We start from the raw sequence: 72,002 nt of genomic DNA on the forward strand, positions 1-72,002 counted from the left end.
AATAAACCAATCTTGAAATAACTCAGAATAATCCTTATAGACTTATCAAACAATTTTATTATTAAAATATTAAAGCTTTAGAAATACATATGATTCTATTGATATTTAAGAAGTATTGTTTTCCTAGAAGCCAGTTTGAACAGAATTTTTTCTTTTTAAGATTTTATTTATTTGAGAGAAAGAGAGAGAGAGAGAGAGTGGAGGGCAGGGGGGAAGGACAGAGAGAGTAGAAGAATCCCAAGCAGACTCCCTGCTGAGCAAGGAGTCCAATCTAGGACTTGAACCGAGGACCCTGGGATCATGACCTGAGCTGAAGGCAGATGCTTAATTGACTGAACTACCCATGCCTCCAAGTTAGAACAGAATTGTAAATTGCCTTTTTTATGAAGTGAGGATTGTTTAATTCTACTTTTTTGGTTAACATTAACTGATAAATGCAGGTGGCTATATTCCTTTTTTGGGGAAAAGTGATACCCCAAAGCACTTGATGAAAGGAATTATCTTGAACTAAGCTGGCTACAGTGGAGAAGAAAATAGATTAAAAGTATAGGACAAGTTGTATGCTCTAGGATTATGAACTCTCTTCATCTATGATTCAGTGGTTTCTAACAAGTGACTTACTGATTTTTAATGAGGGTGCTTTTCCTGTTGTTAGGTGTTTATAGAGGATTTGCTCATTTCATTACAGTGAATGAAGAGACCTTACTTCTCCAGAGTGATTATCGAACCCAATAACCAGCTGCTTTGAATGCCTAGGACCACTTCCCTAAAAGGCATAATTTTTGAAAACCCTATTTTCTTTTAGGTTTTCTTGTTCACAGGTCTAGATAACTCAGATAATTTTGGATTTTCCAGGATATCCCTGATTTCAGTTTTATTTGTTTTAGTAAATATCAATTGTTTAAAGCATCACTGAATGTTATTTGAATTCTTATACCTTTTCTTTCTTGAAGTATCATCTAAATGGACTAAGCAAATATGGCCCCTGATCACATCACTTTCCCTAGTTTTATTTCTCAAATGTGTTCATTGTGTCCATAGAAAATGAATAGTCATTTTCTGACAAATAGGGTATTCAGTCCACTGATAAACAGAGAAAGGTTTGCAGTCAGCTGTTTCTCCTTTGTAAAATAGAACTCATGAAGTTTTATAGTAGAATGAAAATAGCAATAAACATGGGATACACTTGGGAGAACGTCGATAAACACAGAACAGTAATATTAGGAATTTACTGAGTAAATTTATCTGCTAAATACTTTGCCTGAATTATCTCATTTTACCCCCCTTCAGCAACCCTCTGAGCTAGCTAATATTAGTACCACCAACTGCCAGAGAGGTGATAGAGGAACAGAGATTCAGCCACATGCTCAGGTTTGGTGAGCCTTTGGAATGAAGGTTCATACTGAGACTCAATCTGCAGAGCTTGGGCTCTTAACCCTTGGATACTGACCACAGTTTCCTGAGAAATTTTGTAAACATGATTTTATTTTTCCCACCCAACAATCATGTTACATGTAATAGTGAAAATGTAATATAGGCTAAGTACCTTTTAAATTTAAATTTAAATAGTGAGGCTGCTAGCCTCACTAACAATCTTTCAAAAACTGTCTGTTAACTTTGTATACCTGGAAAGCTAAAAAGTAATGGTTATTCATCACTCTTGAGAAAAAAATATACATTCTAAACAAAGTCAGAAGAAAGTCTAAATTATTGGACTGTAAATTCAAAGTGGTGGTTCTCAACTAGGGGTGATTTGGAGACATATTTGATTGTCCAACCAAGATGGGGTGGGGGTTGCTATAAACATCGAATGGGTAGAGCCCAGGAATGCTAGTAAACATCATGCAATGACAATGCATGCAACAGCCCCCTACCGCAAAGAATCATCTGGCTCCAAGTGTGCTGAGGTTAAGAAATCCAGAATTAAGGCAACAAAATAGTTTCATTTACACTATTAAAATTATATACTAGTAAACACTATTAGAATTATCCAAGTAATTACAAATGCTGAAATGTGATGCATTCAATAAATTCATGAAGCTAATGGTCTGGCATATTGAGTCTAATAGTATATTTTGGTGAGTTCTAAAATATATGGTGTTTTGCTGGTGTTTAGACTCAGGTTCTTGATTAACTGGCAGAGTACTAGATATTTAAATATTTTAGGAGCCAGCATACATCTTGAGAGTGTCTGCATCTCGTAAAGAAACACATTGATAGGGACTTGTAGGTAGCTCAGTCAGCTGAGCTTCTTTTTTTTGGATTCCAGTCAGGTCATGATCGGGTTGTGGGATTGAGCCCCACATCAGGCTCTGCACTCAGTGGGGAGTCTGCTTGGATTCTTTCTCTTTCTCTCCTTCCTCTGGTCCCCTCATGTGCTCTCTCTCTCTCAGATAGATAAATAAAAAACAACAACAACAACAAAGAAACTGGTTGATGGCTCAGGACTCAGTCTTACTCTGTTGAGAAGGAGGTTCCTTAGTTACTAGGGGTTTTGTTTCTTGATTGCTTTGTCCTTAAAACACTGATATCTGCTCACTGGCACTGCAGTGAACATCCCAGTGAGACTGGGATACTTTTCTCCCAACAACTTGAATAATCTTGAGTGAAAACCTTTATATCTGAATTCTAAATAAAAGGATCTGGTCTATAAAATTAACACCATTAGCATAAAATCTAAAAGTAATTTTGTTTCAAAAATTCTGAGTGTGTACATTAGATGACAAATGTTAAAATTCAGTTCGTTCTTTCATTCTGCTTCTCTTTTTGAATAATTCCATACTAAAGCCATTAGGAAGGGCAGAACAAAAGAAGTGTCTAGTGATGGCTCAGAGGGATGTGTTGAAAGCCAGGAAAAGCAAGTAGGGCATACACACTGGGGATGGCAAGGAAGGAGGGAAGGTAGCCTAGTGAGAGATGTGTGGGCCTAACTGGTTAAAGTTGGCTTCTGCACAGTGAGGCAGGCTAGTGGAAAAAGTAGGTTGAGGAACATATCTCAGCATGTGTAGTCAGAGCTCAAGCAGCGTTAAGAGGGGATCTGTGTAGAAGGGCTTTCCAGCACAGGGTATTGATACTCAAATAGACTGAGAAATGCAAAAAGAAAATGAAATAATGCTTTAGAAATCTTGATGAAAAATTATTAACAACCAGGAATTCTGTACCCAGCCAATCTATCAATCAAACATCAGAAGAGAATTAAGTTATTTTTAGATAGGTAAGGTCTCAACAGGCTTCCTCCATTTACTCTTTTTCAGAAAGCTATAAGAGGATGAGTTCCAGCAAATGAGATAGTGCAGCATAGGGAATAGGAAACTAAAGACCCAACACAGAAATAGGGAGAAGGGAACCCCTGCCATACATGAAGGGAGAACTCAGGATAGGAGCTGAGTAGAGGGAAAACAGTCCAGATGGGAGCAGGTCAGATGTCTCCAAATTTCTTCATGAAGGAGATACTGATAGACTAATTGATGTAAATGGATGTCTTGGGAGGAGATTTAGAAACTGACAAAGAGTTCATGGTCAAGGAAATGATAAATATAGAGAACATTAAAGACATGAAACAACAAAACTTACTAATTCCAGAAAAGCAGGAATCCAAGCAAGAAAGGAAAAATAATCACATTTTACTACATGGCACAGTTGTGAAAAGTGTTCATAATCATTATAACGCAAACACTGAATATTGATCTAACTGGAATGATCACCTAACAGGATTGGAAGAATGGGGCAATGGGAAGGATGCAAGCATGTGTAGTTGTGGTGGAGATGGTGGGGTGGGAGAGTTGAAAGCAAATTCTTCATGATTTACATATTACATCAGGAAATAATATTTTTAAAAATTGGAAATATTAAGAATTGGCTAAACTGGAATGTTATTTAGAGATGTAGTTAAAGTAACATTGTCTGTACTAAAATGGGAGTTGCTTTCAACTACTTTCCCTTGGCAATTTCGTCATTTCAGTTTGAGCTGATCTGACTCCCAGCTTGTAGCACCTGCATCTCCTGCCTACAGGTTTTCTCAGACCTCCAGAACCCACTTTGCCTAAATACCCTAAGTGCTAGAGAAATAACGGTCCAGGAACTGCCTTCCACCAGTGAACTACAAAGTAGGTTATAAATACCCCAGCTTTTTAATTCCTTGGGTTGGATACCTCTGGGGTGAAGGGGATTCTAAATCATTTCTCAGAATTCTCCAGCAGGATTAAGTTGCTCACAGAGGTAATTTCCTGGGTAAGATTTCATTTTTTAGTTTTCTTCTCTGTCCTGTCTTACTTCACCAATGCCCCACCAGTGTTTCTGGGATTACCTGCCACGTAAATGACTTGCTCAAGTCACTGTTGCAAAATTTGCTTCAGGGAGATCTTATACTGAGACAGCTAAAAAAGATAAAAGGGAATATCTCTGAGGAAAAAGAAATGGTAGGGAGAATGGACTACTTAAGCCATGACCCATGAATCTATTTGAATTTTTTTTCCCCTAAAACACTCCTAGTAGGAAATTGACGTTTCTGCTTGAATTGCTAAAGAGAACTTATCAAAGTTGAACAGAACTTCCTTTGCCAGCCTACTTAGACTTTCAGGCTTTTTCAGAGATGTAAGGCTTGTCCTCAGCTTCCAGTTCAGAAAAGAAAATTGTCTGGAAGGTCGGTGCTGTACTCTGTCCATAGTCCATGGTTATTGAATTTAAAAAAGTAGACATCCATAGGCACAAACTGTATTCAAACCCCAGGTGTCTTTTTATTGTTTCTGGTTCTTGAAAGAGCATTAGTTGGAATCCTTTCAAAATGTTTAATTCCTTGAAGATGAAAATAAAGCATTCTTGAGGCCAACTTTTCTCTGAAATAATTTAAGAAGATGTAAAATGGTCAAGTAGTTCAATCCATCTTGGGTTTCTAGCATTCTCCTTCTCTCTCTTTTTCTCAATCTCCTGGGTGCATTGAAATGGTGCTACCTTCTACTCAAGTCAGATCTCCATCAGCAGTAAATTAATGGTGAGGAGATGGTAAGAAGAGAAGGGAAAATAGTCACCTGTATTCCTCAAAGCCCAGTCATGTTACCCTAACATCCTGACAGCTTTTAACAGACGTCCTGTATTATATTTCAATGTCTACTAGTATCTTTGATCCATTGACTTGCACATGTATTCAGCAGTTGTTTCCTTATAGCTTTTTGAAACCTTCACCAACTCAGAATCCCAGATTGCCAGTTCTCCCTAGGACATGACTTCATGTGGACACATCCTGAACTCTATTCCTCTAACACCAAATGAAATGCCAAAGCCAACTCAGGGTCAATGTCTGCCTGTCCCTCAGGTCCAGGCAGAGCACCACAGAGTGCTGCTGGCCACAGATGAAGTCCTCTAAGAAAAAAATAAATAAGCTGAGGTTAGCAATCCATCATTCAACCATGACACTTGTGGACTGAGAAATTGTGAACCAGAAATGTCTTCTAAACCAGAGACTTAGCAATATCATTGAGTCTTTATCACTGGGAAATATGTTTCCAGTTGCTTTTATTGGTGGTTATGATGAATTTGTTCTACCCAGACACACTTCTTACTGTCATCCAAGTAACCAAATGAATAAGCACAGCAAAATAACTGGCTAGAGAATCCCACAGGTGACTTTGGTCCCTGAGGGGCTCAGCTCTCCAAACCAGTGGCTCCTTTGGCAGCTATTTTTGGACTATTTACTATAAGGGACATTCCAGTTATCTCCATCCCTTCATGAAGACTACTCTTTCTTGGCCCTCTTTTTATTTTCCTTATCTTCTAGGCCTTTCTTTCTCTGCCTCCCCTGCCTCTAGCCAGTCTGGACTTCCTGGTACACCTGCAACTCAAGCACTGCTCAAGTCTTCATAAGCTCTAAGAGTGACCCATAGTTACTAGTAGAAAAATCAGAAGAGATACTACGTAGTCATCCTGGAGTACTAGAAACTACTTTCTGCAAATTAGATAGTTGGTAAATGCAGGGTTTTCCTGAAATTTCCTGTAGGCATCCACAAGGCCAAACCTAAGGAGCACTTCCAGTGTTCTTGCAGAACAGACACACTCCAAGGCCAAGAGATAGTGCAACCCCTGAGTAACAGGCTTTGTTTAATAATATTTCCTAGGAAGAGTTTGTTCCTTTCTCAGAATAGTGGAGCAGAAAACCTATCTAGGTTCTGGCTGGTGTCTCTAGAATATCACATTTGAACCTGCATATATTAATATTGTTGGAAGTCTATAAAATACATTATGAATTTCAGATTGCTCATATTCAGATTACATTGGTTGTAGATAACGTTTTGGAATTTGAGTCTGCTCCCTCCCCATCCTTTTCTAATCCCGGTCCTTCTAATCCCCTCTTCTAAGACTCTGAGCCTGAGTATATGAGAGTTTAAACATATTTTTAATTTTAACTTTCATTGTCACTGTCCTTTCAGAGTCATGCAGCAGGCTGCATTGGAAGGATTCCTGCCAGGGATTCAAAACACCAATGTTTTAGTACAAACTACTGTCACCAGATGTGGGACTTTAGGTAAATCAGTAAAGACCTCCATTTTTTTTTTTTTTTTTTAAAGATTTTATTTGCTTATTTGTCAGAGAGAGAGCGAGCACAGACAGACAGAGTGGAAGGCAGAGTCAGAGGAAGAAGCAGGCTCCCCGTGGAGCAAGGAGCCCGATGCGGGACTCGATCCCAGGATGCCGGGATCATGACCCGAGCCGAAGGTAGCCGCCCAACCAACTGAGCCACCCAGGCATCCCAAGACCTCCATTTTCTTAAGAAAATGTAAAATGGGTGCTTATACTGGACCATTTTAAGGGTTTTCTCATTTTAACATCTTGACAATAATTCCAGTATTTGTCATTAAAACTGCTATGAGTAGATTTGGAGCACTTCTATAATCTTTACAAAGTGCAGCTGGACCATAAAAAGCCCTTTAGTGTTACCCCAAGCACAAACTGAACTGCGTGGAATACCATATAAGCTTTATTTGTAATTTTAGTGCTTATAATTTTAGTCCCCAGTTCTCTCATTTAAATATGAATTTAAAACTTTCAAAATGATTAAGAACTATGATCTTATAAACTGTATTTTTACTATCATATTTTATTATTACAAAGTGATTTCCAAGAAGGGTCATTCTGCTGCAGAGAACTTCTGGGCCCACATTTATTTCCTTTATACCACGACTTAACCCCATGTGAAGCAGAGGGAGTCCCTGATTTACTTTGGTTGGGTCAGCAGTGTCTTGGGGGAAGATGGACAGTCCACATGGAGTAGGGGTGAGATCGTCCCCCCACATCAACTTTATTCCTAATCACTAAAAAAAATCAGGTGAGGTTGCCATTATTCTAATCTCTAAGTTTTTGCATATAATCAGACTTTAGTTTCTTATTTTTCTCCTAACTTACTTATAATAATTTCCTCATTCTTCTTGTAGTATCACAAAAATCTGTAATTATAAGCTAGTTGAAGAAAGACTATATCATGTTCAGTGTTTAGAAATGTCAGATGCCTGGTTAGTGATCAGAACTTAGTAATAATAGTAATTGATGGAAGTATTAACATAAATGGCTAAGAAACAGCTCAACAGTATCAGAACAAAAATGTTTGTTCTTTCAGTTATAAATATTGTTATATTTAGTAATATAGTCATATGTAATTATATATGATAATAATAATATAATTATTATATTTAATAATAAATAAGGGGAAAGCTTTGGATAATAATCAATAATGCCAAGGACAATTGGGATATATTTTAATATAGTTGAATTGCAAAGCCATTATTTAACAGCATTGCTTTGGTTTTTGCCTCACAATTGGGAGCAAACAAAAATATGAATGTGTGTATTTAGTAAAGGCTGTGTTGAGTAACAGTTATAAATGGGCTCAGGGTCAATGCCAGAGTGAGAAGCCAATGCAAATGAATGGCCTGGTGGTCCAGAGAGAGCTCAGAGCCTCTATGTTGCATATCAACACAAATCTTGAGTAAGGTCTTTAGCCAGTTGACCCTTGCAGGGCACTCAAACCCATTCTTGGTGATCTCTGGCTAGACCAAATTAGGAATGTTGGGGTAGCATGACTTAATTTAAAAGGAAAGAAATACAATTCCATCTTCTGGCATGGTCTACAAACCAGTGCTGGATCTTAAGCATCCCTTAGACCACCAGTGTGATACCCAATCACTTCTTTCTCATATCCTCCAGAAAATCCATGCTAATGATTCAATGAAGGGAAATCACCTTCTTCTCCCTCCAGAACCTCAAAAGACTTTACTAATTTTGTTATTCTTTCAGGCTCTGGGATCTTCCTTCCTCCTGTAATAGACTAATTCTGGGAAAAACCCCACTGCAGAGTCTTTCACACACACCCTTCCCCCACCTCAGGATAGAGTGCAAATTCCTTAAACCCAGAGTTAGTCAGGAGATAAACTTTGCCTCCGGGCTCATTTCTTAACTCCCTTACCCAAGGAACCCTTTGCCCCAGGCAAATCAAACCAGCAGCAAATCCCTGGACTTGACAGCCTGTATTGCTTTTAATCACTTTAATCAAGCTGCTTTTGCACAGCCTGCCTCCTTATCTCCTTGGAGTACTTCAGTGCATCCTTTAAGACCTCAATGAGTATGATGGTATCAAAACCATCTGTTGATATGTCGTCAGCTGATGGAGGGTAATTGTTATTATATTCATGCCTGTTTTGCCCTTCAGGTTTTGTCTCTTATTGTTCCTATTGGCCTTTCTATTGTTTTGCTATGCCAAGTCTGAGGCTGTGGCTCTTCCTGTTGTGGAGAGGTCCCTTCCCTGTCCCCAAACCTGTTCTTCACAGGACTGGCTAATTCATCCTTCAGCTCTCAGCTTAAATGTTACCTCTTCAGAAAGGCAGTCCCTATCGTCCCAGATCTATGCCCCCCCCCATCCTCCCAATCATTCTCTTGTTGGGTCCCCCCAAAATTGGGTACCTTAATAATGGGTCCGTGATTAAAGGAGCGAGACTGATATAAAGCGAAAGTCAAGCAAAGCTTTATTTCACACCAAGCATCAAGAATCAGACCGGCCGTCAAACAGACCGGTTGGGGCTGCCCCTACAGAGAGGAGGACCCCTCCCTGCTTTCCAGACTAACTTTTATAGAGCAAAGGCCATGTGGTTGGGCCTGGCCATGCACAGGTGGCCAATGAGATTGTAACACACACAGGAAACTCCACAGTGATGGTAGGCGACCAATTGAATTACAATTTACCCTAGTAGACATTTGAACCAGCCTATCACTTCCTTCAGAATTGGCGCCCAAAAGGGGCCCAAAGGGCGGGGCCCATACTCCTTGGTAGTTAGGAGACAGTATGCGCCCCCTTGATTGAATACCTCCACCTGGTCTGACCCACCCTTGTATTTGGACTTTGTTACCTGGGACCGGTTTCCGGACTTGCTTTTAAGTAAGTTCCCCTGGGGCGCGGGGGGGTGCCAATCTAAGTTTTACAGCAAAATGGCAGTTCAACCAGGGTGGGGCCGCTCTAGCTGAATAGGCCCTTACACTCATCCTATTTCATTTCTATTGAAGCGTTCATAACCATCAAAAATGGTCTTGTTTATCTCCATGTTCATTTGTTCCCATCTTCAGTTCTCCCACCCCATTACTAGAACATATGCCTGGGATGCAGTAACCTTGTCTTCTCATTCACTCATTTAGCCTAGTGTCTATAATGGTGCTTGACACAGGGTAGGTATCAGGAAATATCTTTGGAATTATTGTGTTATATGTAGGGTTTGCAACTGGAAGAAGGGGTGTAAATACAGTTATGAGCAAAGGTTTTCTGGTGAGTGAAAATAAGAAGGTAGGCATCCTAAACAACCTCGCCCCATTCCCACCTCTTCAGCAGCTCTGTCCTGAGTCATTTCAATGTTTTACCTTTTGTTTTTCACAGCTGTCTTTGTATGTCCAGAATGTGATAAACACCTAACCTTTTCAAGGCCTTTTAGATAATATTCATTGGAGCCAAACCATTTAGGTTCATGTTTCAGTTCTGTCCCTATATGACCTTGGGCAAGTAATTTAAGCTCTGTGTGCCTTAGTTTTCACATCCATGAAATGATGCCTGCCTCATGGGACTGTTAGGATGATTACAATAATATATGCAAGACACTCATAAAGTGGCCTTAATAAGTACAAATACATGTTAGTCATTAATATTAGTTATTTTCTATCATGTGGAGGGAGGACTCAAATGAGAGCAGTAGGACATTTGCTTCCAGAAATTCAAAACAATATAATTTATTAATTATACAGTTAGATATTTATAATACACACATACATAGGAAATATGAAAGTTATTTAGAGTACCTCCATGATTTTGTGTTGATGCTATAAATTTTTTTAAAATAGTTTAACAAAACCCATCTTGCATTTTTATATTTTAAAATAGAATAATCATATCAAAATCTCAAGCATCTAAAAAGTTGTAAAAACCATGATTCAAGTCAACAATTATGTGTTTTGAGATTTGATGGGTAAACATGATTTCATTTTTCTGTGGAGAATTTACTCTGTTCCTTTCTGGCTTTTTCAAGGTTTTCGAAAGTGATCGTGCCTCTTGGCAGCTGCAACTTACTCTTTTCTGTTTCCAGTATGTTCTCAGCTTCACCTTAAATAAAGTACAGAAATATGTAAGGTGACAAAAAGATCTTTAGTATTTCATGAAAAAGCCAAAATGCTATATTCCAGTGGCAAGTGGGAACACTATGTGGAGGCATGCCTCTAAATCTCACACTTAAATATTTCACCTGTTGGCCTCAGAGGAAGCCACCTCCCAGAGGAAGGTCATTTTTCCTTTGGGAGGAAAAAGGAATTCTGAAGACAGAGCGAGAGATCAGTCAGAGGCACCTGGATGGCTCAGTCGGTTAAGCCTCTGCCTTTTGCTCAGGTCATCCTGGGATCAAGCCCCAAAAAGGGCTCCCTGTTAAGCAGGGGGTCTGCTTCTCCCTCTCCCTCTGCCCCTCCTCCCTGCTTATGTTCTTTTTCCTCTCTTTTAAGTAAATAAATAAATAAATAAATCTTTGAGAGATCAGATGCCATAGGTTTTACTTGACACAAGACAGCATTTTAAAATATAGAAAAGAATACCAAGTAATATCTTTTTCCTTGAAGGAACGTCAGGATGATAAGCATTAGTTGTGTTTGGAGGGGTGTAGGATGGAGAAGAAAAATACAGTGTTTGCTATACTGCCCCTTAATATGTAAGTGACATGAGAGAAAATAAAGCTTAATAAAGCTTTTTATTATTTTTCAGGAATACTAATCTTTTACCTGAAACCAATTGTAAATACCCAAAATAATATTAAATGTTCTTTAGTCCTTATACCTATATACACACAGCGTAAGAATTTTTATAAACAATTCCTCTTTAAAGTGACAGCTAGTAATTTCTTAGGCCCAGTTGAATACTAATTAGCAAAATTTTAAAAAACATTGTATACATTGTTGACATTCTATAAACTTTCTTTGGGAATGAAGGCAAATGTTTCTTTTTAAGTACTTCTCTTTAAGCACACCATTAATTTATACTCCAGACTGAATACGCTGGCTGCAATTTTCAAATTATAACATTTCAACCATCTGCAATCATCTTTTTTTTTTTTTTTTGCCTCAGTTTTGAATAGAAAGCAAAAATAATTATAAATTATATGTAATTAGACACAGGGCACCTGGGTGTCTCAGTTGGTTAAGCATCCGCCTTTGGCTCAGGTCATGATCCCAGGCGGTCCTGGGATCCAGCCCCACATGGGGCTTGCTCCTTAGTGGAGCCTGCTTCTTCTTCTCCCTCTGCCCGTTCATGCGGTCTCTTGCTCACTCTCTTTCTCAAATAAATAAGTAAGATCCTTTAAAAAATGTAATTAGACAGGAATTTAATGACAGACTAAATAAATGTTCCCATGTGATGGTGCCTCACATATGACAAATTTTCATGTGTTTGCAGAAAGGCTGACAATAAAGTCCATCAAACAAGGACTGTATATCTTGGGTTGGTTTGTCACTAGTTAACAGGGCTAAATGTTATAACCTAAACTTTAAATACTCCAAGTTTCCTGGTAGACTATAAAGTTGTATTTTTTTAAAATAGGAAATTCCTACCTGTCTTTAAAGTTTAAAATTGTATGTTCTGTGGACTCTGGTGCACCTGTAATAAAATTACTTCCCAAATATACAGTCATGATATTACTAGAAAATAAACTTGTTCTCTATTAGTAGTATGTTTAAGTGAATGCTGTGTAATAGACTTGATATTTAATACTGCATATTAATTTTTATGAGGACACTAGAATTCTAATGTCCATATAAGCAATGAGCAGAGTTGAAATCAGACTAATGAATTCTTAAGCAGATGAGTAATATGAAACTGAACAGGTTATTGAAATGGGTTTTAACATTGGTAAATCAGTTGTATAGTAAGTTTCCAGCTTAAAATGGGACTGTACTCCAAAATTTAATCTGTAGATAAGTGTTTTAGAACTCAGAATACATTTTACCATAGTGATAATGCAATAAATCACTTGCTAGGCCACCAGCAAAAATGTTTAGTCCACAGTATAGGTGAACGGTGATAATAGTAGTGCTTGACCCCAACAGACCTTTTAGCAGAGTTTCTGTGTGGAAAATGTATTTCCAACTTCAGTGGGAATTTTTAAGAACATATAATCCTTGTATCTCCCTAGGCCTGGGAAAAAGATGTTCTACTCCCTACTCCAATACCTGCAGAGAAGTCTGCACTTCCTCCTTTCCTGTACCACATCAGTCCCCACAGAGCTTTAGCGACAGTGGTGTACACAGATAGTCCAGGAGAGGAAAGGATGCCAAAAATGAAGGCTTGGGAAAGCACAGTTTCCAATATGCTTTGGGTTGAAGGCTCAAGAAGAAGAGACACAGGGGCCCTCACGAGAGCGTCTTTCTGGTACAGGGCTGGCTTCTGGGGCAGAGGTGCTATTTTCTAGGGCAATAAAAGGGGGAGTTCTGGGAGAGCAGCATGGTGCAGTGATCATTTAACAACCAGCTCTCCAGGGAAAAATATGTAATTGCTTCTCGGCCTTTGGCTAAGATCAAATGCAGGAAAAAAATGTATATAAGTTTATTGTGAACATAAGTTTATTATAAATTTTATTTTATAAAACAAATGTAGCACATAATTTATAAAAAAATAATAAAATGTTCAATATATTTTATTATAAATTTCACATAGCAAATGGATGGATTCTCATAGAATGTTTTTATTGACTTTTGTTGAACTCTTATATTCATAACTAATCTATAGCTGCAAATGATGAGAGAGTATAATTCCAACACGAATGATGGTTGTTATTTTCATTTACCCTAACAAATAGGAGAGAAATGGAAACAGTGACAAATGTTGGAACTTTTTTCTGTGGGAATGATGTAAACACCTTGGATGAATCAGATAATAGTTTTTAAATGTCAGGAGAATATTTCCTCAGTTGTTTATACTATTCACAATGTAATGGCTACTGACACAACAAACATTTAAGCATAATCTGCATTATTAACATTTGCTTCATCACTTCCTTAAATCTAGACTATTGGTTGGCAAGCTTTCTTAAAATGGGCCAGATAGTAAATATTTTAGGTCTGTGGGGCCTTATATCTCTGTTGCAGTCACTCAGCTCTGTCATGGTAATGGAAACACATCCATAGAGAATTCACAAATGAATGGGCATGTCTGTGTTTTAATAAAACTTTACTTTCAAAAACATGTGACCACCCTGCAGGCCACAGTTTGCCGAACCCTGACCGAGACAGTTAACAAAATAATGTCAGGCCTTGATTTGGTGTTTGCAGATTCCATGGTGTAAATACTCCCACCATGACCAACTTCAGGCTACCAATGGGATGCCACTGAAGTTGGAGTTATATGTGTTCTCTTATTGTGTGTGTATATTGTATCTTTATTTCTACCATACAGATACAATAGATATACTAAGACAGGTATACATAACCAGAGTGCAGATAATAATAGTAAAATAATGAAAAACTGATTAAGTTCTGAGTATTTATTGCCATTGTTAAAAACATAATTTAATATTTTTGTAATTTATTTAATTATAACTTTATCTAATATAATGTTTAACAATGACTATATTTAATAACCAGCTTACAAATTCCTGAAAATTTGATAAGTCATTTCTTGTGAGCTGGTATGAGCTGACTCCAGCATATTGCATGAGAGGGAACAGAAATGTTGGTCACTGGTAGCTCTGGGAGTGGGGTCTTGTCAGGATCATAAATCAAGGGGTCATAAGAAGACGATCCTTGAACCAGAAAAAAATCAGGAATATACTCTAGTTTATCAAAGACTGACCTTTCATTCTTTGTAGAAGGGTTCCATATCCTAAGTCATACTGGTAGGTGAACACAAAGCTTAATGGAATAATAGGGAAGAGGAAGGCTGGCTTCTTCCTTCTTATTGCTCTGGTTCAAAAACAAAAAGAAAAAATATCAGTGACCTATAAATACATATCTGTAAACACAATGAAAAAAAATTACCTTCTTTTTGGAATAATGTCCACCATTTTAGGAGTTACTTAGTTCATTTGAATCATGTATGGAAATAGGATTTTCTTACTCATAAGGCCTCACCAGATACTGCAGTTCTCAAGGGCAGAATCTATGACTTTTCCCACTTTTATTTGATGTTGATACTCAGATTACTCATTTAAAAAATGGTTAAGTATTGATATCTGTCCTTTAGGGATTATGGAGATCAATTTGCAGAGGACTTCTTCTGTCTTGGTGTCAACTTATATAATGGAGACAAAGATGGGAGAAATCTGAGAAACTAGAGGTAGAATGAACTATTTCTACCCTGGTTCTACCGTCACTTCCAAGTACTAACCCATAAGGGGTTATTGTGTTTACATATACACCATTGGGACCAAAGTCCTATCTTGGCCAACTTGATAGTAATAAGCTAATGTCAAAAACAAAAAAGAAGCAAATTAAGAAAAATTTAAAGTAAATAGCAAACATACCCAGCTGTTAAAGAGATGGCTGCAATGCCAAAAAAAGTCCCAAAATATTTAAGGAATTCCCGAGACCAAGCAATCTGCAAGGCCATTTGTCTTTCTCTCATTTCATTCTGCATCATTAGCTGCCTTTCCAGCTGAGGATGAAACAAATGACAGTCTGGTTACTCATTTTTTCATTCTGAGCACAGAGTTAATAATCTGCTTTTCCAGGGGATTTTCCTTCTTCAATTGCTTTGCTTTGTCTTTTCTTTTCTTTTTTTTTTTTTTTTTAAATCTCAGTAGACTTTAACTAAAGTTCCTCTGGATAGCTATCTCCATCATCTTGGCAGTGAAATCTTGGAATGTATGTAGAATGGATGTGATATTCTTCTTCTGTGTCCCAAGGTCTCGAATGCATGTGGCCTGGAGCTTTTATTCAACTCTAAAATATATGTTCAGCCTGTTGTGTCACATGTGAGAAAAGATCTATGTGCCTTTAAATGAAGGTACATCTTTCTGATCTTAATTACAACTTGTACTGAAATCATTTTATCCAACTGCAAATTGACATTCATTTGGAGTAGCAGGTCCTTATCATATTATGATATGAGGGGAGAGGGTATTATTCTGAGACATCACTGGAGATTTTTCTTTGCCACTATTCTCTTGATGCCTCAAGTCTTTTGTTACTTTAGTGAGTGTCTTTCCCTGCATTTGAGCAGAAAGCAGGTATAGCCCAGAACACAGGAGACTGGATTTCTGGATAGATTTTTAGAAAACACACAAGAGAAACAATAGTCTATTATTTTGAGAAAGACTCGAGAAAGAAAATTGTTTTTTAAAGTCTAAAATCTTGGCACTGTGTATCATTAGCAGAACCTAGAGGAGAGCAAGCATAGAATTCGTGATATAAACCATAGGGTGGGGAGGAATGAGTAGTAACATGACTCAGTTTTCTCTTTTTCCCATCTTTCTACTGTGAGAAGAAACTGGAAGAGGAAGAAGGAGACTTTAGAAAGATGGGGCTTGGTTCCTTGGCTTCTCTTAGGAGTTGAAATTTTGGAGAGTTGTGATGAATTTGGGATTTGGGGATCCCTGGAGAGAAAGCACTTGTGGACCTATCTTCTATCAAGAATTTGGGGAAGGGGCAACTAAAGTAGAGCTGAAATGGTTTCAGTGCAGATCTAAGCTTAGATCAGACCTGAGAGAGGCCACTCCAGCTCCCTCAGCCGCCAAGGGGTGTGGAGAATATCTGCAAGGTTCCCATATCAGCCTGAAGAGGGGAACAGAAGGTGGCTGAGAATTGAAAGCAGGTGGCTTAGCAGGTAGTCACCGAAACCTAGAGCCTGGGGACCCCATAAAAGACACTTCAGTAGAGGCCATAAACCAAGCGCTGGGCAGGAAAAGTGGCTGGATGTCAGAGGATTAGCAGCACCCTGGAGGGCAGAGAGATGGCCAAACCAATCTGAAACATGGTGGAACGCCCACAACAGACCACCTGGCACTACACAGGTTGATCAAACAGAAAATAACTACAGAAGCCTCCTCCAACCAGATGTGCCTTCCCTATGACCATGCCACTTGAGATCACTTGGACTCAAAACTAGATTGGTCCAGGAAAAAATGGACAGAGAAGGGAAGGGAGCCAAGCTGAATTCACAAAGAAGTGTGTTAAGATGAAGTAATTGAGTCACTTTAATTTGTCAAAATTAAATTTGCCCTCAGTAGTAGAAATTGAAGTTTATTTTGGGTTCAGTTAGTGAGTAAATAGTGTTTTTGCATACATGATTATTTAGAATGTGAGATTTATCCTTGCTATATTACTTATTTAAAAAACTTAGATGATAGTTCATAGTATCCCTCCAAAGTGATGTAGAATGCATGAATCAATCATTTGTGCTGTTATCAAACGATAGCTGAATCTAGTCATGACACAGATGAATGCAGGATCAGTGGTTCTGAATCTTACTTGCACATTTGTGAGCATCTAGGGAGCTTTTAAAAATCTCAGTGCCCAGGCCCACATATCAGACCAATGAAACCAGAAGGGACCAATGAAACTGGGATCTGGAATTAGGACCAGTCATTAGTATTTTTTAAAAATTGCCAGGTAATTCCAGTGTACAGCTAAGATTGAGAACCACTGCCTGAAAACTCAAAACCTAGGTTTTTCCCACCAAAAATCACACTGAAATATCAGTTTGAAAACTGAACCTCTTGGAACTCTCAAAAGATTGGGGACAGAAGGCTTTTTAAGGCAGTGGAACTCATCTGTATAGTACTGTCATGGTGAATACCTTGCATTTCTCAGAGCCCTTTAAACTTTACAGCACAGAGTGAACCTCAGTGTTAACCTTAATGGAGCATCCAGGATGGGATTTTGGGACAGAAAAAGGACATCAAGGAAAAAACTCATGAAATTTGAATATGAAGTTTATTTAAAAGTGGTATATCAATGTTAATTTCTTAGTTGTGACAACTGTGCCATAGTAATGTAAGATATTATCTGTAGAGTATACAAAAGGTAGAGTATTCAAGAACTTTGTCCTCTTTTTCTATAAATCTAAAACTGTTCTAAAATTTAGTTTAAAAAATGGTTATGAACAAATGTTATATTCTGGGTCTCTTTTACTGATAAGAATTGAGCCATGTATCTCCATGTATCATAGAGAAATTGTGAAAATCAGCAAGATTATGTATCTGTAACAGACTCTGAGCCTAGAGTTTAAAAAAAAATCTACACAATTTTTCCATTGGCAAAAATTTCCTGACAAAAGGTACCGCTGAGGTATAATTTTAATTATCAATTAGAGCTTTATTAACTACCACATACTTCATAAAGTTATGCTTAAAAATCATAGGTCTAGATCTAAATACATTTAAAATTCAAATTAATTAACAGGGTGTGCCTGGGTGGCTCAGTCAGTTAAGTGTCTGCCTTCAGCTCAGGTTATGATTCCAGAGTCCTGGGATGGAGTCCCAAGTTGCATCCTGCTCTCTGCTCAGCAGGGAGTCTGCTTCCCCCTCTCCCTCTGCCTATCCTCCTGCTTGTGGTCTCTCTCTCTAATAAATAAATAAAATATTATAAAAACCAAATTAGTTAATTTATTACCAAACTTTTTTAGTAGCCTTAAAGGGATAATTATATTGATACAGTTATTAGTTTATCAATAATAGGCATAACATTATTAAGTGTACATTCATTTTTACCCTTCTCCCAATATTGACACTAATGAGAAATAAGAGCAAAAGAGAACATGTACAGTAAGTTTTTTTTAGCAGTCTTTAACCAAAGTATAAATATAAAATTCTTTATCTATTTTATTTTAATTAATTAATTATTTTTAAAGTAATTTTAAAGACTTGTTTATAAGAATGTTTAATTATAATTCTGTAGTCATATGCCCAGTAATAATAACTAAGTCTATATTAATTTTTTTTCCTCCTTTGTTCATTTATTTATTTTTTTATTGAAAATCAATTAACAGGGCGCCTGGGTGGCTCAGTGGGTTAAGCCGCTGCCTTCGGCTCAGGTCATGATCTCAGGGTCCTGGGATCGAGTCCCGCATCGGGCTCTCTGCTCGGCAGGGAGCCTGTTTCCTCCTCCTCTCTCTCTGCCTGCCTCTCTACCTACTTGTGATCTCTCTCAGTCAAATAAATAAATAAAATCTTTAAAAAAAAAAAAAGAAAAAAGAAAATCAATTAACATATAGTGTATTATTAGTTTCAGGGGTAGAATTTAGTGATTTGTCTCAGTTGCATACAACACCCAGTTCCCATTACATCAAGTGCCCTTCTTAATGCCCATCACCCAGTTACCCCATCCCTCTACCCACCTCCCCTCCAGCAACCCTCAGTTTGTCTCTTAGGTAAGAGTCTCTTATGGTCTGCCTCCTCTGAGTTCATCTTGTTTTATTTTTCCTTCCTTTCCCTTACGTTCATCTGTTTTGTTTCCTAAATTCCACGTATGAGTGAAATCATATGGCATATGTCTTTCTCTGAGTGACTTATTTCACTTAGCATAACACCCTCTAGTTCTATCCATGTGGTTGTAAATGGCAAAATTTCATTCTTTTTGATGGCTAAGTAATATCCCATAGTATGTATATATGACATCTTCATTATCCATTCATTTGTTGATAGACATTTGAGCTCCTTTCATATTTGTGTTATTGTGGACATTGCTAATATAAACATGAGGGTGCATGTGCCCCTTCTTTTCACTGTGTCTGTATCCTTTGGATAAATACCCAGTAGTACAATTTTTGGTTTTTTTAACCCATTTGAGGAATCTCCATACTTTTTTCAAGAGTAGCTACACCAGTTTGCCTTACCACCAACAGAGTAAGAGGGGAGCCCTTTCTCTTTTAACTTATGCATTTCCAAGTAACAGAGAAGTTGTGTTTTTATTTGCTTAATTGGGCAATGTCAAAAAGTATTCTATGTGTCCTGCCACAAAAGAGATTTATTTTTATCAGAAATGAAAATATTTCTTATTTGCCTTTGTTAAATTAGCAGAAACATTATTGACACCCTCTAAACTAAATGCAAAATCATAATCTCAGGTAAGCATAAAATAAACTAAGATTGTTAAAATAAAGCAACTATAATGAAAGCTGTGACAAGTAGATTTATCCTTAATTTGCTCTACAGATATTTTAAATGCTCAATATCCAGTGAGTAGTTTGGAGAGGATCCAGAAGGGGAAATGAGTAGTAAGTTTGAGCTTTAAAAAAAAAGAGCAATAATTTTTTATGAATGACTTATGAAAATAACAACATAAACAAAATTATAGTAGCATTTAGAAGCTTAAAAGCTTTACTTAAAGCATCTTGTTACACATCTTCCTATAAAGAGTAAACATAATTAAATCCATTTTTACTCCCAGATGTGTGTAAACAGTAAGGTCACCCTAAGTAAAAAATAAAAATGCCAGTTTGGCAAAAACCCTCTGTGTTAAGTCATGGATTCCAAATGTATTGACTTTTTTTTTTTTTAAGATTTTATTTATTTATTTGACAGACAGAGATCACAAATAGGCAGAGAGGCAGGCAGAGAGAGAGAAAGGGAAGCAGGCTCCTTGCTGAGCAGAGAGCGGCTCGATCCCAGAAATAATGACCTAAGCCAAGGGCAGAGGCTTTAACCCACTGAGCCACCCAGGTGTCCCTGTATTGACTTTCAGTATCGGAAGATGCTAACAAGATGAGCAGAGGCTGGGAAAGAACAAAAGACTATTGACCTTCTCAACCATTATCTAAAATTCTTTAAAGACCATTCCTAACTGCATCTGCTATAAGCACTAATAACTGAAATTGAAGACAATTCCACAACTTAAATAACAACAGTGAGGGTATTTTCTTTTATCCTGGTTTTCCTCATTTTAAAAAGTACATATTTCATAGTTTGATAATTAATGTTCCACTATGTCAGTCCTAACTGTGCACAAAACTAAAACCTCTATTTTATAATACTTAGAACTAAGAATCTTAGAACCAAAACATGTGGGGTCAAGTCCCGCATGGGGCTTCCCACTCAGCAGGGAGTCTCCTTCTCCATCTGACCGCCCCCCCCTTCTTGTACTCTCTCTTTCTCTTTCTCACTCTCTCTCTCAAACAAATAAATAAAATCTTTTAAAAGAAAAAGAAATTGTAGTATGCTTATTTCTACTTCACTGTGGCAGCTGATACACTACTAATAACAATGTGGCCCACTAGCAAGGTGTTTGGTGCTGTAGTAGTTAGTTACATCAACTTTCCCATCAAACCCTGTGAGGTCTGTCTATGAGTTGAAGAAAACAGAATCCATTCCAACTAGTAGTTTAAACAAAATGACAATTATTTCAGGGTATGTAGCAGCTTAAGAATTTCTGGGGGAGCCATGAGAGTCAATTTGCCTCCTGTACTATTAGGAACAACAGGAGAAATGCTCTGCCGGAACGTGGGGCTCACCTGGGGTAAACCCACAGCTGCCATCTCCTATCGTAGATACTATGGACCAAATGCTGAAACTCCACCTCCACATTCCCAGAATACTAGTCACTTCTGCTACAGGGGTAACAAGAAGATCCAGTGTCTTCTCAGAAATTTACACCACCCACATCCACCTCCGCAGTGTCCTTTGGGCATGCCTACTTGGCAGCTTCAGGTCAGATGTGAAGCTCAACTGCAAAGGAGTCTGAGAAATTCAAATTCAAATTCAAATCTTTGGCTTTTTAGCCTCTGTTGCATTGGCAGGCACTCTCCAAAGGAGTCAGAATGGAACAGAAGTTAAATGATCTGGTCAGCATTAACTGCCAAGGAAGGTATTATCTCAGTTTACAGTTGAGGAAACTGATAATCAAAGTCTGAGTGATTTTCCCTGTGGCCTCACTTATTAAACAGCAGATCTGGGATTCTGACCCATACCTGCCTGTCCCAAAGTCCAAATTTGCAGTCTACTCTAAGTATACTTGGAATAATCAAGTCAGTATAGAAAATGGCGGTGAATGGACTGGGTATGTGATTACCATCTGAAAAGCTGTTAGTTTTCCATATTAATTAATGCCAGAATTTTAGAAAGACTGCACAAAGAGCTCTACATTGACCTGGGGTACAAACTGGTCTGAATTATTCTGTTTAAATCTCTTTGAAAGAACCTTAACAACACACTGCCTCCAGGTTCTCACATTGGATTTCATGTCTCCCTTCCCTTAGTGATTTCAGTGACCACCACTTTCTGAATGTGAGCCTCCCAAGGTTCTTATAAGACCTCCTTCTCAATGCCATATCTAATTACCCAGAGAACTGGGAGGCACCACCACTTCCCAAGTAATGACCCTGGTCTGCAGACTTGACTGTCTAAACACTTCTTGAGATGTGGCTTCCCCTATCCTGTGGCACAGACATGGGTTTGGGGCTCCAGGCCAAGTGCCCTTGGAGAGAATAAGTCAAGCCCTTGACTTTTTTTTTTTTTGGTAAGATTTTATTTATTAGAGAAGATGCACGCACACACTTGAGCACAAGTGGTGGTGAGGGCAGAGGGAACGGGAGAAGTAGACCTCCCACTGAGCAGGGACCAGACAGGACTACACAAGGTTCCATCTCAGGACCATGAGATCATGACCTGAGCCAAAGGCAGCTGCTTAACCAGCTGAGCCACCCAGGCACCCCCAAGCCCATGGCTTTATAAGGAAAATAGTGTCTGCTCTAGACAAAGGCAGAATAAGAAGCTGAGAAAGTTCTGAAAGGCTGAGACCTGCTCCCCTTCTGTAAATAGGATACAAAGGAAAAAGGCAACTCCTAGGAACAAATGAGCATTGGAGACGCTTCCAGAGAAGGTCCTTCAAATCCTCTGTTTACTTTCCCCCAGAGTTTCCTGCTTAGCCTTCTCCTCTTGGTCTTCCAGTTCCTGGTGATATCATCACCTTGTAGTCTCCAACTACCACCCCTTGCTGATGACTTTTGAATTCTAAATCTCCATCCTAGAACTCTTTTAGTGGTAGATACTATTTCCAACTGCCTTCTGGGCGTCTCCCCTGGGACACTGATAGGGAGGTCTTACCAAAATGTCCAGGCTCTTTCTTCTCTGCTGTCTTTGCTCCAGCCGAGACCATCATTATTCATCAACAAAAATATAGTATTATCACAATCTGTATTCTCTGTTCCTGGTTTCTTCCTTAATCCATCCATTTTTTAATATTTCTCTCTTTATCTTTGTTTATATTTATATTCCTATCTTTAAATGATTCTTATATCACTTTCCTGAAAACCTTTCACTGGTTCTTTAATTCCTAGACATGACATAGTTTTAAAAAATCCTATTCTGGTTTGCCTCTTGGGCTTCATGTCTTGCCATCTTTTCCTAGACTCCAGCCACCAGCCCTCACCTGCCCCAACCATGTCTCCCTTTCCACACATTTTTGCTTATGGAAGAAGATGGACTTTAGGGTTGCATGGACTAGGTTCAAATTCTAGTTATGTCACTTACTTGCTGTGTGATTGTGTTAAGACCCCTAAATATCTTGACTCCAATTTCTCTGTCTTTAGGAGCAATATAGCTACTTACAGATTGTTTTCCTAAATAATGTGGCATATTGCAAGGGACTGGAGCACCACAGCCATTCCTGTGTGTTAGCCCCTTTGTCTTCCTTTTACCCTTTATCTCCTGTCCCTGTTGGAGTATTCTTTCACTTTTTTCACTCTCTCTTTCTGAGAGTTTCTCTGTTTTCCTGAGTTTGAAGTTCCTCTTTGCTGAAGACCCCCACCTCTCTTTCTGGAGCCCCATCTACTCACTGAGCAATGCTGCCAGCTGCAGCCATCCAACCTAGCATTCCTGGCACTATGCTGAATTCAACCTTCCCTGCACTTGAGGTATACTTTTCCTCCTGACCAGCCTCTCTGCCAGGTCCTTGGATTCCTCAGAGGCTCTGGGATTCTTCCAGGGGAATGAAAATGTTGGTCTCATTTTCAGCTAACCCCTCTTCTTAATCCCACAAGTATCTAATTCAGAAAGTCCACCAACTTTTCTCTTGAAATCTCTCATTTTCTCCACCCTGTCACCTCCCCTGGCATCCAAGTCCTTATTACCTCAGACCATGGCTACTGCAGTGGCCCTGCGATAGCCTTATATGTCTAGCCTGTGGTATAAGTCTATTAACAAAAGCACTGTGGCCCAAAGGTTACTACTGTGCACTCTGGTGCATACTGCATGTGAAGGCGAGTTCCATCACTTGCAAGCTGTCTAGATTTTGGTGAGTTCTTGCACCTTTCTGTGCTTCAGTCTTCTCATCTGTAATGGACAAATGACAGTGCCTGCCTTTTTTATTTTTTCTTCAAGATTTTATCCATTTATTTGACAGAGATCACAAGTAGGCAGAGAGGCAGGCAGAGAGAGAGGAGGAAGCAGGCTCCCCACCGAGCAGAAAGCCCCATGTGGGGCTCAATCCCAGGACCCTGGGATTACGACCTGAGCCGAAGGCGCCTTGACAGTGCCTACCTTTTAAAGAGTTGTGTAAGGATTAAATGAGCAAATACATGTAGAGGTCTAGAGCACAGCTTTAATAAGGGTTAGGTAAAAGTTAGTTGCTATTATTTGCCTAGAAAATAGATATAAAATTTTGAGATTGATTTTAAAAATATCAATTCTGCTCCTGTTGCTGCCCTGCTCAAAAACTTCTAAGGCTTCTCTTTTTGTGACATCACACGTAAATGCTTGCTCGGCTTTTCCAGGTCTTCCAGACCAGGTGTGCCCTTGGACAACCTCATTTTCTGCTGCAGCCCTTCCCAGCTTTGGTCAGCCTGGCCTCCTGCAGTTTTCTAGATGGGACTCCAGCCCTCTCTTCCCAGCCATGTGACCTCAGGCAAGTCAGGATGTATCTAAGCTTCAGTTTTCTCATCTGTAAAATGGGCACAGTAACAGTACCTACCTCATGAGTTTATTTTCTTAGGAGACTAAAAAGAAATTATGTCTACAGAGCACCTTTTCTTTTCTTTTTCTTTCTTTCTTTCTTTTCTTTTTTTTTTTTTTTTTAACATGCTTAGGGTGGTTGGAGGAAAGGAGGTTTGTATGGGAAGAGCAGTAGCAGCTCGACGTTGTGTCAGTCCGAAGTACATTTCTATACATCTTGAAGCCTATAGGAAAGTAAAAATGTGTTTCAGGGGAAAGAGACAAAATCTCCACAGAAATGAACATATTATTCCCAAAAGCTAATGGCTATTGAGTCATTTACTTCCTGTAACCGTCTGTTGGCAGATGCTAGTAACATCCCCATTTTTCCAGAAGAGGAAACTGGGAAGAATGATGAAGTAACTTGCCAGTATGTATAGTTCTGTATGTTCTGAGTTTTCTTTTACCTTTTAGATAAACAAACCATAGCTCCAAAATTTAAAGGCACATACAAATGTGTAGAATGAGTGTTTGGCAAGGCTAGAGCTCCTTCTCTGGACTGTTAATCCAATGTTCTCAATAAAGCCTATCTTCCCTAATATTTATTTTCACATAATAAGTTATGCTGTTCATTTAGGAATAGAAAAATGTTTTATATAACCTATTTAATTCATAAGATGTTTATTTTATTGTAAGTGTAACTTACCCAGCAATAATCAATAACTTCTATATAGAGAGAACTTTAAATGTTGTAATAGCTCGTTACAAATGGAGTTAGAATCTTCCAGACATTAGCCTAGCATCTTAATGTTTATCAGTCGATGAGAACAGGCCAAAAAAACAAAAAAACAAAAAAACAAAAAAACAAACCCAACAGCAACAAAAATAAAGAAATGTTACGTTTTCAGCAATATTAGGGAATCAGGTGTTCACATTTAAAAGCATTATCCAGAGGACTAAAAATATACTCCTTTAAGCAAAAAAATTTGCATAAAGGATTTCTAACCATTTTAATAGACATTTGTATAAAAGTTATATACTGCTTTTACTCTGGTATACAGTATAATATGCTGTTGCCTTCATAATAGAATATAACAAACCAAAGTTGTTTGGTGGCTTATTTATAAATTTAGTTAGTTAGTGGTTATATACCCTTCTCCAAGAAGGTTTACATTAGGCGACTTCTTTTTGTAAAGACATAGAATCGTCATTAGGGGGTGACTGGGTGGCTCAGTGGCTTCTGCTCTTGGCTCAGGTCATGATCCCAAGGTTCTGGGATTGAGCCCCACATCGGGCTCTCTGCTCATCTCTGCCTGTCTCTCTGCCTACTTGTGATCTCTGTCTGTCAAATAAATAAATAATATCTTAATATGTTAAAAAAAAAAAAAGAATCATCTTTAGGTCTCCTGTGCTGCTGAATGAGGGGTGCTGCTGGAGCTCACACAATGGCTCTAGGCCTCTGCATTTGTCTTTTGTCTCCTCCTGTATCAAGTAGTTATTTCTCATTTATGGTAGGAAATCCTCTTCTAAGTACCAGTCTCTCTGGGATTCCCTCTCTGTTCTTTGTCTTCCTCTCTTTCTTTCTCGATGATCTGTTGCTTGTAATTGTCTTAAGGGCAGTAAGGGAGCAAAGCTTGTTAGAACTGTGTATAAAATAAAAATACATGTATTCCTAATACATTCTTATGACTGAAAGTCAGGGGCCTCCTGTGGGTATGTTGCATGCATTTTAGAATATGGCTTTGTTATAGTCATTTGGTTCTTTTGTCTTTAAGTATTTCTTCTTACTTCCTCATCATGTTCCAGGTAAGAGGTTGTCAAATAGATAACTTCAGTCTAATGAGATGCCATTACAGTTAAAATAAAATGGGGAGTAATATTGTTTATACCTCTTATAATAATAGCCAGAAAATTTGTGAAGTACTTATTTTCAGGAATTGAAACAAAGCAAAAGAGAAGTAAAACAAAAAGATAAAACTAAGCCTCCCTGAACCCTCCTACACTGTTGGTGGGAATGCAAGCTGGTGCAACCATTCTGGAAAACAGCATGGAGGTTCCTCAAAATGTTGAAAATAGAACTGCCCTATGACCCGGCAATTGCACTACTGGGTATTTACCCTAAAGATACAAATGTAGTGATCAAAGGGGCACGTGCACCCAAATGTTTATAGCAGCAACGTCCACAATAGCCAAACTATGGAAAGAACCTAGATGTCCATCAACAGAGGAATGGATAAAGAAGATGTGGTATATATACACAATGGAATACTATGCAGCCATCAAAGGAAATGAAATCTTGCCATTTGCGACAACATGGATGGAACTAGAGCGTATCATGCTTAGCGAAATAAGTCAAGCAGAGAAAGACAACTATCATATGATCTCCCTGATATGAGGAAGTGGTGATGCAACATGGGGGCTTAAGTGGGTAGGAGAAGAATCAATGAAACAAGATGGGATTGGGAGGGAGACAAACCATAAGTGACTCGTAATCTCACAAAACAAACTGAGGGTTGCTGGGGGGAGGCGGGTTGGGAGAAGGGGGGTGGGATTATGGACATTGGGGAGGGTATGTGCTTTGGTGAGTGCTGTGAAGTGTGTAAACCTGGCGATTCACAGACCTGTAACCCTGGGGATAAAAATATATGTTTATAAAAAATAAAAAATTAAATAAAAATTTAAAAAAAGAACTATAAAAAAATTTTTTAATGCATCTACCCTTTGGGGTACCTGGGTGTCTTAGTCAGTTGAGTGTCCAACTCTTGATTTTGGCTCAGATCATAATCTCAGGATGGTGAAATTGAGCCCTGCACCGGGCTTCCCACTCAGCTGGGAGTCTACTTGTCTCCCTCTTCCACTGCCCCTCGCCCCACTCATGCATTCTCTCTTTCTCTCCCCCCACCTCTAAAATAAATAAATATTTTTTAAAAATGCACCTACCTTTTGGTCTAGCAATTCCACTTCTGAGAAATAGCATTACTTAATAAAAACTAGTTATTATTTCTGTTCTTGTCATCATCAGTATCATTACTTTCCCTATGAAGATACATCTTCTGGTGTGAAAAAACCTATAAGATATATTATTAAATGGAAAGAAACAAGGCATAGAAGAATGTATAACATGCTACCACTGCATGCACACACACACACACACACACACACACACACACACATGTGTTCATAGTGTTCATGTGTTCATAGTGTTCATAGTCATATATACCTGACTCTGTGGACTGCCTTTGGAAACTTTGAGAAACTACTAACAGTGATTACATCTGAGGAGATAAACTAGATGGCTGGGGACAGGGGTGGAAGGAAGTTTTCACTATATACTTTCTCCTTATTTCAGAATTTTATATCATGTGCACATGTTAACTTATTCAAACCTAATTTTTATAAAGAAAGAAAAATATAGCCCCCAAGCTCCATTTCAGACTGAATCTGAACTTGAGCTGTCTGGAAAGCTAGATACTTGTTTTCATGCCCAACAAGAGTGCAGTGGATAAGTGGGTAATAGAATATTATTCATATAATGAAATATTCTGCAGCCTTAACAATGACTGTCCACATTGTAAAGGCTATCCACAACACTGGAAAGTGCAGGCACAGTGTCAAATTTAAAAAGCAAGATACAGAATTTTATATAGAGTATGATAGCAATTAGGTTAACTTAAAATGTAGCACAGAGGGTCGCCTGGGTGGCTCAGTGGGTTGGGCCTCTGCCTTCAGCTCAGGTCATGGTCACAGAGTCCTGGGATGGAGCTCCGCATCAGGCTTTCTGCTCGGCAAGGAGCCTGCTTCCCCTTCTCTCTCTGCCTGCCTCTCTGCCTACTTGTGATCTCTCTCTGTCTATCAAATAAATGGATAAAATCTTTTTTTTAGAGATTTTATTTATTTGACAGAGATCTCAAGTAGGCAGAGAGGCAGGCAGAGAGAGAGAAAGGAGGAAGCAGGCTCCCCGCTGAGCAGAGAGCCTGATGCGGGGCTCGATCCCAGGACCCTGGGGATCATGACCTGAGCCAAAGGCAGAGACTTAACCCACTGAGCCAACCCAGGCGCCCCTAAATGGATAAAATCTTTTTTTAAAAATGTAGCACATTTCATGTCTTTAGTATTCTGATAGGGATTGTACTGAATCTGTAAACAGGTTTGAGTGATTTGGACATTTTTAACACTATTAATTCTTCCAATCTATTAGCATAGGATATCTTTCCATTTATTTTATGTTATCTCCAATTTCTTTCATCCAGGTCTTTAGCACATAGGTTTTACCTCCTTGGTTGTTTAAATTAAATTTAAATTAAATTAAATTAATTAAATTTATTCCTAGGTATTTTACTCTTTCTGATGTAATTGTAAATGGATTGTTTTCTTAATTTCTACTTCTGATAGTTTATTATTAGTGTATAGAAATGCAACAAATTCTGTATATTAATTTCGTATCCTACAACTTTACTGAATTTATTTATTCTAATAGGTTAAGGGTGGAGTCTTAGGGGTTTTTTTAGTTTTTTTTTTTTTTAATATATAGTGTCATGTCATCTGCAAATAGTGACAGTTTTGCTTTTTCCTTTCCAATTTGGATGTGTTTTATTGTTTTTCCTTGCCTAATTGTTGTGGCTAGGACTTCTAATACTATGTTAAATAAAAGTGGCAAGAATGCTTGTCATCCTTGTCTTCTTCCTGATCTTAAAGAAAAAGCTCATAGCTTTTCATTGTTGAGTCTGATATTAGCTGTGTGTTGGTCATATGTGGCCTTTATTATGTTGAAGTAAATTTCATCTGTACCCATTTTGTAGAGAGTTTTTTTTTATCATAAATGTATATTGAGGTTTTTTTTTTTTAAATGTTTTTTTTTTTTTTAAAGATTTATTTATTTATTTATTTGACAGAGAGAGATCACAAGTAGGCAGAGAGGCAGGCAGAGAGAGAGGAGGAAGCAGGCTCCCTGCTGAGCAGAGAGCCCGATGCGGGACTCGATCCCAGGACCCTGAGATCATGACCTGAGCCGAAGGCAGTGGCTTAACCCACTGAGCCACCCAGGCGCCCATGAGGTTTTTTTTTTTAAATTTTTATTTATTTACTTGACAGACAGAGATCACAGTTAGGCAGAGAGGGAGTCAGAGAGAGGAGGAAGCAGGCTCCCTGCCGAGCAGAGAGCCCGATGCGGGGCTCGATCCCAGGACCCTGGGATCATGACCTGAGCCGAAGGCAGCGGCTTTAACCCACTGAGCCACCCAGGTGCCCCTGTATATTGAGTTTTATTAGTTTATTAATTTATTTTGTTTATTTTATAATGAAAGAATTATAATAATTAAATGGAGAAACAGAAGTACGGATTACCGGGTAGTAAGATTATGGACTTTTTTTTTTCTTTATGGTTATCTATATAAAAATAAACTAGTAACATTTAAAAAAAATACATCCATAATGGTGTCTGGAAACAAGAAAGGGTGCCATCAACAAACAAGAAATTTTGAGGAATTTCTGAAAGAGTAGAGTGCAGATGGAATCAGAATGATGGTAGAACAGAAAAGAAGAAACTACAACCTAAAACAGACTCAGGGGAGGACATTTCTACCTATAAGAATGCTGGAAAAGCTTCAAGCTTGGGGAATTAATTAATAACTACCTATAAATGTAACTATAAAGGTTATCCATACCCTGCAACACAGAGAGAGAAGTGGCAGTGTTTGCCCCTAGTCAAATTTTCTCCAAAGTGGAAAATTTCTTGGAGGAAGCCCCTTTTCTTGGGGTTGGGATCAGAGATAGAAGAGATGTTACTGAGTTAATTATGGACTTCAGTAACAGACAGACAAGGAAGACATTTTTTTAAAAAGTCGGTTCATTCAGTCTGGAGTATGACACTATGCTCCATCCCAAAGCAGTTGTGGGGTTCTTAAGCCTGCTCCTTGCTCAGCCACCCTAAAGAGCAGCTCTTGTGTTGGCACGTGTCATCCATTCTACAAAGTCCACAGATTCAGAGGAAATTCATGCCAACTGATTAACTTACTTCTTCATCGCATATATGAACAAGCAACTAAGGGCTACCCCGGACACGTGAGAGCAATCGAGAACATTAACAGAGAGAGACCAAGGTACAGAAAGAAAATACCTGGAATCTGAAATTGAGATAATATGAGACACAGAAAAACTGTAGTCTGTGTGATTAGAAACTTCTTTCTCTGTTCCTGGATTTGTCTACAAGGGAAACTGCTGCATGGTTTCTCTAGCTGGCTTTTAGGTCCCACTGGGGTAAACTACAGAGAGAGTGAGAGCATTGCACGTGATATCAGTCAGTCCTACAGTTATAATGTTGAACAAAAGGAGGCAGACACAGAACAGTACAAACCATAGGATTCCAGTGACACAAAGATCAAAATCAGATTCAAAACTAATCTATGCTGTAGGAAGTCAGGATCATGACTGTCCTCAAAGGGGGAGGGGCAAGTGGCTGCAAGAGGTCATAGGCTGTGAAAACTGAGTGAACTGCACACTTCAACAGTGATGAAAGCTCTACAAATAAGCAAGAAGCTGTAGCAGTTCAGAACCTTTTATACATTAGACAGTATAGCATTAGAACATATAAAGCAAAAGTGTTGGGAAAAACAAAGATAATTTTATAAATTATAAATAATAATGGTAGGATTTAACCAACTCTTTCAGAAATTGATAGCTCTGATAGAAAATGTAGAAATATTGAGGATTTGAGCAATTAAATTAACAAGTTAATTATGTGTGTATGTGTATAACCCAATAAACATAGAAAAATATTCTTTGTAAATATTCAGGGAACATTGCGTTTACCACAATAAAATATCGTAATAAATTCCCAAGGCAGAAATCTCATAGACCATTTTTTTAAATCATAGTGCCATAAAAGTAGGATGGAAAACAAGTATCTATAAGAATTTAAGAAAATAAATTGGAAAATAACTAATTTTTTTTAATTGGAAAATAACTAAAATCAACAAGATAATTTAAGCAGGATGGCTGAATATAAGGTCATATAAGGTCAACATAAAAATTTTAAAAAATTTCTATGTGGCCAGAAACCATTAAAAAAACTATTCATAATATTATAAATACTATATAATACCCAGGAATAAGTGAATTTCATTTGTTGTGAAAATTACTTAGAGGGAAAATATAACACAAAAGTCAGTTTTGAAAATTGTCTTACCTGCCAGACATCCAGAGTTACTTAGAGGTGTGCTATACATTATGGTAGCAACCAGCAATATGTTTGTATTTAACTTGAAATTAATTAAAATTAAATAAAATTAAAGATTCAGTTTCTCAGATACACTGGTCATACTTCAAGTGCTCAGTAACAACATGTAGAGTTATGTATGTGTCTGATACACACACACGCACACATATACTGTATATCATGTAAATACATATAAAATACTTTCCCTCAGCCTATCACACATATATAGATGCATGGAGGTAGCTATATCTCTATCTCTGTCTCCACATCTGTATCTATGTATTTGTATCTGTATCATTTGTCATGTCCGAAGAACCTGCTGACCAGGTCCTTTCCATACAACCTTGCAGTTATGAGCATGTCTGGGATATCAGCAAAGTGACTGGTGTGGCCAGAGTAGAGTGAGCAAGGGAAAGAGTAGTAGAAGACAAGGTCAGAGAAGTTGTGGTGAGGGGACAGATCACTAAGGGCAGTGCTTCACAAGTCTCAGTATGCATGTCATTGAACTGAGGGATTTGTTAAGAGGAGGTTCTGATTCAGTAGCACTAGAAGGACACATAATTCTTTCTTTCTCTCTCTGTTCTTCCTTCTTTCTCCCTTTCTCTCTTTCTTTCTTTGTTTACAGAGAGAGAGAGAGCAAGAGCAGGGGGAGGGACAAAAGGAGAAGGAGAGAGAATCTCCGCCATCTCAGCGCTGAGCACACAGCCCAATGCAGGGCACAGTCCACAACTGGAGACAATGACCTGAGCCAAAAGTCAAGCGTCAGATGCTTCACTGACTAAGCCATCCAGGCGCCCCTGTAATTCTTTTTTTGTAATGCACTCCATTGTCAGTGCTTTTAAAGAATAGATCACAATTGAGTACAAAGTCTTATAGGTCCTTGCTGGAACTGTAGCATTTACTCTGAGGAAGATGGGAAGCTACTGGAGGATTGTGAACAGGAATTTGTGTGAATTGGCATTTTAGCAGGATCAGTCTGGCTTTTAATGATATCTTGTATTTAATCAGAGATTAGCATGTATATTTACCACTCATAGAAGCAATTATCATAATAGACCCAAACTGGAACCAATCCAAATATCCATCCACAGTAGAACAGATGAATAAATCATAGTTTTATATAATGGAAAAATGCTTGGAAAAAAATTGAATTATTGCTACAAGCAACAATGTGAAAAAACAATGTGGACATAATACTGAATGAATAACAAGACACAAAAGACTACATACTGCATGATCCCATACATAGGAAGCATTAACATGGGCAAAACTAATTTATGAGGGAAAGGTCTGGATAACTTTTGTCTTTAACAGTGGGAGAGAGAGGCAGGAGGAAGCCTCCTGGGGCTAGAAATGTTCTATATATTGATCTAGGTGGTAATTATGCAGGCATAAACATGTAGAAATTTTTTTTCTGTACACTTAAGATTTGTACACTTTACTATGTTTGTAATATATTTCAACATAAGAAGAAAAGAAGACGTTGTAGGGGAGCAATTAGGAGGCTGCAGCACAAATCGAGGCAAAAGATGGGGGTTTGGAGGAAAGTGATCGCAATGGAAGTGGTGAAAAGTGGTTGGATTCAGGAAATGGTTGGAATTTAGAGCTGAAAGTGATTTTCTGATGGACTGGATAACAGGGTGTGAGAGAAAGGGAAGAGTAAGAGGTAATCCTTGCTTTGTGGCTTGAGCATGGCATGGTGGTGCCACTTACGGGGATGGGAAAACCTCCAGGACAAGCAGATTTGATGGATAAGAATGGGACCCAGTGGGGTGAGAACAAGGAATTGTAGTTTTCACATATTAGCTTGGGGTGTTTATGGATATCTAGGTAGATATGTCAAGTAGACAGTATGATAAGTCTGGGGTAGAAATATAAATTTGAAGTCATCAGTTACATAGGTGGTATTTGAAATTATGAGATTGGACAAGATTCCCTATGAAATGAGTGCAGATGGAGAAGAGAAGATAATTGTGATATGAGCCAGGGCTTCTCCCAGGAATGTGAAATAGTCAGGGAGCAGAGGAGGCAAAGGAGACTGAGCTGGATTGATTAGTGAAGGAGGAGGAGAAACAGGAGGTGTGGTTTCCCAGAAAGCGACTGAGGAGTGTTTCAAGGAGGGAGTGATCAGTGATCAACTGCGGCAAAAGTTGTTCAGAGGGACGCCTGGGTGGCCCAGTTGGTTAAGCATCTGCCTTGAGTTCAGGACATGATCCCAGAGTCCTGGGTTTGAGTCCCCACATTGGGCTCCTTGCTCAGCAGGGAGCCTGCCCCCCACCCTTGTGCTCTTTCTCCCCCTCACACTCTCTCGGACAAATTTTTTTAAAAAGGTAGGGGGATAATTGTTGAGAAATTGAGACAAGGGCTGAGAGATTAATTCTGTTAACTAGTAAACATAGAAACCATGCCTATCATATAGTAATCACTCAAATATCACCGGCTATATGGAGAAATATAATGGGGAATAAACACATTAAAGCCAATATAAACTCACTGTTCTTGGCAAGAGATACTTTTGCAGTGAAGAAAATAAAAATTCTTCAGAAATGAGCTCATTCTTCCATTCTTTTTCCCTAACCCTTGAGGTTTTGGCTTAAAATAAGCAAGTACCCAGACCTAGGGATCTAGCCTAGTCTTCAGTCATGATGGTCCTCCAGATCAGAGAGAAACGAAGTGTTTTCTTGGTCTGTTTTGCAGACTGCCCAAACTTGCAAGGGAATGTTGCTCTTCTGGGAAACAGAACAGCCACTTATTCAACCTCCCTGTCCTTCAGTTTCCTCATATACAGAGGGAAGTAATAGTAGTAGCCATGTCATAGTGTGTAACAAGGCTTATAAGGGTTAATGTGTACAAAGAGTAGAACAGTACACATAGAAAATGCTAACTAAGCATTAGATATTTGTTATCTTATCATTCTAATATTAGTGTCCTCCAGTTGAAGCCCACAGGAACATACCTATAGTCAAAAAAGTGGTCTTCATCAACTTGTTGCACCAAAGGAGACACACACCATAGGAGCCATGGGGTGTCTCAGAAAGAGGATATTAGAGGAGGTTTATAGGATATGGACATGTGTTAGATAATTTGGGAGAAGGTTCAAAGATCATCTGGATTGGATGCTGTCAGAAAGTGGGAATAATTCCATGATTGGATATTTTAAGTCTTATGTAGAGGGTGGGAGGAACTAATAAGCAGCTGTAAGGGGTAAATAGTAAAGAAGCAGCAGCACTCATATTGGTCAGCATGGGGGGTGCTTGGTCATTTCTGCAGCTTGGACAATGTTCACATCTTTGTCTGTGTTCTGACCTCATTATAGAGCAGTCTATGGTGGTGATCTGTGAAATAGTTTATGTTCCACAGGAGCACACTGCGGCCTGACAGTACCAGGTCTGGGCTGTCAGGGGTACCATTTTTCTTTCTCAGTCTGTACAAACTGACATGTGCTTTGAGGGGCGTGATTAAAAGACTCTGGGAAGTTTCCTCTGACAGCATCTGAGTAATGAGTCATCAAGGAGAACCTGGGGAGATGGCCAGAGAACTAAATTCCGAATATTTAGACCTAGGTGTACGCATCACCTCTGCTTTACAGATGGTACACTCCCTGAAAGCTCCCAGAAAGGGACAGAAACTTAGGGGGTCACCCAAAGAAATAAAATCAGAAGTAACAGGAGTTTGCTTCTGGCTCGTGGAGGAAAGAGAGTCTGACATACGCTCCAGAATAAGATGGCATTGTCCTTGGTGACCTAAAGCCATTACAAACATGAAGTGGAGGAAATAGCTTCACAGATGAAACTGACCTTCTCTGAAGGACAGGGTCCCTAGAAACTCCCAGCTAGAATGCACATCAGGAAAACTCAACTGTCAAAGAGAACTATCAAGGAGGAGTGAGGAGCAAGGGTAAGGTTTCCAGGGGGCTGAAGTGGAAAATACTCAGGAGGGTTGGTGTCATGGGGCCAGAAGCACTAAGAAGATGTCTTTTGAATCAGATATTCATTGAAAAAATCCAGTAGCGTCAGAAGAAACCAATACAGGGTATCTGGAAGATTCTGGAACCTTGCTTCTAGCCCTCATCTGCCTCAGGCTAGGAGGTTTTTGATTTACAATCTCAGCAGCTGCCCACACTGTACCTAGTTAAGGCCTTGTTTATATTTTGCTTGCCTTTCTCCATATAAAATTAATCTGTAAAACCATGGGACTGCTAAGGGAAGATCAGGGCATGTTGACAGAATGATCAAGGTGGCCTGATGCTGGACCAGTTTCAGAATCTGGAAAGGCCAAACAGAGTGGCTTCAGGCAGAAATTCAAAGAGGCAGGCTGTGACCCCTGAAGACCCTTCCTACTTGAGTTTTCTCCCACAGGGTCAGGAGCAGAATGTGAATACTGGCACACCATCCTCACCTTTCTTTTACAGGGTATATTCTTGGTGGCATTCTATAGTTCACCATGTGAAGTTGGGGTTTGTGAGTTTGGACCCAGGGAGATCCAGACTCTGAACTCACACTCCTTTGGGTATTAGCTCTCTGACATAGACATGGGACTCTACACTGCAGTTTCCCCAATCCATAAAATGCAGCCATTTTATGGCTCTTGTGAGATAAAACTTGTAAAAAGGCAAGCCCTGGTGCTGGAAACAAAGGACAGTGATGGCCAGTCAAACCTACATCTATGCTGCCTTCCATATATCATGTCAAGTGGGAACATTCTAGGAGAGAACTATTTAAATAACTTTAAAATTAAAGAAAGACTAAATATTTTTTTTAAATGTACCAACTATCATAATGCTTAACTGTCAGAATTGTTACAAAGGAGATATTTGTTCTTTTGCCTTATTAGGTCTCCTCATCCTAAACATCAAAGTAGCACAATTTTCTAAGAACAGCAATTGAAGGATATACAACACATACCAATAGCCAGAAAAATACTTTGCTGAATTTATATTGCTCCGAAAAGACCTTGAAATTTGGCTTCCAATGATTAAATGTTTGTGCGTGCTTAAAGTTTATCTATAGTCAGTGATTTAGGGCAACTTTTTATGATGCAATACAGTATTGATTTGTGCAAAATCAAAATAAGATTACTTATCCTTGAAGCAATTGCAATTTAGGACATTTGGTTACTCAGAGTAAAATAGAAAACAACCAAGATGTCCAGAAACACTGCCTGGGGGAAAAGGGCTAAGATAACAGAAGGAAGTCATAACCAACTACAGTACTAATTTTACCTAGATTATCACCATATTTTTCATGAGGGTAGCACACTTTGGGTTGTCAGAAAATTCCACAAAAGTTGTTTGTCACATGTAATGAGCTGTGCTGTTGGGTACAAAGATGATGTCACACAGGGGAGGGTGCAGAGCAAGAAAATAGGGGAGACAAAATACATTTATCAGTTTTTAACATAGTCACTGAGGGAAGAACCCAAAACTAATGGCTCAGATGTAAAGAAATGAATAAAGAAGGAGAAATAATTGAAAGTAATAGAACTGAATGAAACTTCCAATAGGAGAAGGTTTTTTTGTTTTTGTTTTTGTTTTTGTTTTTAATTTATTTGACAGACAGTGATCACAAGTAGGCAGAGAGGCAGGCAGAGAGAGAGGAAGGAAAGCAGGCTCCCCGCTGAGCAGGGAGCCCAGTGCAGGGCTCAATCCCAGGACTCTGGGATCATGACCTGAGCTGAAAGCAGAGGCCTTAACCCTCTGAGCCACCCAGGTGCCCCGAGAAGATTTTTTTAAGTAACCTTTCCTTTAGAAAAAGGAACCACATACTAGATGCTGCAGACAAAATTCACTCTGAGCTCCCTCTAGCATTGACTTAAACCTGTTTTTGATCAACTCTCTTTGTGCCTGAGATAGAGGCTGGGGTTGAACTCTTTCCAAACAGCAGTTGGAAGTGCGGCTGGCTGCAGCAGGCACACTGTGAAGGTGCAGGAGGCTCAGAGATCAGGGTCAGAGGATAGACTTTTATTAAGGTCTGGGCTAAATAACTCATGTAAGCTACAAAACCAGGTAAGTGAAAGATGACTCTTAACTGACTGTGTGATCATTACTCTGAGGCCTGATATTAGTTTGTTTACAGTAATTGGCATGAGAGCTCTACCATCAGTCACTTGATCCAGAAGTCATTGAGAGCTTGGTCAGTAGTTCTGACTATGTATCCATGGACACGTGGAGCAATCTCATCAGAAAATAAGAGCAGCAATCATTAGGGAGTAAGAAAGTAGGGACTCAGGGAGCAGAAAATAATGTAGGCGAAAGAAGAAAACATTGCATTTAAAAATGTCTTTACAACAGTGCCCATTTCTTTGTGTAATAATCTCTATTCACTACCTCACACTGCATTTTCCTTTGTTCTTCTGTGTGAAAGCATTATAATTTGGAACCCCATTCCTTGGAATAGGCAGTAAGGACCAAATGGAGATGTGGTTTCTTATTCCTAATTTGCATGGTTCATTTTCTCCAAAAATCCTCATGTACACATTGACCCTCCCCAAAAGTGGCTTTTTTTACTAGGTGAGATACTACTAAGAAATACATTAGGGCTGTGTTCTTTAACATGACACCTCAAATCATACGTTATGATTCTAAATGAATCTATCTGGTGGTTTGTGAATGCTAACAGGAAGATCAAAAATCTGCATTTTCACATATGAAAGGCTATTTTTATTCTTACACCTAAAAGCTCTTTATATCCAGAAGGCATTTAAAAATGTTAAATGAAGAACTTTTTAGGAAGGACAGAAACCTAGCAGAAAAATGCTTTTGTGGTCTGGGTAATCTGTGCTGGAAGGCTGTGTAGAAATAAGTATTATTTTATTGCATTTATATCATGATTGGCCTTAAAATAATTGAAGCCAGTTTAGATAAATGTAAAGCTACAACAAATATTGAAACAGCTTACTTCACCCAAATTAGGCATTGTGTTTTACAGCAAGTTGAGGGATCACAGAATGATTCTCATTCTTAAAAGTGTGAACTTTTGAAGCAATTCACACTTCATTGTAAGAATAAAGGCAAAAATATGAATACTTTTCTATTAAATCAGAATTTTAAAAGGCATAGTTTTAACCAAAAGTTTAAAATTTAATTCCATTCCTGTTTTCTTTTTTTTTTTTTTTAAGATTTTATTTATTTATTTGTCAGAGAGAGAGAGAGCAAGAGCGAGCACAGGCAGACAGAGTGGAAGGCAGAGTCAGAGGGAGAAGCAGGCTCCCCGCGGAGCAAGGAGCCCGATGTGGGACTCGATCCCAGGACGCTGGGATCATGACCTGAGCCGAAGGCAGCTGCCTAACCAACTGAGCCACCCAGGCGTCCCCATTCCTGTTTTCTCTAAGTAAAAATTCTACCCTGGAAGCAAATATTTTAGTGTTAAGTATGTATAGGAGGGCTACAAAATGAAATTGTGGGCTTCCTATGAGTGGTGACAGATGAACCAACCTATCAGGAAATGAGTTCATATCCTTTCAGGAAAGATGACTGAAGTGACCACTCTTGCCATTTGCTCCATCTTGTTCATGGTTTTTTCCTCATTTCTCTCAGGTCTCTGCCTAAAATGTCCTCTTCAGAGACAGCTCTTCCTGACCCCACATTGAACCTTAGTGTTCATCATATTGCCTATCGCAGTCTAACCTAGATTTCCTTGCGTGTTGTCTGTCCTCTCCATTAAAATGTAGACTTTTTATGAGCAGTAATTTGGTTGAGTTTCACATCCCCTTTGAGGTAGGTGTTTAATAAATATTTGTTGAATGACTAATAAATGAATGAATAAACAAAGGAAAGCATGAAGTAATGATCAGCAATGTTGGGGGCTTTCAGGAAAATGCCTGTGGCTGGGGCAGGAGGAAGTGGAGCAGCTGCAGACAGTTGTCCAGGGGGCTGCCCTGAGGTTTACTGAATGAATGGGGTAGAAAGAGGAATATTGGCTGGCATTCATGTCGGTTGTACTCAGCACAGCCCCTCAGGTTTGTGAACTTCTGTCCCTAGTTCTGAGGCAGTGCTAGGGAGCCTTGGTTACTGTTTTTCTCCATCTGATTTCCTTGTATTTAAAGGGTAGGACTGTGAACATAGAATTTGAAAGGTGGCCTACTTGACATCTGTGGAAATAAGAACTTTTAAGCAGAGGTGCCAAAATTTGAGCAGTGGGCTAAAGCTGAGCCTGGAACACATCTTCCAAAGGTATGCAGCAAGGGAGATAAGGATACCCAGCGGATGCATGGCAGAATGGGAGCAGACAAGAATAAGGTCCCATCCAAATGTGACGTTCTCTTTGTAACTATGTGAGCTGATATACTATACTATATACTGATACTATACAAATACTAGTTGTATTTGCATTCCCTCCCCCAAAGGAGGAGCATCAAGAGAAGGCTCATCCTCCAGAAATGATTTGCTGCTCTAATTTAGGGACAGTGAGAAACCTATGTCCTAGTCATGGAACTTTAGCTTGCCAGGGACACTCGCCCTCCCCAGCCCCGGGGAGGAAGTTATAGGCTCTTAATCACAAGAGTGATATAGGAACTGAACTCTCTATAAGGACAATATCAAGTGATTCAATGGGGAAAAGTTAATTCTATTAAGTCAAGAAAGTGGCACTAGGCTTCCACTAAAGGATGGAAAACTGAGAGAAGTGAGTAGTGATCTTCCCCCTTTATAGCAATATGGTTTGATTCTCTTTGGTGAAATCCCCTTGGTGAACTTGCCTTTGATGAAGTTTCATTTTGAAGTGATTACTACTTAGATGCTCTAACTTTTCAATTTGATAAAGCTATGAACATGCTTTATAATATATATTATATAAAATAATATACATTATTTTCCATTGTACCCACCCCATGGTAGAATGTGAGTGTCATAAAGCAAATAGATGGGCCTTTGGGATCTTCTTACTAGAGAAGTCCACATCTGAAATGCATTTGTTTACATTATAAATTTTAGGCAAAATTGTATCATATTTAGATATATATGTGTATTTATTTAAAGATATGTATTTGTTTAAATATATATCTAAATGCATTCCTCCATATATGTGTACATGTATATATAGAGAAAGAGTGAGACACATACTGAGATAGAGCCACACATGCGAGTATACTAAATCATTTTAAGATGTTCAGTGGCAGTAGTTTTTTGTCTAACAGAAGACATAAAGTAGACAAAACCAGTGCCATCCTCATTTTAACCTTACATTTCTTGCATGAACATTGGTCATGAAAATTGCATGTACAGCTTGATGAACATTGGCCATCCTTCCCTTTTATCTATCACAGCAAGCAGACACCCCCACCTTCTCCTCATAGTTGTGCAGTTTGGACAGTTCTTGAAAATGACAGTTCTTGCAAATAAAAGTTCTAATTGACGTATGTATTAAAGGGGCATGCTAGCAAAGTGATACTTAGAAATGAATTAATTTTAACAGTTTTTAAAAAAATATTTAACTTAATAGAATTACCTTTGCCTTCAAGTTCATAAAGCCTTTAAACATACAAATATTTAAATGTTAAAATATAAAGAAAATATTTAATTAAAATATATATTCCCAATCAGCTCTTATGGTGGAATTGACTTTTTATTATAATATGTGTCTAAAAATACCCTTACAGGCCCATCTGTAGACCAGCAGTTGCTAATGTTGAGGCCTATAGTGACAGTTGTCAGTGTGCTTTTTGGTTTTTTGTGTACATTATAGATATATCCATATATATTTGCAGAAAGATTTGTCATGAGAAGAAAATCACCTATAATCATCTACTCTAGTATAATTTAAGCTTTGAAGTCTTCATGATAAAATCTTCTTTAAAATAAATATGGTTTCAAATTAGTATTTTTCTTTTTTGGCACATAACTGAAAAAAAATATTTTATACTATATAATTTGTCACCCAAACCATGTATAATGATTTAAAAATCAGGTGAACATATTCATACACAACAAAAATTCAAATCCTGGGTGCTTGTGTGGCTCAGTCGGTTGAGCATCTGTCTTTGGCTCAGGTTATGATCTCAGGGTCCTGGGATTGAGCCCCATCTTGGCTCCCTGCTCAGCGAAGAGTCTGTCTCTCCCTCCCTCTCTGTCACTCCCACTGCTTGTGCTGTTTCTCTCTCAAATAAAGAAATAAAATTCTTAAAAAATTCAAATCCTAAGTTTTAAAATACTATTTATATAATAAAATAATTTAATGGCCCACATTATTTCTAATTTATCATTAGGAAATACGTGAACTGAACCTCACCATAAATCAGAAATTAACCATTAATTTGCCAAAGAGATTCAAAAGGAACACAAAATTTTTCATTACCGAAAATGATGCAACCATTTCTTTTTCCAAGAAAAGCACTATGTGAAATAATGAACCATTTCAGAACATATAAATATTATAAAATTACTCAATTTTGTCTCTTCCTATCTGTCTTCATTGACCAACACAGTGCCTGGCATACTGTTAGTGGTCAATAAACCCTAAAAAAAATGAATGAGTATCAGAGTATTCTCTTTGGGGTTCTGTACTTTATGTAAACATTAGTAAAAAGCAAGTAGAAATGCCACCATGTCGATTATAGTGCTACACAGCAGTATAATATAATTATAACATATTTTTCCAAAAACATTTTGAAGCATTGCTTTGCAAATTTATACCTAAGCTTGAGGACAAGTGTGGGAGAAGTGAGGTCTGGGAGATTTCACTTTCAAAAGCTCTAGAAATCAAATAATATAGATCATAAAATAATTAGATTAGAATTTTAAAAATAATGTTTTGACTTTAAAACTTTATTTTTGGAAGGAAAGAAAATTTGCTGTTGCTGGCTTTGGTTATACCTCTGTTTTTTGTATTTGTGGTTGATACGAGTATCTATCATTTTCAAATACAAAAATTTAGTGTTCTGTTATCCAACCTGTGCAGTAGACATCACAATAGGCTCAAACATGGAAATAAACAGGAGCTCAGCAAAAACCTAAAGTAATAATAATTTAACCAATAAGAGTGTGCCTGGGTGGCTCAGTAGGTTTAGTGTCTGCTGTCAGCTCAGGTCATGATACCCAGGTCCTGGAACTGAGTCCCTACATCTGGCTCCTTGCTCAGTGAGAAACCTGCTTCTCCCTCTGCTTGGCGCTCCCTCTGCTTGTGCTCTTTCTTTTTTTCTTTCTCTCTCCCTCTGATAAATAAATAAAATCTTTCAAAGGAAGAGAGGGAAGGAGTGTTTTTTAATAATCACTTAAATTTCAGTGCTCTGAAATTTAAGGACAGGAGGACATGGATCTCCAGTTCCCCATGGTCTTCATTTCTCCCTACTATCTTAGATAACCAGACTCTTTATATACATTAATGACAGTGAAGTCATTCAAGTTTTCTTGTATCTCAGTCTACAATTGTCAGAAGAATTGTTAGAGTTTAATGCATATTAATTTAAAAGTGCATATTTTTAGTGTTCATAGTAAATACAGGAATCTTTTAAAAGTTGGATAGTTTTTCATAGAAAAACATGAACATACCCATTTATTAGTGTAGTGTCAACAGGCAGTAGAGAGTATGCTCCTTCAAGAGTTTAAGTGACAAGAATTTAATGAAGGGACTGTCCTGAGTGCAGGCAGAGTTTAAGGTTACCACAAGGGGCAGTGAGGTGTTCTCCCACCCCCCCCCAGCCCCCCACCCCCCCATGACAAACAGCAGGCACCCATTAACACTGAGGCTGGAAGGGGAAAAAGAACAAGGTGTTAACCAGAGCCCAGTGAGGCCTGGAGCTATGAAAGAGACAAAGCCTGAAATGAGCTGTGACTCTAGGAAACCACTGCTACCTCCAGACCCATATACCTAAATTCATTGTCTGCCCACCCTCCAGGCTCCTGCTGGTGCCTCCCACTGACTGAGCCCAACCTGAAGCCAGAGGTCACAGGAGCCTGGGAGACACAGGGCTGAGGTTCAGACCCCCAGGACACACTCAGGGAAAGGCAGAGCTTGGATCTAGGTAGGGGCAGGAAGAGGGGGTCAGACACAATAACAAAGCGGTGACCTGATTTATATGAAATAATGATTGTGCAGGAGAGAATGTTTAGAGTTCTGGTTTAGATTAGATCCAAAGTCTTAGCAAGTACTAAAAACGGGCAGCAAATTTCAAGTTGCTTTTTAAAAAATTTTTAAAATAAAGTATGGTTATGTACAAATCAATATTAGTTGTAAAGTAAATGGTATTAAAATAGACGTCCAAATCTCTTGACAAGAAAAATTGGAAACAGGAAATACTTTCATTCAGTAATTATAATAAAAGCATACTTTATTTTTAATTTTATTGAATTTTTAATTTTAATTCCAGTTTAGGTAACATATAGTGTTATATTAGTTTCAAGTGTACAGTATAGTGATTCAACAGTTCTATAATAAAAGCATACTTTAAACTGTTTTTAGAGTCAATCAGATTTAAATACTCAAGAGAGGAACTATTGATGGCCGAGCTGTATTCCATTTTGTATATATAGCACATCTTGTTAATCCATTCATCTGTACTACTCAGCCATCAAAAAAAAAGAAAAAAAAAGAAAAAAAAAAGAAATCTTGCCATTTGCAATGACATGGATGGAACTAGAGAATATTATGATAAGCAAAATAAGTCAGAGAAAGACAATTGTTATATGATCTCACTGATATGTGGAATTTAAGAAACAAGGCAAGAGGAGAAGAAAGGAAAAAATAAAACAAAATGAAATCAGAGAGGGAGACAAACCATAAGAGACTCTTAATCTTAGGAAACAAGCAGGGTTGCTGGAGGGGAGGGGCTAACTGGAGGAGGGCACCTGATGTAATGAGTACTGTGTATTATAGAAGACTGATGAAGCACTGATCTCTACCTCTGAAACTAATAATACATTATATGTTAATTAATTCAATTTAAATATTAAAAAAGAAAAAGAAGAACTATTTTCCTCTCAATTACTCTGTTTCTTCAGGACAATGCTTACTCATTACCTTCTTAAATTTATGCTGACTCCTGAGCCATGTTCCACATACATTACAAGTAAATTAGTATTTAGTGAACTAATATTAAACTGGGATTTTTTTTTCTTTGTTCAGAAATTTCCTGGGGGAGGGTGGAAAGCAAGAACCCTAAAATATCATATGAGCAAAAGGAATGAAAAAGAACCATTTGTTTTTGTACTAAGGTGGGCACAGGAATACATTTGATGTTCTCTGGATTAGGTTGCAGGAACTTTTCAGGAATGACTTACCTTCTGCCATGGCTCTAGAAGAGACACCTGTAAATATCTGTGTCTTACTGCTGAGCTTGCTCAGTGGGAGCAGGAGTGCTTGTGAAGGCTGTGGGGCTGACAGGCTAAGTGGTTCCCTATCAGGATTGATTATTTAAAGTGCTGAACACCTTGCAAGACAGAGGTGAAAGGGAACTAGAAAAGCATATGCCTGACTGCAGAACTGAAGTTATAGAGAAGGGGAAAGATAAAAAATGATGAAAGAAGGGCACCTGGGTGGCTCAGTGGGTTAAGCCTCTGCCTTCGGCTCAGGTCATGATCTCAGGGTCCTGGGATCAAGCCCTGCATCCAGCTCTATGCTCAGCGGGGAGCCTGCTTCCCCCTCTCTCTGTGCCTGCCTCTCTGCCTACCTGTGATCTCTCTCTCTCTCTGTCAAATAAATCTTTAAAAAAAAAATGACGAAGAATGAAAAATGGAGAATGAAATTAGAGATGGAATAAAGAATGAAGTAGTGACTGTGAGCACATAAGAGAGAGGAAAGAAGATAAATGAAAAAGAAGGGAGCATTTCTGAGCATCTCTTCTAGCATACAGGATAGTAGTTGGGTATCTTTCTCCCCATCATAGTGATGAAGCTGAGGTTCAGAGAACCTACACTCTTTATCCAAGGTCATAAAACCAGTAAGTGATGGAGCCACTGTTGGCCCTCAATGTGTCTTCCCCTAGTGCCTTTGATTTTCCCAGTGCGTACAAGGAGAGTAAATCCACAGTCCTTTGCAGACATATCCTGGCCAGTAGGCAGCAGTCTGGGCTTAGTTTTCTTTTCTAGATTTCCAATTGTGCCACCAGAAGTTCTGCCATTCCCTGTCTTCCTACTCTTTAGTCTTGCATATTTCAGAGTAAGAATGTCCTGCCAGCGTGTGTACTGCTAACATAGTCCCTTGCCAAACAGGCAAGGAATTTAACTGAAAGATTATTTTTATAATAATTTACAGGAAATTTTGGAATTTAACTTTAATGTCTCCTTTTTTTTTTTTAAACAAAAACCCACTTTACTTTAGACTGTAATTCATTTATAAACTCCTGAAAGACATAAAAATAGACTCTAATAAGGGGAAAAACATACTCAGTTCTTGGGTAGAATGACTCAACAGTTCTTCCTAAGTAAATTTATAAATGCATGCAATCCTAATTTTAAAAAATCAACAAACTATTTTATAGAGTTGGACAAGTTGATACCAACTTTTTTATGAAAATGAAAATATGTAATAAACATTGAAAAAATAAACTACAAGGATATATCAGCTGATGCAGGCATTAAAACATACTATAAAGAATCTAAAGTTACAATAGTAAGATACTAATACTTGAATAGACAAATTGGCCACTGGAATCGCATGTCCAGAGACAGCATTGAGTATATGCAGAAGCTCAGTGAACTCAAATCACTAGAAGAGGGGCGGGTAAAGATGGACTTTCCTTTTCTTTCAAATTTTAGGATTGCTTATTCTAGCTCTGTAAAAAATGTTTTTGGTATTTTGATAGGGATTTCATTAAATGTGTGAATTGCTTTGGGGAATACAGACATTTTAACAATATTGGTTCTTCCAATCCATGAGCATGGAATGTCTTTCCATTTCTTTGTATCATATTTAATTTCTTTGATCAGTGTTTTATAGTTTTCAGAGTACAGGTGTTTCTTTGGTTTGGTTTATACCTGGGTATCTTATTATTTTGGGTACAATTGTAAATGGGATCGATTTCTGGATTTCTCTTTCTGCTGCTTCATTATTGGTGTATAGAAATGCAACAGATTGGGCGCCTGGGTGGCTCAGTGGGTTAGGCCGCTGCCTTCGGCTCAGGTCATGATCTCAGGGTCCTGGGATCGAGGCCCGCATCGGGCTCTCTGCTCAGCAGGGAGCCTGCTTCCTCCTCTCTCTCTGCCTGCCTCTCTGCCTGCTTGTGATCTCTCTCTGTCAAATAAATAAATAAAATCTTTAAAAAAAAAAAAAAAAAGAAATGCAACAGATTTCTCTTATGTTCATCTTGTATCTTCCAACTTTACTGAATTTCTTCATCAGTTCTAGCAGTTTTTTGGTGGAGTCTTGGGGTTTTCAATGTAGAGTACCATGTCCTCTGCAAATATTGAAAATTTTCTTTTTTCCTTACAGATTTGGATAGCTTTTATTTCTTTAAGTTGTCTAACTGCCCTCTTGATTGTTTCCTGTACTATGTTAAATAAAAGTGGTGAGAGTAAACATCTCGGTCTTATTGAGGGAGGAAAAGAAAAACAAAAGCTTTCTGATGGTCTGTAAATGGCATTCATTGGTCTCATTGAAGTTTGCAAACAAACCTAAAACCAATGTGTCCCCTTTAGAGGATAGATTGTAGGAAGGGTCCTAGAAGAACTAGGCAGCAACTTGGTGGCTTGACCTTTCTTTGTCATTTGTTTACCTTTGTAGAAGTAAGTGCCTGAGGGACCAAAGACCTTATTATTTCACTTCCATTTCCTGTCACTCCTGCCATTCCTGAATATGGGCAGTATGTAGGAAATCATAACTATTTTCACTAACTCCTCTAAGTGATTCTAGATGTAGTAATATTTTACCCCACATTTAAAAAGACTTGCTGGACATTTTTAGCAGCCTCAGTTAACAGGGGGGCCTGGGTGGCTCAGTGGGTTAAAGCCTCTGCCTTCAGCTCGGGTCATGATCCCAGGGTCCTGGGATCTAGCCCCGCATTAGGCTCTCTGCTCAGCAGGGAGCCTATTTCCTCCTCTCTCTCTGCCTGCCTCTCTGCCTCCTTGTTATTTCTGTCTGTCAAATAAATAAATAAATCTTAAAAAAAAAGTCAGTTAACATATTGTATTCTTTGTATTTACCCAATTCTTCATAATGTTGTTAAATTATTTCTATCCATTTCAACTTTAATAGAAAAAGCCACTAACAATTTCCCACCATCTTGAACCTCAGGTACTTAAAGACCACTAAAAAGGTCAAGATGCTCTTTTCAGAGGACCTGAACCCTGAGTCAGTTACATATTTAGCATGTGACCCATAATCTTTACTGTGCAGTGTCTAACTTCTTTATGTTTATTAAGAATGAGCTTGGGCTGAGATAACTGGATCTCCACATGCAAAAGAGTAAAGTTGAACCTTTATTTCATACCGTATATAAAAATGAACTCAAAATGGATCAAAAACCTAAATATAAAAGCTAAAATTGTAAAACTCCTAGAAGAAAACATAGGGGGAAATCTTAATGATTTTGGATTTGACAATGGTTTCTCAATATGACACCTAAAATATAACCAACAAAAGAAAATATGAATTGGACTTCATAAATATTAAAAACTTTGTATGTGTGAAAGAACACTGGGAGAGTGTAGGAAGACAACCCACATAATGGGAGAAAATATTGGCAAATCTTATGTTTGATAAAGATCTAGTGTCTATCATACCTGAGCAACTCCTGCAACTCAAAAACAAAAATAGAAACAACCCAATTTTAAAATGAGCAGGACTAGAATTTTCTCCAAAGAAGATAACATGAATGGCCAACAAATACATGAAAAAATATTATTAGTTAGGGAAATTAAGGTCAAAACCACAATGAGGGATGCCTGGGTGGCTCAGTCTGTTAAGCGTCTGCCTTTGGCTCAGGTCATGATCCCTGGGTCCTGGGATCAAGTCCTGTGTCAGGCTTCTTGCTCAGTGGGGAGCCTGCTTCTCCCTCTGCCTGCTGCTCCCCCTGCTTGTGTGATCTCTTGCTCTCTTTCTCTCTATGACAATTAAATAAATTAAATCTTAAACACACACACACACACAATGAGAAACAACTTCAAATCCACTACAATGGGTAAATTTTTTTAAAAAAGGAAGATAATGTGTATTGGCAAAGATGTGGAAAAATAGTAACACCCATACATTGTGGTAAGAATGTAAGATGGTACAGCCACCATGGGAGACATTTTTGTGGTTCCTCAATAAGTTAAACATAAAATTAAGTGATCTAGCAGTTCTACTCCTAGGCATATACTCAAAAGAACTGAAAATCAAGTGTTCAAATAAAAATTTACAAGAATCATCATAGCAGCACTATTCACAATTGCCAAAAGTGGAAATCTTAATGTTCATTAACAGATGAATGGACAAACAAAATGTGATATATCTATACAATGGAATGTTGTTTAGTCATAAATAAGAATGAATACTGATTCATGCCAGACGCAAAAATACACTGTATGATTCCATTTATATGAAATGTTCAGAACAGGCAAATCCATACAGACAGAAAGCAGATTAATGGTTTCCAGGAACTGGGGATGATGGGGAGTAACTGCTTAATGGCCACGGGGTTTCCTTTTGATGAAAATGTTATGGAATTAAATAGTGTTGATGGTTGCACAACATTGTAAATGTCACTGAATTGTACACTTCAAGATGATGAATTTTCTAGTATGTGTTTTTTACCACAATATAAATAAACCTCAGAAGAATGATTATGAGTAAGGGGCATAGGGAGTCTAAGAGCAGGTAGCAGGGATGGGGACTGGACAGAAGGGATTTTCAAAGGGTTAAGGTGAAGACTTTTAAATCCAAGTTCCCCCACTGTTGGTGAGCATGTGTTGACATGCTGCCTCTTTTATTCAAGGCACTTTCTGGTCACTTCTGGTTCTAGAGACAACTCTACTTGCTCATCTTTCTACATACAGATAGGGGTGGCTGCTTTCCTCCTTTCTTCACTACCTGCTTTTTATTTTGGGTCCTTGTTGCTGCAAGACTCACTACAGGGCAGACACTGTACTCTCTTGCTTGCCTCAGAACATTAAGCCCTTCCTATTTCAAGATGTTGGTACAGCTTTCACCTCAAAGAAACAGATGAGAGGACATAGGAATGACAGATTGTTGGGAGTTATAGAGGTTTAAACAATTTCAAAAAGTTCTCACAATAATTATTTGCTGTTTTAATTTTTATATATTTGAAAAAGCATGTATTGAGTACCCATTATTTTTTGTTGTAGAAATAAGCCTATCACAGCCCATGCTGGTTTATAGACAAATTACTATAAATTTAGTGGCTTAAAACACAGATTACTACTGGACATCAGAAGTCTGACACAGTCTAAAAACTAGGTGTCTGGCAAGGCTACATTCCTTTCTGAGACTCTGGGGGAGAATCTGTTTCCTAGCATTTTCCAGTTTCTAGAGGTCATCTGCATTCCTTGGCTGGTTCTCTTTCTCCATCTTAAAAGCCAGCAACATCACCCCTCTCACTTTTTTTTTTTTTTTTAAGATTTTACTTATTTATTTGACAGAGATCACAAGTAGGTGGAGAGGCAAGCAGAGAGAGAGGAGGAAGTGGGCTCCCTGCTGAGCAGAGAGATTTATTTCATTTATTTTTGAGAGAGAGAGAAGGAAGTGGAGGTAGGGGCAGAAGGAGAGGGAGAGTCAAGAGAAAATGCTCAAGCAGACTCCCTACTGAGCATGGAGGGCTTGATCCCAGGACCCTGAGATCATGACCTGAGCAGAAACCATGAGTCAGCCCCTTAACCAACTGAGACACTCGGTTAAAAAAAAAAAAAAAAATGAACTCCAGGGGCACCTGGGTGGTTCAGCCAAGTGGCCAACTCTTCATCTCATCTCAGATCTCCATCTCAGTGTCCTGAGATCAAACCCTGCATTGGGCTTCATGCTAGGCATACAGCCTATTTAAAAAAATTTTTTTAAACTCTAATATACTTAACATAGTGTTATATTAGTTTTAGGTATACAATATAGTGATTCAACAATGTTAGTTTTATGTGTAAAACAATGTTAGTTTTAGGTGTACAATATAGTGATTCAACAATTCTATACATTACTCAATGCTCATCATAAGGGTATCTTAATCCCTTTCACCTAATTCACCCATCCCCACCACCACCCCTCTGGTAACCCTCAATTTTTTCTCTATAGTTAAGAGCCTTTTTTGTTGTGGTTTCTCTTTTTTTGTCTTTGCTTATTTGTTTTGTTTCTTAAATTACACATATGAGTGAAGTCATACGGTATTTATATCTCTTTTTTCTCTTTACTTAACACTTTCAAGAATTTGTGTGTTTAGACTGGGTTCACATGGATAATCAAGGATAATTTTCCCATCTCCAGGTCTGCTCCCTTAATCATATCTGCAAGGTCCATTTTGCCACATTAGGTTACATATTCACAAGTTCCAGGATTAGGCTGTGGACATCTTTAGGGGGCCAGTGTTCTGCCTACCATATATATCCATACAAACATTTGGTTATTGCAGCATAATGCAGCCTCTTCCCACTAAACTAGATGAGAAGTTCCTTGAATACAGAGCCTGTACCTCATACATTTCTGGGTCCTGCTTAGCATATAGCACATTATTTTGTGTGTATTAAATAACTATATTTTTCTGGTTCATAACTGTCATTTCCTTAACAGCAAACTCTAACAACAGACATACAGGTCAAAGGATGGCGTTCATGTATTTTTTAAATCTTTAGTTTGTTGCCTATACACAGTGAACAGTGAAAAAGGTACCTGACTCATCTTTACATGGACTATATCTGCTTTGCCTACACAGCAGTAGAGCACAGCATGGACCTCTGGGATCTTCTTTCATTCTTGCTGCTTTCCACTTCCAATTGCCATCCTGTTGTTTAACATTGAAATGCTTTACTGGCCACTCAGGTGATATAAAATTAGTTTAGGTATGCCATCTAATGGGATTTTAAGGAAGTATTCATTTTTTACTGAGTGATACTTAGTTTCCTGAGTATAGCCATCCGTCTACAATCCTCAGTAACAGGTGAAACAAAGCAACGGGAAACTGAAGTTTGCTAATGATTTGAAAATATCATTATAACTAGTAGTGTGAATCCTTTCCAGCTCAACTTGAACCAAAGTTGTTCATTAAAAAAAACTTTCTGATTTGAAGCTTTTTATGGATTTTTATTAATCAGACTCCTATGACTGATTTAATTTCATGGCTAACTTACTTAAATTGAAAAAGTTATTTGGTTCCATCTTCAATATGCATTATATTAAATCCCTGCCAATTATTAATTATAATTATGTAGCATCATAGAAAAAGAAAAGGCAGAGGTCTCAAGCTAGGTTGTGCATCACTGTCCCCGGGAGAGCTTAGAACAATAACAACATGCCTGACCATGAAGAGATCTAACTGGTCTGAATGGGACTAATCCCAAGGCTCCCAGGTGAATAGAATGTAAAGCCAGCTAGGAACCTGAACGTAGCTGAATATCTAATTTGGGTCCTTTTCCCTGAATGAAAAAAAGAACCCAATAATATGGGATTATTGAGTTATGATTTCTTTTTTTACCAAAAAAATACAAATAAAAAGTAGAACTAAGAAAAAGCCATTGGGGAAAGGATTCTAGTCATTAGGTTTTTCTTTACTATAAGTTTTGCTTTATTCTAATTACCCCTTTGGTTGAGATGCCCTGTTTTGGAAAGGAGCCAAAAGATATACTTTCATGAGCTGAAGGCATTAGTATATATGGTGTTTCAACTGGGATTTTAAAAAATCTTTTAAAGAAGTCGCAAAGGCATGTAATCTTCTATTCCAGTGGCTCATTCCTTACATTTGCTGAGTCCTTCTCAGTCCCAGGAGCTCTGGGATATGAGATCAATTCCAGGTCAGCTTTAGCAGTCTGGGTTCATTCAACATGTAGGATGGAACATACCTATCAGTAGCTTCAGGGGTATTGTGATCATTGGTGCTCATTTTATTATGCCTCAAAACTTATAAATATATTCTTCAGTATGTATCAAATGTTTTGTGATATTTCCACCTGATCTTCCAAAATTTCCACAGATTATTTTTCTCTCTAGGCTGTTCTAGTTAGGATCAGAACTTAAGTAGCTTTAGGGTTGGAAAGCTGCTTCAGCCATGTTGATCTATATCTTCTTTGTCATCTTTTGTTAAAATTTGAAGATAAATAATAAGGTTTATCCCGATCAACAAGGAAAAACTAATCTTCTTAGCCAAACACATGTTGGGAGAATCAATCTGTGTGGGCCAGGAGCAACCGGTACTTTTTACTGGGTGAGCCAAGGATACAGGCTCTGACTGCTGTTTACATGGGCCATTTCTCAGAATTATGTTTGCAGTAAGGAACCTGAGAGATGAAGTAACATGTCTCACCTAAGAGCAACCTAGATGACCACTCATGGCTAAAGTAGTAGATAATGAACATACACTCGGGCTGCTTGAAGTGTTGTATCAAGTCTTCCACCAGTATCTGTGAAGCAGCAAAGGACTAAATTGTTAACCTGCCAGTTGGGTAAAATCACAGAGCCTGCCAGTTTGAGTAACAAGGAAGAGTTACTGACAGAGACATGGCATTCTGAAAGCCAAAGGACATTCTGAAAGGGACCTCATTGGTTGGGTTATTAGATATGAAAAGACTCTGAGATCTGGTAGGAAATAGTCTCACCCAGATGGTGGTAAGAATGGGAAGGAATAGGAAGGTCTCTCACTGTCTAGTAGGTTAAATGGCGCTGAACAACAAAAGGTAGAATTCAAATAAGCTGCCCCCGGGGGTGCTGTGATTGTGGCCTGTTGTCCTGCGGAGTGGGAGAGGGAAAGACTGTTACCCAGAAGATGGGGTGCAAGTCCCACAGCCCTGCCCAAAGGCCTGGCAGTGTGGCTGTAGCTGAAGGGAGGCCCTTTGAAATGGCGAAGAAATGCAAAGCCTTGCTTACTGGCCCTCAGCTACTCTCTCCTCCCAACTTAGTTGCTTTAGGGAGGAAGGATAGGTGTGCTGAAGAACTTCATTCAGAGAGGAGAGGGGAGGAATTCAAATGTTTATAGCTCTGTTGGATACAGGTGCTCAAGTACACGTGGTCCTATGTGGGGAGGGTGAACTCAGCACCAGGATGGCTTTAAGAGCTGAGGGTGCAAGGCCGAGCAATGACCCAGTAGAGGCTAAAGAATGAGGGCCCTGAAACCAGTGCCCTCCAGCAACCAGGGGTGTGCCGGGGAGGAAGCAGCATCAATTCTGGAATGAGGAGCCAAAGGGCAAAAGGCTGTCCTTGTCCCTTTGCATTCCCCATCATCTGCAGCTGTGAGACAGCTTCGGAGATAACCTCAGCTAGGACAACTGTTTAACCGCTGTGTTAAATTCTTTGGTCTGTGTTCCCATAGAGGGAAAAAAAGCATTGGAATTCAACTGATAAGAGTTTGAGCAACATTTGCAGTAAGAAAGGGAAATGAAAGTGACCCTTGAGCCGATTCAGGATACTGCAGTTATGTCCCCTGCATATAAATGTATAATGAAATTGATGTGTTACTTGCTTATATTGTAAATATTCATAGTAATAAGGAGACATTCTCTCATTCAGGGATTCCCTGACCCCTTCCAGGTGGTCTATTAGAAACAAGATAGAGTCCCAAGGAGAAAAAGAGAAAATCACAGCCAATCACCATCTGCAAATACAGGCACCAAATACCTGTAGTTTCTGGGGCTGCTACAACAAAGCACACCACAAATTAGGTGGCTTAACAACAGAAATTTATTGTCTCCATTCCAGAGGCTAGAAGTCCAAAATTAAGGTGTCAGCAGGGTTGGTTCCTTTCCAGGGCTGTGTCAGGATCTGTTCCACACCTCTCTCCTTGCCTCATAAATAGCTGCCTCATAGCCCCACAGCATTCTCTCTGTAGGCATGCCTCTGTGTCCAAAGCTCCCCATTTTATGAGGACAGCAGTCCTATATTGGATTAGCGCTCATCCTAATGACTTCATTTTAACTTGACTGACTCTGTAAAGACTCTCTCTCCAAATATATCATTCTGAGATAGCAGGGGTTAGGCCTTTAACTTAATTAAGAATAGTGGGAAGGACACACAGTTCAACCCACAGCATACTCCTTTCAAAAAGGGGAGGCAGCTATTGGCTACAACTGAGCTCTTGTTAAAAATGAATATCTGACCCATGGAGTCTTGTGGCTTTCCAGCCTCAACCCCATCTTGGGGTGGGTCAACTAGGACATGACAATTATAAGGAAAGGGCCTGTTTGCTGGTCAAATAAAGACATATTTGAGGGTATGACTGGCCTGGCCCTACTGTCAACTCAGTTTTGCATAAAGGAGTAGCAGCTGCCCCTTTGGGAAAATCTTCATCTCCTACTCTGCCACATGAAGTAGAGCTACTGGCTTAATAGGACCCTTGGATCCACAGAGATTCTCCCACATGCATGGGCCTGGATTACCTTTGGTTCAGCTAAGCTGAAAACTGACGGTGCCGATAGTGCTCCTGCTCGTTTGAACTCAGCACTAGCTATAGTGGTCACTGCGATCAGTGGACCGAAATCAAGGCTGTTATCAAAGCTCTGGTCAGCTGCGCTGAGGGGCAGGTTGTTGGGAGGGGTAACTGTACAAGAATGTCCCCACACATTCTTGCTGAGTAGGCCAAGAATGCAAGGCCCAGACTGTTCTTCACAGGCCATTTGTCTGGGATGTGTTTACAGTGAATGACCTTCAGGGATAAGGTCAAGTCCTCCCCCAACTCTTCCGGCTCACTAACCACTATAAAAACAGTAGATTCCCCAAGCCCAGTGTTCCTCAAATGTGCCATACACCCACTGAGTGCACAGCACCCATTTAAGTCCATCTTAATCACCTCTGTGAGACTTGAGGGGGACATAGGGATACGCCCACCAACCTCTTGATCGTGTTGCTCATGTGCTAGGAGTAATGAAGTCCTTTGTCTCTGACGGAAGTATCTCCTGTATTCTGCCAGCGTCCAGGAAACAGCAACAGGCTAATTAACAAGCTTAGGTGGGATACAATCCCAGGCCTTCACTTATTCTGACTTCACTGATGTAAAAGTCTAGTTTCCAAAGGCCTTGGATAAGGGTTCTCTGGGTGTATGACATTCTTGGCTGGCGTGTATGCCTAATGTTTGGTCCTCCCCTATGTCATTCTGCTCTGTTACAACACTTCAATTCCCAATCTTTAAATTGTTCCATTCTCCCAAAAGAAATCATTATCCTGCAGAAGACACTCTTCATAGCAATAATAACAGTAGCAACAACTAATACTTTTAAAGTGAGAGACACTGTCCTAAAGACTTGAGGCATTGTTCTATACATTGTATACATTGTTCTGTATACTCTCTGTACACTACCATTATTACTCTTCAAAACAGCCCTCTGAAGCAGATACTGTCATCTCCAGTTGACAGACTAGTAAGGCCCACATCATACTGTCAGCGAGGAGTAGAGATGGGATTCAAACCTAGTTAGTCTGCCTTTAGTCCTTACTATTAATCATTTGTCATACTGCCTCACAGTAGGATCTTTTACTCCCAGGGCCATAATGAACCCCAAAGGTCAAGAGATCTTCATTTGAAATCTTAGGAAAATAATTTTAGTCAAACTTTTAACACTTAACTATGACATCCAACAATTTAAAATCCTTTTTGACAACTGATATTAGGCAATCAGACAATCATCTACTTTGCTTTGATCTTTTCTATCTAGCCTATGTATAAACCCAGTGTCAAGTTTTTACCCTGTATATTAATTTCCTATTGTCGCTATAACAAATTATCAACGTTAGTGGCTTAAAACAACATAAATTTATTATCTTATAGTTCTGCAGTCAGAAATCCAAAGTGCGTGGCTGGTGAGATTGTATTCCTTCTCTCAGCTCTAGGAGAGAATCCACACCCTTTCCTTTTCCAGCTCCAAGAGGCTATCTGAATTCCTTTGCCCTTCCTTAGCCAACAGTGTATACATCTTCAAACCTTTCTTTCACTCTGACTTTGACCCTCCTGCCACCCTGTATCCTTTATAAGGACCTTTGTGATTACCTTGAGCCCATCCAGATAATCTAGAATAACCCAGGATCTTCCCTATCAAAAACTCCTTAACTTAATCACATTGCAAAGTACCTTTTGCTATGTAAGGCAAGGTGTTCACAGAGGATTAGGTTGCAGATATGTGGTGAGGGGAGCAGCCTCATTCTACCTGCCCTATACTCTAAGCAGGTATGTCTTACTTCAAGATGGAGATTTTTAAAAAGTATCTGGATTGGAGATCTAAACACACCCATTCACCAGATAATTAATAGTGCATTTCATCTTGATCCTAAGGATAGAGCCCCAAGAATATTTTACCTTTTTTTTTAAATTTTTTTATTTATTCATTTGACAGACAGAGATCACAAGTAGGCAGAGAGGGAGGCAGAGAGAGAGGAAGGGAAGCAGGCTCCCTGCTGAGCAGAGAGCCCTAAGAGGGGCTCCATCCCAGGACCCTGGGGTCACGACCCGAGCCAAAGGCAGAAGCTTAACCCACTGAGCCACCCAGGCGCCCCAATATTTTACCTTTTGAGGTCAAAGAGAACAGTACTTCTGGAGTACATGTCGCAGAAACTTTAACCACTGTAACAACATAAAAGCTTAATTATTTGAAAATGTACCTGGAGTCGAGCATTCATAAGCATAAACTCCTGTTGGTTTTTCATGTTTTCACTCATGGATTTTGAAAATATAAATCCCATCTTGACCTAAAATGTGAAAAAGCAAAGAGGCGTAAAACAATATAGTTCATGTATATCCTCATATGCTCTGCTTTGAGCTACTGTAAGCTTATAACAATGTAAAAAGAAAAAAAAAAAAGATTTCCTGGGAACATGGTGTAGATTATAGTTCTTGCTTCTAACTAGCTGTCTGATCTTTGGCAAATATAACCAGCCTGCTCAACATTTGCTCACCTAAGACCAGGGGACTAAACTTAGACAAATTCCAAAATCTTCTCCTGCCCTATAGCCATACAGCTACATGTTTCTGATTTTTCTTCCCACTGTAAATCTTGAAGAACTGAATGCTTACAAACGAACAAAGAGACCACTCTTTTCTGTGAGCAACAGGGTGGACACCATCCATTCTCTGACGTCCTGTATTGGATGACAGAAACTTTGCTTCTGAGAAGGGGTGATTCAGAAGATGCATTGTACTCCTTGAAGAGAGATTTCTCTGTGCTCCTTGAATTTGTGTTTTAGGGAGTTTTAGGTGTCTCAAGGTCACTATGTCAGTACTCTTGCTGTAATCCCTGCCTCTCTCCTACAGTACCCCTTATTCTGTCACACACTGCTAATATCCCTTAGTTTTCCTCTTCTGGCTTCACCTTTGTTCTCTTCAGGCTACTGCCGAAGTTTCTCAAGAGGGGAAGAACAAAATGATACTTAAATGTCCTGAGAAAAGCAATTTTTAAATGAATACATGGCATTGCCTGTCTTATTTATCTTACTCAAGAAGTTCTTGGGGCACCTGGGTGGCTCAGTGGGTTAAGCCTCTGGCCTTTGGCTCAGGTCATGAGCTCAGGGTCCTGGAATCAAGCACCGCATGGGGCTCTCTGCTCAGCGGCGAGCCTGCTTCCTCTTCTCTCTCTGCCTGCCTCTCTGCCTACTTGTGATCTCTGTTAAATAAATAAAATCTTAAAAGAAAAAAAAAGTTCTTAAGTGAGCCATCACTTCTAGGGGGCCCAAATTTCAATTTTTTGTTCTTAATCCAATTGGATAGTTACAGAGGCTTTCAGTTAGTTGTTAATTTTACTTTCAGAAGACTGCAAAACTCAGGGATGTTACAACTGCTCTATGTCCAGTAATATTGCTGGTTTTCTTTGGTAAGCTACTCAGAAGGGTTGTGAACCTTAGGTCTGAGTAGTCAGTCTCAATGCTTTCTACCCCACATTCACACTCTTCTGTGAGAAACCCAGCAGAGCTTCTATTTTTCCCTATCATCAGGAAGTAGTAGCTTCTGGTTAACTGAGGAGAAGATACTGGGGGCGGGAGGGCATTTCATGCCAGGCAGGTAGAATGTGTTATCCTTGCTACTCTGGCTCCATGTGAGTGGGAACTGCAAGCCATCCTTCAGTGTCTTCCCTGTATTATGGCCAAGGTTGCATCTTCGAAAGATAGGAACCTCTGAGCCAGAGTCAGCCTCAATGATGGACACAGGAAACTAAACTGTACAGAACAGGCAGGTCATGAGGTTTCCCTGTCCCTCTGCCACTCCCCCACTCCATCCTCTCTGTCCAGAGAGTTAGAGGCCACCCCATGAGGACAGGGAGACCTTACAGAAGTTCTTTCCTTTCTGCAGACTTTAACACACAGCCCCCCCCCCCCCCACACACACATGTCAGCTGACTCCAACAGCAGACCAGAACTTGCTTGAAGGAAGGAGCAATGTTTTCCATCTGGGCAGTCCCCATAACGTCTTTTTCCCATAAATGTTTGCATAGTGTATGACTGGTACAAGAGAAACCTAGCTCAGGTCACTTTCCATTCCTTTTTTTTTTTTTTTTTTTTTCTGTACATAGGAGTAGATGATTGAATTTTTCCATATGTTGTAAACATTATAAAGGAAACAACTGTCCTCTAATCCTACTCCTACACATACACACCATATATCACAGAACTATGTCTCTTATAGAGCTCCTGTTTATAAAGGGGTGGGACCTCTCCTGAAGTGGAGAGATGGTCCTCATGTCAGCCCTCTAGGGAAGAGAAACTATCTGGAAGCTTAGGGTGTAGACTTACCTGGTTTTGGACCTTGGTTTCTTGGGTCTGGATGGTATTTTGGATGTGTTAGAGAACACTCCCAAGAGTTAAAGGTAGAATCCAAGCAGGTTGAAGAACTTCCCTGTTTTCCTCAACAGAAGCCACACCTGAAAGTGAGTGTACAACACCTTGTGAACTATGCGCTGGGGTTCAGTATTGTCAATTTCCCTCTCCATTCACATCCTAATAAAGCCATTTTCCAAAGTCTAGGAGGTTCCTTAGGACGCCCAGAATACTCTCAGCTTTCTCTCTATGAAATCAAGCAAGAGTGATCTTGTAATAGGGATAATTTTGAATTCACTCAATTGAATAAGGTTAAGTCCTTCAAAAATCCCAATACTTTATCATTGGTGACAAATGTTTCACTATTTACAACTAAGATACCAGTATGTCTCAGAGGGCTTAGAGTGCTGATTTGGTCTCTTCTGCCTTCATTTTTCCTTTGCTTATTCCTGAGACCTTAGAAAGGGCTCTTCAATGCTCCAGCCCCTTTCCTCCGTGCCAGAGTTTACAATGGGAAGGGCTATTTCTGAGGAGTGCAGGGGCAGCAAGCTCCAGGCAGCCTTCCTCCAGTCACCCTGGGAATGAGGATTTGATTTTACTTATTGAAAAAGAGAGAGAGAGAGAGAGCTACGTTCATGACCCATGACCTCTTGTCATCCACATGTCTGTGCTGATTCATTTCCTGATCAAATAACACAGTACACACATTTATGACTGGTGGCATAATTTCATTGGGTTTCTGGTCTTTTTTACATTCCATTCAATCTGGGCCACTTCCCCAAAGTATTCCAGCTCAGAACCACCCCACAGCTTCCGGGAGGTTTTCCCTAGTGTAGACCCATTGTTGTAACTCGGGGATTTCCTGCAGTCCTGAGATTATTTCCGTTAATAATGCCCTACCTACTTTCCCCCAACTGCGTTTCATCGATAGGGGAGGGGCCAGGAGTCCTTCCCAGCGGTCTTGGAAAGCGAGGCTGGAGATGCAGGTCAGCCCTGGGGGCGGGAGGGGAGCCAACTGGAGGTGCGCCCGAGGAGGGGGCCAGCGCGGCCCGGCGGCCCGGCCTCCCCACCCCAGCTCTCGGAATGCCGGCTGTGCGACCGGCGCTCACTCACTGGGCAGCAGGTGGCGGAGGTGCGCAGAGACCGTACTCGCTGCAGAGGCCTGCAGACCCCGGGGGTCCCGTGGATCGTGACCGGACCGGGACTCGCCGGGCGGAGCCTCGGGCGGGACTAGACGGCCTTGACAGTGACGCCGAAGCTCGGCCAATCAGGGCAGCGCTTGCTTCCTTAAAGGGGCCGCTCGCCCGACTGAGGCCTGGTGTGTGCTTTGCGGCCAGGCGGGCGCGGGGACTGCAGAGGCAGATTCAAACCAACAGCGGCTCAGCTGTCAGATTTCGAGGGGACGAAGAGGAAGCAGGATGAAAATCTCACATAACGGCCTCACGGAGGTCCCTGAGTTACCGGAGCATGTGAGAAATCCATGCTCCCCTGCCGAGCTGAGCCATCTCACTGTTATTCTCCAGAAAGGGTGTCAGCCACCCCTGCTGTGTCTGTTTCCCAGAAGAGAATGTGTCTCATGAGAGGTTGTCCCTTAAACGTAAAATCCAATGCAAACATTTTTTTAAAAATTGAAGTAGAGTTGATACACAATGTTACTTTAGTGTCGAGTGTACAACATGGTGATTTGACAAGTCTATACCTTATTCTGTGTTCACCACCATACAACCTGACCACAGTACCAATGACCATAGTCCCTCCCTGTACCTTTCACACTTGTGACTTACTCACTCCAGCCCTGGGAGCCTGTACCTCTCACTCCCCTTCACGCATTTTGCCCATCTCCCTTACCCACTCCGGTCTGGCAACCATCTGTTTCTTCTCTGCATTCATAGGTCCGATTTTGCTTTTGTTTTTTTATTCATTTGTTTATTAGATTCCACATATAAGTACAATCATATGATATTTGTCTTTCTCTGTCTGACTTATTTCACTTAGCATAATAACATCTATGTCTATCCATGGTTACAAATGGGAAGATCTCAATTCTTTTTTTTATGGATGAGTAGTATTCCAGTGTGTGTGTGTGTTTGTGTGTGTGTATGTGTGTGTGTATACACCACCTCTTCTTTACCCATTCATCTACTGATGGATGCTTGGGTTGCTTTCGTATGTTGATTAGTATAAATAGTACTGCCATAAACAGGGATGGGTATATCTTTCCGAATTAGTGTTCTGATTTTCTTTGGGTAAACACCCAGTAGTGTAATTACTGGATCATATGGTAATTCTAATTTTAATTTTTTGAGGAAACTCCATATTGTTTCCCACAGTGGCTGTACGAGTTTGCGTTCCCACCAACAGTGCATGAGATTTTCTTTTCCTCCACATTCTTGCAAATACTTATTATTTCTTGTCTTTTTGATTCTGGCCATTCTTACATGTGTAACGTGATATCTCATTGTGGTTTTGATTTACATTCCCTTGATGATTAGTGATGTTGAGTGTCTTTTCACATGTCTTTTGACCATCTGTATGTCTGTTTTGGAAAAATGTCTATTTGGGTCATTTGCCCATTTTTAATTGGATCGTTTATTTTTAGGTGTTAATTGTATAAGTTCTTTATATATTTTGGATATTAAGCCCTTATTAGATGTATCATTTGCAAATATCTTCTCCCATTTGGTAGGTTGCCTTTTTATTTTGCTGTGCAAAAGCTTTTTATTTTGGTGTAGTCCCAATAGTTTATGTTTGCTTTTGTTTCCCTTGCTTGAGGAAATGTATGTAGGAAAATGTTATTAAGGCCAATGTCAAAGAAATCACTGCCCATGCTTTGTGCTAGGAGTTCTGTGGTTTCATGTCTCATATTTAGATCTATAATCCATTTTGAGTTTATTTTTGTGTGTGGTGTAAGAAAGTGGTTCAGCTTCATTGTTTTGCATGTGGCTGTCCAGTTTCACAGGACCATTTATTGAAGAGACTTTCATTTCCCCACTCTATATTCTTGCCTCCTTTGTTGTAGATTAATTACCCATAAAAATGAGGGTTTATTTATGGGCTCTATATTTTGTTCCATTGATCTGTGCATCTATTCTTGTGCACTTTCATACTGTTACTACTTATGCTACAGTTTTGAAGTGTATCTTAAAATCTAGGATTGTAATGTGTCCAGCTTAGTTCTTCTTTCACCAGATTGCTTTGGCTTGTCAGGGTCTTTTCTTTGTAGTTCCATACAGATCTTAGTATTAATTTGTTCTAGTTCTGTGTAAAACACTGTAGACATAGACGTTATTATGCTAAGTTAAATAAGTCAGTGGGTATTTTGATAGAGATTGTATTGAAATTATAGACTGCTTTGGGTAGTATGGACATTTTAACAATATTAATTCTTCCAATTCATGAGCATGGAACGTCTTTCCATTTGCTTGTGTTATTTTAAGTTTCTTTCATGAGTGATTTATAGTTTTCAGAGTGCAGGTCTTTCACCTCCTTGGTTAAGTTTATTACTAGTCATCCTATTCTTTTTGGTACAATTATAAATGGAATTGTTTTCTTAATTTCTCTTTCTGCTACTTATTGATGTTAAAAAATGCACTGATTACTGTATGTTAACTTTGTATCTTGCAACTTTACTGAATTTATTAGTTCTCATGGTTTTTTCTTTATGGAGACTTTAGGGTTTTCTATGTATAGTACCATGTCATCCACAAATAGTGACAGTTTATCATCTTTCTTACCAATTTGGAAGCTTTTTGTTTCTTTTTCTTGTCTGATTGCTGTGGCTAGAACTCTGAGTATTGTGTGAAAAAAGTGGCAAGAGTGTACATCCTAGTCTTATTCCTGATCTTAGAGGAAAATTCTGTTTTTCACTACTGAGTATAATGTTAGCTATGAGTTTTTAATATATGGCCTTTATTATGTTAACATATTTCCCTCTAAACCCACTTTGTTGAGAGTTTTCACAGTTATCAACATTTTAAAGGATTTTCTGTTTGCAGAATAGGTTTAGTGTTGAAGTTGGAATTTTTTTGTTTGTTTGTTTGAATCTAAACACAGTTTAAAGATTTATTTATTTATTTATATCTTTGGAATTAATAAAATTCTTGTGGAGAAATACTAAAATAAAGCAATAGCCTGTTTCTTATAGTTAAATCCACTAATTTACTGTCCATTGTTGATTCTTTAAAAACATTTTTTTATTATTAACATAGAATGTATTATTTGTTTCAAGGGTACAGGTCTGTGATTCATCAGTTTACACAACACACAGCACACACCACAACACACACCTTCCCCAGTGTCCATCACCAAGCCACACCATCCCTGCGACTCCCATCCACTCCAGCAACCCTCAGTTTTTTTCCTGAGATTAAGAGTCGCTTATGGTTTGTCTCCCTCTCTAGTTTCATCTTGTTTCATTTTTTCCTCTCTTCCCCTATGATCCTCTGCCTTGTTTCTTGAATTCCACATATCGGTGAGATCATATAATAATTGTCTTTCTCTGATTGACTTATGTCGCTTAGCATAATACCCTCTAGTTCCATCCACATTGTTGCAAATGACAAGATTTCATTTTTTTTAATGGCTACAGGATAAAGAGAAATTAAAAGTTGGTTTGCATTAGTACTTATTCTTCTGAAAGTGTTTCAAGAAATAGAAATGGAAGGAAGACTTCCAAACTCTTTTTAAGAGGCCAATATTACCTTGATCCCAAAACCAGACAATTACCCCACCAAAAAGGAAAATTACAGACCAGGATCCCTGATGAACATGGATATAAAAAGTCTAACCAAAATATTAGCCAGAAGGATCCAACAGTACTTTAAAAATATTATTCATCAGGACAAAGTGGGATTTATTCCTGGGCTGCAAGGTTGGTTCAAAACCTGTGAACCAACCGATGTGATACACTACATTAATAAAAGATAGGATAAGAACTATATGATTTTCTCAGTAGATGCAGATAAAGCATTATGACAAAGTACAGCATTCTTTCTTGATCAAAACTCTTCACAGTATAGGGATAGAGGGTGCATACCTCAATATCATCAAAGCCATCTATGAAAAACCCACAGCAAATATCATTCTCAATGGGGAAAAAATGAGAGATTTTCCCCCTAAGGTCAGGAACACAGCAGGGGTGTCCACTATCACCACTGCCACCATTCAACGTAGTACTAGAAGTCCTAGCCTCAGCAATCAGACAACAACAAGAAATAAAAGGCATCTGAATTGGCAAAGAAGAAGTCAAACTCTCACTCTCTGCAGATGATATAATGCTTTATATGGAAAACCCAAAAGACTCTACCCCCAAGCTGCTAGAACTCATACAGGAATTCAGTAAAGTGTCAAGATATAAAATCAATACACAGAAATCATTTGCATTTTTAAACACCAACAATAAGACAGAGAAAGAGAAATTAAGGATTCAGTCCCATTTATGATTGCACCCAAAACCATAAGATGCATAGGAATAAACCTAATGAGTGGCAAAGGATTTGTACTCAGAAAACTATAGAAAACTCATGAAAGAAATTGAGGAAGACACAAAGAAATGAAACAATGTTCCATGCTCATGGATTGGAAGAACAAATATTGTAAAAATGTCCGTGCTGCCTAGAGCAGTCCACATATTCAACACAATCTCTGTCAAAATACCATCAACTTTTTTCACAAAGCTGTAACAAATAATCCTAAAATTTGTATGGAACCAGAAAAGACCCTGAATAGCCAAAGGAATGTTGAAAAAGAAAACCAAAGCTGGTGGTATCACAATCCTGGACTTTAAGCTCTATTACAAAGCTGTAATCATCAAAACAGTATATTACTAGCACAAAAACAGACACCTAGATCAATGGAACAGAATAGAGAACTCAAAAATGGACACTCAACTCTATGGTCAACTAATATTTGACAAAGCAGGACAGAATATCCAATGGAAAAAGTTCTCTTTAGCTAACGGTGTTGGGAAAATTGGACAGCCACATGGAGAAGAATGAAACTGGACCATTTCCTTACGCCACACACAAAAAATAGGCTCAAAATGGATGAATGCCTTAAATGTGAGATGGGAGTCCATCAAAACCCTTGAGAATAATACAGGCAGCAACCTCTTCGACCTCGGCCACAGCAACTTCTTCCTAGATATATCACCAAAGGTAAGGGAAACAAAGGCAAAAATGAACTACTGAAGGGAAGAGAGTCTTAAGTAGACTATACTGAGCACAGAGCCCGACCAGGGGCTCCATCTCCAGACCCTGAGATCACAACCTGAGCCAAAACCAAGAGTCGTATGTGTAAATGACTGTGCCACCCAGGCACTCCTAAACATAGGCATGGTTTATTCAATCTTTTGGAGCCTCAGTCTGCTGCTCTTTAAGTGCCAAAAAAGGCTCAGGCAGGAAATGAAAAAGAGCAGATTTGACCAGAGTTACTAATTTTATTTTTGGACAAAGCCATCTTTCTCCTCCACTGCTCTGAGAAATACCTATTTCTTCTTACTCTCACCAGCAGTTTGCATCTTGAGTATGTCAAGCTGCTCTCCTAGCTAGCCTCATGGGAAAAAAAAAAAAAATACTTGAACTGTTGGTACTATGTTCTTTGCTACTAAATGACTTGGGAGAATAGCATGTACTTGAATATGCCCTAGCTTTGAGGAAGGGCCATCCCTGCCCTTAGCCCTGGTTGATCATCACATCAGTGGAGAAGATGTCTAATCATCCCCAGGCTGAGCACATGAACAAACACCAAACCAGCCTTCTAGGCTCCCCTTGATGCTCTCAGCACTGACCTTTTATTTTTTTTTTTATTTTTTATTTATTTATTTATTTTTATTTATTTGACAGAGAGAAATCACAAGTAGATGGAGAGGCAGGCAGAGAGAGAGAGGGAAACAGGCTCTCCGCTGAGCAGAGAGCCCGATGCGGGACTCGATCCCAGGACTCTAAGATCATGACCTGAGCCGAAGGCAGCGGCTTAACCCACTGAGCCACCCAGGCGCCCCCAGCACTGACCTTTTAAACTGTATACCTACATTATATTCTTGTATGTATTATATCATTCACAATTTTAAAATATAAGTGAAAAAGGCGACCATGAGAATATATACCTTGGGAACGGAGAGAAATCTAGGTATAAATTTTGAACATACTTAATAGAATGTGGGCTAAGAGGATTAAAGGAAATTTATTTCAGTATCAAATGACATATAACTTTCATGGATATGTGCATTATTTCTAAGTGGATGAATTTGTGAATGTATTGTCTATGTTTTTACATACACAAATAGGTGCTTTTAATCATTTTGCATTATAGCATAATAATTTTCATATTGTTAAATAGCATTCATATGTCCCATTTTTAAAAGGTGCATGATTTTCTGCAAGTACGTATATAATTCTCATTGTTGGATTTTTTTTTCTTTTTTTTGCTATGTCAGTAACACTGTGATGACCAGCTTCATATATATAACTTTTTAATATGTGGATTATAAATATTGAGTTAAGTAGTATAAATGTTAGAGAGAATTGATGTAAAATCATGAACTCAGTGGAAGTCCTCTCCCTCAGGACCATAAAAATATTCAGTATTTCCTAGTACACCATAAAGTAGCTTTTTAAAAAAATGAAGTTTTTGAAAATTCAAAATATGCATAGTAGTATTCACTCATTGTGAAATCATTTAACAGAAATGATTTCACAATGAGTGTGAATTTCTCTATTATTAATCTGGCAACTAGGTTTAGCCAAGAACCTGTCTAAAGGAGGGCAAGTAGTTGCACGGTGTGCACTCAGGCTAGAAGCACTTCAATATTAAGCTGTTCTGGAATGGTGTCCCATGCTGTGGGGAACACAGTCTAAATTTTAACCTAACACTTTAATCATGGTGTGTGCTTGTAGCTCGGGCACAATTTGAACCGGCAGAACATCGGTGAGCTTTGTACATTCTCCCACTTCCCCCAGCCCCTGGCAATCCCTGATCTGCTTTCTTTCTCAACACATTTGCCTATTCTAGACATTCATGTAAATGGAGTCATACAGTATGCTGGTCTTTTGCATCTGGCTTCTTCCACATAGCGTAAGGTTTTCAGGGTACATCCAGGTTGTGGCATATATTAGTACTTCATTCATTTCTGTGGCTGAATAATGTTCAAATGTATGGATAAAAATACAAATAAAAAATAATAAACACCACATTTTGTTTACCCATTCAAAACTGATGGGCTGATATTATCCCCACTTTCTGAGTAATGCTGTTGTGAACATCTGTGTATAGGTTTTTGCACATATGCTTTCAGTTCTTAGGTATAACTGACTCTGTTTCAATTTTTGATGTTGAACAAATACACCATGCCACCAGCAGTGCATAAGGATACTGATTTCACTGCACACCGTGTAGTAGTTAAGAGCATGTACACTGGAGCCAGGGTACCTGGGTTTGAATCTTGGCTGTGCCACTTCCTAACTGTGAAAACCTAAACAAGTTACTTAAGCATTATGCCTCAGTACCCACAGCTCTAAAATAGGGGCAATAATAGTATCCTTCTCCGAATTGATAAGGAAGATGTATTCCATATATACTATGGAGTATTATGCCTCCATCAGAAAGGATGAATACCCAACTTTTGTATCAACATGAATGGGACTCGAAGAGATTATGCTGAGTGAAGTAAGTCAAGCAGAGAGAGTCAATTATCATATGATTTCACTTACTTGTGGAGCATAAGGAATAACATGGAGGACATGGGGAGATGGAGAGGAGAAGGGAGTTGAGGGAAATTGGAGGGGGGGATGAACCATGAGAGACTCTGGACTCTGAAAAACAATCTGAGGGTTTTGGAGGGGTGGGGGGTGGGGGGTGGGAGGTTGGGTGAGCCTGGTGTTAGGTATTAAGGAGGGCACGTATTGCATGGAACACTGGGTATGGTGCATAAACAATGAATTCTGGAACACTGAAAAGAAATTTAAAAAATAAATAAAAATTTTAAAAAGTAGTATCCTTCTCACAGGATAAAATTTAAATGTGCTAATACATGTCAATTACCAAGTGTCTAATATGTGAAAAATGCTATATGTTTTATTACTGCTCATCAATCTATATTGTAATTACTGCATTTTGTTTTGTTAATTTGAGAGTTGAAAGTGATGATAGAGTTTGCTGAGGTTTGCCACTGAAATGGAGTAGTCAGAGATGATAGTAATTTTTTTTAACATCTTAATTTAACTGTATTTTACTCGTGTTTAAGCTTCATTGTTTATGCACCACACCCAGTGCTCCATGGAATAGTGCCCTCCTTAATACCCACCACAGGCTCACCAGACTCCCCACTTCTCTCCCCTCCATAACCCTCAGTTTGTTTCTCAGAATCCACAGTCCCGAGATGACAGTAATTTAAGGGGGCAGCAAGGTCAAGGGAAGTTTTTTGAGCCGGGGGCAATTATATTTCAGAGTGCAACATGAATAAAGCTGAGGCTTCACATGGTTCAGGCCAAGCATGTAGTAGCTTTCTAAGGAAACGTAAACTGACAGCTGAAATACTGAAAAATAATACTTAAGCTTTCTTAAGGAGTCCCTGCAGTGCTCTGCATAGCATATTTAAGACTCCAAAATCTTCTCTAGATCTTTCTCTCTTACCGAATTTTTTCCACCACAGTAGCTTTTTATATTTCTCCTCATTCTCAACTATGAGGTCTCCATCCCACTAGACTACAGCCTTCTTAACTCCCTCCTCATGCAGCTCACGTGATCCTGTTCTCTACCTGTGATTCTCAGCCGCTTGCACCCCTGAGAAATTCAGCACGAATTCCCTTTTTTAAAAAAATTGAGAACAGTCTCTGAACTCTGATGAATAAAATGATCCACTTTGGCACAATATATGTTTGCACTACCCAAGGACAGAAAAACCATACCCAGACCTCAGTGTTAATTCTTTTTCTCTCTTCCTATGGCAAGCAGCCCTGGGAAGTGCTACACCACTGGTACAGGCCTGTTGATTTCTTCTAAGTAAGCCTGGGAAGAAGCATTTCAACATTAGAATTTATTCTTCTCCATGCCAACTCCTCATCTTCCCCTTGTCCTCCATAAACACCTGAAAAATGATATGCTAAATTGTTTGTGGTTACAGCAGGCATTAATTATCTCCTTCACCAAAATCAATCCAATGAGGGTTATCTCCAGAATTACTGGCATCTGTGAAATACAGAGTGACAGATACCAACCAACCCTACTATACCAGAAGCAAAACTAGGACTACCTTTTCCAAACCAAACCTACAACAACCCTTACTGGGTTTTGGCGAAACTGCTTATCTTCCTGACACATTCTCTCTTGAAACAGAAAGGCCTAAATGTCCTTTCAGTAAGGTGGGGAAAGCAATTCTACTTCTCATTTTTTTATGATGAGTCTGCAGTCATGAGTGGTAGATTAAGTAGGTTCTCAATCCAGTAATTCAGATGTGACTAATAACCTTTAAATAACTTAGTGTTTGACTAACTTACTTAGTGTTTGATCACTTACTCAGACCAGAAAACAAAAATCAGTTATTCCTTGGAAGGAAAAGCTTCAAAGACTTTTAGACATTTAAGACTCATATTGTTCTCAGTTTAAATCTAAGTGTGAATATAAAATAATACTTCTGGAAGCAATTCCACAAGAGACATTTGAACTAAATCATGCCCTTTAATCAAGTGAAATGACTCGAAGGGGCTATTTCATGTGTACAGCATTCACTTAGGTTAGTTAGTTCTAGGATATTAAGTCAATAAAATATTTCCTAGTATCCTCTAAAAGGGTATCTCTCAGTTGTAAACTTTATTTTCAGTGGTCTTCACTTCTTTTGTTAAGATTCCTTAGAATTAAATTATTCACCATAGAGCCCCAAAGCTCTACAACAGTTTTTCAAGTCACAGTTATTAATGTCTGGGTTTATGAATTCCTGAGGACAGGGGACTTGTTGGAGGTCTCAACTTTGTTTTAAAGTACCCATGATATGGGAGCTGCCCTTTGAAGGCTAGAGCTTTTCACTTAGCCAGCTCTTCCCCAGAGCTCAGGACAGGAAGGAGGGAGACATATACAGTGCAAGTGAGGGAAACATCTGAGTGGGGGCACCAAGTGGTGACAGGTGCTGCTCTCTGGCCGTTCATGCATGTAAATCACTCCTATATTTTAAACAGTTGTATAACATGGGCAAAGTGTGCTCCGTGAAATCTGTTGGGCACAAATCTACAGACTGGGAATAGATGGTGAAGGTAGAACCAACAGAAGACAGGAGTTGGTGGATGGGGACACAGAGAGAGAAATAGGCATAACATAGAGCAGCGGTTTATAGTCCTACACAATAAAAAATAGAACATGGAGACAAATCTGGATATTGTCTTTATATATAGTAATAAAATGCATTTTTAAATATTCAATGCGAAAAAAGCATGTTGTTGATATTTTTAAAGTATCTTCACTTTTACCCTGTTTTTGATGATCAAGAAAGTTAACTGGAAATTGCTCCTTTGCCAGGAAATTGCTAACATCATTTCAAGCCCTATAAGAACCTGGAATCTATCCTCCTTTTAAGATCAGGACAAACAAAGATCGTCTCTCTTATTTTAGGAGCAAAAGTGGAAGTGGGATAAGCGGAGGTAGAGTGAAGGGTGGTATTGATAACAATTAACAAAATTAGATAGAGAAAGGGGAGTTAAGACTATAATAGCAAACAACTCTTGCTCATTTTTCCCTTAAACATTATACCATCAGTTTTAAAGCTTTAGTGTGCACATGAGCCACCCAGGGATGGCCCCAAGAAAACTGGATTCAACAAGTTTTTGGCAGAAACCTGGATTCTGTATTTAAACACCTACTCCAAGTCAACATGATTCAACGGAACCCAGAAATAGCATCTCTGAGAAAGAGCACATCAGCAATGATGAGTTTTTTCCTCTAAAAATGAACAGAGTAAGAGGGGCATGAATAGGAAATGACAATGGTGAAGATGATCTGGGCATCTCATTCTCTACCTCTGGCTTCCCACTGGTCCTTCCCCATCTTAGCAGTTCTCCGTCTACTTTGCCCAAATTGAAAAATGGGGATTGTTTTGATTTTTGTATTTTTTAAGGTTTTTGATTTTCATTTCAGTGTAGTTACATACAGATGTTCATACATTTTTTTGAAGTGATAAAATTTATTTTTTTCTAAACACACCCTATTTTTCTATCTCCAGAGGCTATCAAGAACTTCATTAAGAAGCTTGATATGGGGCGCCTGGGTGGCTCAGTGGGTTAAGTCTCTGCCTTCAGCACAGGTCATGATCTCAGGTCCTGGGATCGAGTCCCCACACTGGCTCCCTGTAAGCTCAGAGGAGAGCCTGCTTCTCCCTCTCTTTCTACTGCTCCCCCTGCTGTGTTCTCTCGCTCTCTCTGTCAAATGAATAAATAAAATCTTAAAAAAACAAAAAAACTTGATAAACTGTATGGGAAAATAGGGGCGCCTGGGTGGCTCAGTGGGTTAAGCCACTGCCTTCGGCTCAGGTCATGATCTCAGGGTCCTGGGATCGAGCCCCGCATCGGACTCTCTGCTCAGCAGGGAGCCTGCTTCCTCCTCTCTCGCTGCCTGCCTCTCTGCCTGCTTGTGATCTCTCTCTATCAAATTAATAAATAAAATCTT

General features: G+C 39.0%; 1 protein-coding gene across 1 annotated transcript; it reads right to left on the reverse strand.

The window, feature by feature from the left end:
- Nucleotides 1-9,012: 9,012 nt before the first annotated feature.
- PLGRKT (plasminogen receptor with a C-terminal lysine) lies at nt 9,013-60,341 on the reverse strand. The gene is made up of 6 exons (XM_059411991.1): nt 60,255-60,341; nt 59,331-59,458; nt 57,210-57,296; nt 15,018-15,148; nt 14,348-14,457; nt 9,013-10,624 (listed from the first exon to the last, which is right to left on the reverse strand). The coding sequence occupies exons 3-6, from the start codon at nt 57,288-57,290 to the stop codon at nt 10,503-10,505; spliced, it is 444 nt and encodes a 147-aa protein (XP_059267974.1). The 5' UTR covers nt 57,291-57,296; nt 59,331-59,458; nt 60,255-60,341; the 3' UTR covers nt 9,013-10,502.
- Nucleotides 60,342-72,002: the final 11,661 nt, after the last annotated feature.

The sequence above is a fragment of the Mustela nigripes genome, chromosome 9 (genome assembly GCF_022355385.1).
Source record: "Mustela nigripes isolate SB6536 chromosome 9, MUSNIG.SB6536, whole genome shotgun sequence".
NCBI classification, from domain to species: domain Eukaryota; kingdom Metazoa; phylum Chordata; class Mammalia; order Carnivora; family Mustelidae; genus Mustela; species Mustela nigripes.

Coding starts and splice junctions, on each gene's coding strand:
- PLGRKT (XM_059411991.1), bottom strand. CDS start 57,290: ATGGGATTTATATTTTCAAAATCCATGAGTGAAAACATGAAAAACCAA. Junction 15,149..57,209: donor TTATGAATGCTCGACTCCAG/GTACATTTTCAA, acceptor TTTCATCCTCAG/CTGGAAAGGCAGCTAATGAT. Junction 10,625..14,347: donor CCTTCTACAAAGAATGAAAG/GTCAGTCTTTGA, acceptor ACTTTATTTAAG/GTGAAGCTGAGAACATACTG.